The following is a 72,089-nucleotide window of genomic DNA, read 5'->3' as shown; positions in this document are numbered from 1 at the left end:
GTCAACCGGCAGTCAACATTTTGTCATACCATTGTCGACTTGGGAATGGGAAAATGTCTTTACTGATTGCTGCCATACACAACCATACGGTGTCTTGGTGCTGGAGAGTCTGCGATTGGACGTCATCTCAACGTACATCAGAGCACCATATATCCTTTATGGTATCAATATAATCGCCTCGGTCACAACCCGAGATCGTTTGAGAAATACAGACCAGGAATGAGCACCCCTGCACAACATCGCTACATTCGGATCTTTCATCTTCTACCGCCTTCGTGGTCTAGTGGTTAGAGCGTCCGCCCGGAGAGCGGAAGGTCGCGGGTTCGATCCCCGACCGCGTCATACCAAAAGACATTAAAATATGGTACCTGTTGGTCCCTGCCTGGCGCTCGGCATTAATGGGTACAACAAGGACTGGTCGGCTCGGAGTCAGTATAATGTGTCTGAGTGGGGTATTCATGCTTCACTGCGGCATGGTATCTCAGTGGGCTAACACTATAAAACCAGCTTAAGTCTGGACTAAAGTACTGTCGGAAATGCTAGAAAAATGCTTTTTAGCCTTAATATCTTTATAAAGGTGATAAATGTACTATGTTGTCAATATATCAACTCGCCTATTGTCTACCTAATTTTTATTTCAATCGATTTAACGTTCCCATGCATTTCAAGGGCAGTTTACAGGAGAGAATTTGGTACCAAAACAGCAACTTCAAATTTATTCAGAGTTTAACAACAGAAATCTGAAATAGTCTTTACATTTATGCTAATAATACAGGTGGTGTAAAAATATGAAATAACGTTTTTCTTTAACAAAGAAATGTTGAATGTTTGTGTTACTTTACTTAATTATCGTTTTCTTTATTGAAGAAATATTAATATAAATGTTAAGTCTTGAATAATAAGTTTCCCGTCATGCATGCACATCTTTATCACAGCGTCCACTATGGCCAACGATTTGCAGTCGATTGTTGCAAAGGTTTATAGGTTTTTTCTGTTTAAAAAAGACAGAGGTAAACCTTTCATTAGTGTAGAGAGGGTTTTTTACAGAACTTGTAGAGCTGTTGGCATGTCTTACCAACAAGTTTACAATATTGTAAACAAATCAGACAAGACAGGGACCGTCTCATATGCAAAACCGGGACGTAAAACCATCCTTGACAACTTTGACAAGGGAGTGCTTAGACGGGCGGTCTACAAACTTTATGAAAAGAAAAATATATATAATATATCTTTGGCCAACTAGATTAAACTGACCGAATTACATCCATATTTTTTTCAATGAACTATACTGTTGACATGCAAAACATTTATTAAAACGTTGCACATTTCTACAATCAATCGATAAGATAACACAAGTGATAGGATTCTTTCCAATGTACAGTAATTTGTATGTTTATTTCAAAACAAACACACATACACAAATGATCCCTTACATAACCAATACGTATACTATACGTACACATATTCAACATTTTGCAGAAAACATCTATTGATATGACCCCTCGCCCGAGCGTGTGCTCAGGTGTCAATTTCACCTGTCGATACCGTGCATGCTGATGACGTAACACAGGCAGTTAATGTTTGTTTCAAATAACGTCCAACTACCCCTTATTTTTCTAAGTTTTTGGTATTTTCATCAGTAAAAACACAGTTTAGAGCATGTCTCAAAATTTATTCCCTCGGTCTACGTTAGGTAGATATTTCTTGAAGTGTTATTTGTTATTTAAGTAACTGTAACACCTCTGAATTTTAAATATAAGTCAAAAAGCATTTTTCTAGCATTTCCGACAGTACTATAGTACAAGCAGCCGCACATACACATACACATACACATACACATACACACGCATGCACGTCGTCATATGAGAGCGAAATATTGTCAAGCACGACGTTAAACCCAATTTCACCTCACCTCTCATCTTCTTCATCCACATGCTACTGCTGCTGTGGAGACTGCAGGGCATGGACCCGGTTTGAGTGAGTGAGTGAGTTTAGATTTACGCCGCACTCAGCAATATTCCATCTATATGGCGGTGGTATGTAAATAATCGAGTCTGGACCAGACAATCGAGTGATCAACAGCATGAGCATCGATCTGCGCAATTGGAAACCGATGACATGTGGCAACCAAGTCAGCGAGCCTGACCACCCGATCCTGTTAGTCGCCTCTTACGACAAGCATGGGTTACTGAAGATCAATATTCTAACCCGGACCTTCACGGTACCCGGTTTGAGAATGTATCGGACCAAACAATCAGACCCGGTATTCTTTCGTGTATTGAGACATTAGCATGGACGACAACGGAGGTGATGGAGCAACATCTTACAGTCACGGACTCTCTTGAGGAACTGGCGGCGATTCTAGTTCATTCTGCCCAGATGAAGGTCTGCGTGTTAAAATGGATAGACTTCGAAATGAACGTATTGCACCGAACTTCGTTCGACAGGTAGACAGTTTCGGAAGTGTGACGGTGGGAGCTATATCCTACACGGAGATCAGTATTGTGTTAGTTCATGGGAATCTTATAGCAAATTAGAACATCAACCAGACCAACGTCACCTTCTTCCGATTATCAACCGAGACAGGGAATTGTATCAACTTGATAATACCACACCACGCGCCACACATCACACGCCACACGCCACACGCCACACACCACACACCACACACACACCACACCACATACCACATACCACACCACATACCACATCACACACCACAACACACGCCACATACCACACCACATACCACATCACACCACACACATCGTGCCACATACCACACACCACATACCACAACACAACACCACACACCACATATACCACATACCACACACCATACCACATACCACACACCACAACACCACATACCACACCACACGACACAGGACACATACCGCACCGCACCGCACCGCACCGCACCGCAGGTCACTGTTGACTTCCTTCATAAAGTGTCAAGCCCATTTCTGGTGTCCTCCGCCGTGATATTGCTGGAATATTGCTACAAGCGGCGTAAAACTAAAGTCACTCACTGACTGCTTCAAAATTCAAACGTCAATGTCAATGTCCCCAAGGCCTTTCAGATCTCCGGATCTGAAGTCGACAGAACATATGCGGAATGAAGTTGATAGACGTGTACGTCAACATCAACGTACGCCACAGACAATTGCACAACTGGCGAACGCGTTGCCAGAAGAAAGGAGGAGAAATCCACAAGACAGAATCCGTAGACTTATTCAGTGTGAGTCAAGACGTGTATACCAGTGATAATGGCCCACGGTGTATGATTATACACAGTCGTGAAGCAAGTTAATTAAGAAATACACTTCGCTCTACCACCATGTATAGTGTAATAAAACACACTTTTGCCCTGAACTATTATAGTTAAAGCACGAGGACGCTCGAGCGTCCTCGTGCTTTTAACTATAATAGTTCAGGGCAAAAGTGTTAAATTTGTTTTAGAAAAGAAATTACACTATACATGGTAAAACAGAGCGAAGAACTATATTTCTTAAACCTGCTATTTCTTCAGAGCTAATTATTAAAACCTGTTGACAACCCAATGCACTGACAAGCAAACAGTTTACATTAACAAAGGGTAATGAAATAAGTTCTTCCGAATACCCACAGTAATATAGTAAATCTCTAATAATGCCTGACATTCCAAATAAATAGCTTACCTGATATTCATTCTGCATATATTTACATACAAACCACTACAGAAGGAACAGTACGCTTTACAAAGGTATCGATTAACGGGTGTTGACTTTACACAGTTCAACGTAACGTGTGGATTAACAGGGGTCACTGTAAGTAATAAAAAATCAGCAGACAAATCAACTCGTAGCATGATTTGAATTATTTTATTCCAACTTTCCGGGACCGCAAATTGACCCTAGTCTAGACCAGATCTAATATAGGATAGAGCTGCAAGTTGGTTGTACGATCTAATTTGCTACCCTACCGCCTTGATGTGCTAGTGGACAACATGGAGATCCAGGCAGTGGTGGAGATTTATTCAGGGCTGTTCGTCGAGCAATCAGTCAGTCCCGACACATTGATATGATGTAATTATGCTCGGTCAGACGGCGCCACGGTAATATGCAATAGCAATCAATGCCAGAAACTAATTGTACCTAACCTGTTTTTACCGAGACTAGCATGGTTAATATCATTGAAGGAGGGGCCCCACATGTTGGCCTTATAGGGTGGGGGGACGCTGGCAGACTGCTTATAGTGGGGAGTACCAATACCTGGCATTACTGTGGCACCAATGGTTGGTTTGCCATGATGGTTCCACCACTGACAGTAAGTTGTTACAGGGAATGATGGAGTATAAATGAATCTCGTGGATACTTTTTTCTTCTTCAGCCTAGCTTGGGGATTTCCATACCCCATGCGTGCATGTCTCTTTCATATGCGTCCGACTCGGAATGATCGGCGCATTTCTCCTGCCGAAATCTGTCATTTCACTTGGAAAACGGAAGATATGGTGGTTCTTTCCCATGTTCGATGATGCCGTGCATCCCCAGGCAACGCAATACACCATCGTACCATTTAATAGAAAGACAGAAACAAAACGATTTGTACTACTGTAGCGCTTGGTCTTTGGCAATATGGCGGACTCCAGGCACATTTGACGTCACGAGCGGAAAGGTCACGTGGGTTCCAGCGAAATATGCATAATGGCCGAAGCTGAGATTTACAGAAACTGTTTTCGCGATTAAAACATAATTATACATAATTTTTAATTGAAAATTTGGGAATATGTTTCTGATGACTTTATCTTTCACCAAGCAAATTATTGCAATTCACTCGTATTCTCCTTTAACTGTACATAGCATGTGGATCAGATTAACGTAAGCTGAGTCTTTCTCCTAAACCTAGAGAATAAAATAACCAGGAGTCCTACTCAAGTCTAGAAAGTTTATCTCGTCTAGATTGCCTCAACTTCAGAAAATTCAGAAATATTATTATAGGATATTTATATAGCGCATAGCGCACGTGTCCATGTATCAATACATGCTCAAGGCGCTGCCATTTTCCCCCTCGATCACTGGATGTCAATCTCAACGGTATTATCAATCTCAACTCCCCGGGGATCATACAACTCTTGCAGCTCACTAGGCGCACCGAGTTATTGCTGTTTTCTCATCCTTACGAGGTACCCATTCACAGCTGGGTGGACTGGGACACATAGTCACAGTACTTTGCCCAAGTTCTCTGCACGTTGCTGTACCCGCAACTAGGTGTTTGCACGTATTCATGTGGCCACCATCTGGTCATATACCAACGGATTCGTGGGTTCTTTTTAGTGCACAGGGTTGTGTACTGTACACTAGGGGTTGTGACAACACTGAAAGAGTCTGCACACAAAGTTGACTCCAAGGTTTTTACACCCGGTCACAGGTGGGCTCGATCCCGTCACCTCAAGCTCGCTGGATCAGTAGCCTGGCGCCTCAGCCAGCTCGCCCACCGCGCCCCCAGCTCGCCCACCCGGCCCCATTATCTGGGCTCCTTTTGGATTTGTTTAGAAGATATATAGTTTCTAATTTTATTTTTTAAAAGATGATTTGTTTCTCGAACTAAATGTCAGTCTAAATTAATATGGTCTGTTCGTACAGTGTATATAATACATGTTGACATATAGAATCGTATACTCGGTATATATTTATAGAGACTCTTCGTGAAGTGGTTGAAATCTACACTGATGCACGATGACTCAACATACCGGGCTTAAATAATTCTTGTATTTCTTTCATTTCTGTATTAACCAATGTTAATTATTCCTTTGAAATCACCTTGAGACAAAAACAACAACAAGGACAGGACAGTCGGCATTGAATACCTTAATAGTGACGTCATTCCAACTTAACGTCACAATAAAATTCTAATGACGTCGACAATGATAATGACATAAACAATAGTGTGGTTCGCTTAAAGTGATGCAAGAACAAGGTTTTTATGAACTCGACTTATTTCTAAATATACTCTAATATGGGCATACAATGCTGCATCGATATAGGTTGTTTGTACTGAGAATAAAATACATATTGATACAAATTGATTCCACGCTGTCAAATGAAAGACATCAATCAATACATGACATATACAATTGACATAACCTGAAAGTACAGTTGTCGCCCAATGCATTGATGTGAGCTCTAAATATGATGTATATTCAACATACTGTCATACAATACATAGTTTTACTGGTTCTGTTACAGCAGGGGTATCACGATGGTGCACAACTGTTTCAATATTTCATATACGACTGCATAATCGATCCCCTGTCAGATGATGTCATCAACATACATTTGTAAACGAATTTGACCCATGAACGAGATTAGAGCTCAAACAATAAACAATAACTACAGTGAATTGAACGCGTGTAGATTTCAGTTAATCTGTCAGCGCTTGAATATTGGCTGCCTCGAGAGTCTCATAAAACTATTGACTCAGCAACTTTCTGAATGATTCATCTTGAGTGAAGAGGTGTGATACCTTATGGCGTATCAATGCCACTACCCTTGGACTGGGAGTTCGAAACATATCCGCACAACTGTTTCGTGATGATTGGCTTTCATCTTCCTAATATTACTAATGTTGATGTTAAAGCTGCCGTACTGTATTGTTTTGCTCAAGGCTTAGTAAGAAAGACAGTTCCCCTCTCTGTATACATTTCAACACCTGGTGTTATCACTGGAAGAATACAATAGATCATGTAGGTACTTGTGGGCCATATGTTGTATGGGTGGTGATCATTTACTTGTGAAATATGAATCTCTGTCAATACGTTTCTGTGTAAATGTCTACATGATCGTATGTGACCCTCAACGTGGTCGTTTTGTAAATGTGTCCATGGAAGTTTGTGATCCTCAACATGGTCCTGTGTAACATGGTCGTGTTTGATCATCAGCATGGTCGTGTGTAAATGTATGCATGGTCGCGTGTGACTCTCAACATGGTCGTGTGTAAATGTATGCATGGTCGCGTGTGACTCTCAACATGGTTGTGCTTGAATGTCCGCATGGTCGTGTGTGAATATCTACATGGTCGTGTTTGATTGTCAACATGGTCGTGTGTGATTATCTACATGGTCGTGTGTGAATGTCAACATGGTCGTGTGTGAATATCTACATGGTCGTGTGTGAATATCTAACATGGTCGTGTGTGAATGTCAACATGGTCGTGTGTGAATATCTACATGGTCGTGTGTGAATGTCAACATGGTCGTGTGTGAATATCTACATGGTCGTGTGTGAATATCTACATGGTCGTGTGTGAATGTCAACATGGTCGTGTGTGAATATCTACATGGTCGTGTGTGAATATCTACATGGTCGTGTGTGAATGTCAACATGGTCGTGTGTGAATGTCAGCATGGTCGTGTGTGAATATCTACATGGTCGTGTGTGAATGTCTACGTGTTCGTGTGTGACCCTCAACATGGTCGTGTGTAAATGTCAACATGGTCGTGTGTAAATGTCTACATGGTCGTGTGTGACCATCAACATGGTCGTGTTTGACCCTCAACATGGTCGTGTGTGAATGTCAACATGGTCGTGTGTGAATATCTACATGGTCGTTTGTGACCCTCAACATGGTCGTGTTTTATTGTCTACATGGTCGTGTGTGACCATCAACATGGTCGTGTGTGACCCTCAACATGGTCGTGTGTGAATGTCAACATGGTCGTGTGTGAATGTCTACATTGTCGTTTGTGACCATCAACATGGTCGTGTGTAAATGTCTACGTGGTCGTGTGTGACCATCAACATGGTCGTGTTTAAATGTCTACGTGGTCGTGTGTGACCCTCAACATGGTCGTGTGTGACCATCATCATGGTCGTGTTTGAATGTCTACGTGGTCGTGTGTGACCCTCAACATGGTCGTGTGTGACCATCATCATGGTCGTGTGTGAATGTCAGCATGGTCGTGTGTGAATATCTACATGGTCGTGTGTGACCCTCAACATGGTCGTGTGTGACCCTCAACATGGTCGTGTGTGAATGTCAACATGGTCGTGTTTGAATGTCTACGTGGTCGTGTGTGACCCTCAACATGGTCGTGTGTGACCATCATCATGGTCGTGTTTGAATGTCTACGTGGTCGTGTGTGAATATCTACATGGTCGTGTGTGACCCTCAACATGGTCGTGTGTGACCATCATCATGGTCGTGTTTGAATGTCTACGTGGTCGTGTGTGACCCTCAACATGGTCGTGTGTGACCCTCAACATGGTCGTGTGTGATTATCTACATGGTCGTGTGTGACCATCATCATGGTCGTGTGTGAATGTCAGCATGGTCGTGTGTGAATATCTACATGGTCGTGTGTGACCTACATGGTCGTGTGTGACCATCATCATGGTCGTGTTTGAATGTCTACGTGGTCGTGTGTGAATATCTACATGGTCGTGTGTGACCCTCAACATGGTCGTGTGTGACCATCATCATGGTCGTGTTTGAATGTCTACGTGGTCGTGTGTGACCCTCAACATGGTCGTGTGTGACCATCATCATGGTCGTGTTTGATTATCTCTGGTCGTGTGTGACCATCATCATGGTCGTGTGTGAATGTCTACATGGTCGTGTGTGAATATCTACATGGTCGTGTGTGACCCTCAACATGGTCGTGTGTGACCATCATCATGGTCGTGTTTGAATGTCTACGTGGTCGTGTGTGACCCTCAACATGGTCGTGTGTGACCCTCAACGTGGTCGTGTGTGACCCTCAACATGGTCGTGTGTGACCCTCAACATGGTCGTGTGTGACCCTCAACATGGTCGTGTGTGACCCTCAACATGCTCGTGTGTGACCCTCAATATGGCCTTGTGTTAATATCTTCATGGCCGTGTGTGACAGACTACACAGTCGTTTTTCTGTAATCTGTTGATCTAAGGCAAGAGCTTGATTCTATGTAAATCTGGTGTAACGCCCTTTTCACACAACCTGTCCCAGTTAGCTGTAAGGCTCACCCTTTTCACAGGACGCCTTGCTTTCAGGTGGACGGCATGGAGCCTGTTAACGGTAGATGATGATAGTGCCCCTTCTGTTACAGTACGGGATTCTCTGATGATAACAGAAACGATCTTCTTTAGGTGCCGTTATACGCGAATTTCATTTAATTTTCAATCGTCATGCCTGTTTCGTTCCCCCTAGACGTACACAATGTTGCTTTTGTTTGCACATTCATCTCCTACTGTTCATGTACGATGATGTGAAATTTCATTCTGATTAGCTACAACGTTCAGATACCACGCCAAGGTGCTGTAATATACACCTCAACGATAGCTGCATTCAGATCAATAGTTACACTACTTTTGTCGACAGTACATAGACGGAGAATAGACGGAAGATGCCATGAGCTTTCCTCTTTGCTCATTATGCATATGAATTAAGCCCATGTGTCTAATGTCATCTCCTCTACAAGATGTGTAGTCAAGTTGTGTCGCAGCTCTCACTTCCTTGTCTGTACAATCTTCTATTTTCAGATATTGATTAAGGTCGGTAAATCAAAGAGGCGCTTTCTGCCGGGCACAAGCGACACTGTTCACTGGCGAAATGTTACATCGTCGCATTCTTCATCGTGCATACACCAGCTGCTATAGGTAAAATACCTAGTTTAACTGGAGCGTATATAGACCAGCTGTGCGAGTTGTAAAGGTCACACAATCTGTGTGGAGCTTGTCTATCTAGCGTCATATGCAACCGTTTCAAATCTAGATACCGTTCTGTCCATAATGTTTATCAGATCGTGTAATTAACCTATTTCTATAGTTCTTTGGTGGGAAATGTAATTTAGTGGGACACGTTTCTATGAAATGAGAGGTTACACTCCTCAAAACTACCAATTGATGATGGGCAACAGATAATAATGTTGTTCAGGTGCAATCCCAGTCTGATGCAATAATGGAAATTTTACAGCGATTTTCCCCTTTACACCCAAAAATGTGTAAAAATGTTTCTGAATATTCTTTTGTCCTGACATTTTATATCTAACAAAAGATTCTGGTCTACCGAGTCTACCATGGTCTTCAAGTTTAGTCATGTCAGTGACTGGTTCTACTGTTCAGAGATGAGGAGTTCGAGTGGTTGCATCAGTTCCTGATCTATCGTGAACGTTCTCTATCGATCTGGAGACGTAGCGTTGCAGTAGTTTTAATTCATGGAGTTCTTTTGATGATGTGTTTGACTTTTGTTCACATACACAGAGGGCGCTTTTGGAGAACAAAACGACGCCATAGCTGAATACATGTTAGTGTATTCAGCCCTCCGGCTACAAATCCAGTATGTTTGAGAGAAGCAATGATACGTCTCACCTTCGCGAGGTTCCTAGGGTCCTCTCAGTCTTTATATGTGTGGTCATTAGAGAATAGCCGTGCTTGGCACTCTCTTTTACTGGAAGTATAGTTTGTAGTCTGTGATGTTTAAATGTAACGTTGTTTTCAGCGTGTGACTTACTATATGTATGAGAACAAGATTTGATCGAAGCCATGGCTGACGCCATAGAGAAGTGTAGTGATGAAATGACCGTCTACTTGGTCGTGTGTAAATGTCTACATGGACATATCTGACCGACTACTTTGTCGTGTGTAAATGTCTACATGAACATGTCTGACCGTACATGTACATTTCTGACCGTCTACTATGTCGTGTGTAAATGTCTACATTATGGGCGTGTGTAAATGTCTCGTGTGGTTGTGTGTAAATGTCTACATGAACATGTCTGACCGTCTACTTTGTCGTGTGTAAATGTCTACATGGACATGTCTGACCGTCTACTTTGTCGTGTGTAAATGTCTACATGGACATGTCTGACCGTCTACTTGTCGTGTGTAAATGTCTACATGGACATGTCTGACCGTCTACTTGGTCGTGTGTAAATGTCTACATGAACATGTCTGACCGTCTACTTGGGCGTGTGTAAATGTCTACATGGACATGTCTGACCGTCTACTTGGTCGTGTGTAAATGTCTACATGGACATGTCTGACCGTCTACTTGGTCGTGTGTCTACAAACATGTCTGACCTACATGAACATGTCTACACCCATGAACTGTATGACCGTCTACTTCGTCGTGTGTGTGTAATGTCTACATGAATGTATGTATGTGTAAATGTCTACATGGACCGTCTACTTGGTCGTGTGTAAATGTCTACATGAACATGTCTGACCGTCTACTTGGTCGTGTGTAAATGTCTACATGAACATGTCTGACCGTCTACTTCGGTCGTGTGTAATGTCTACATGAACATGTCTGACCGTCTACTTGGTCGTGTGTAAATGTCTACATGAACATGTCTGACCGTCTACTTGGTCGTGTGTTAATGTCTACATGAACATGTACACTGTATGACCGTCTACTTGGTCGTGTGTTAATGTCTACATGAACATGTACACTGTATGACCGTCTACTTGGTCGTGTGTTAATGTCTACTTGAACATGTACACTGTATGACCGTCTACTTGGTCGTGTGTAAATGTCTACATGAACATGTACACTGTATGACCGTCTACTTGGTCGTGTGTTAATGTCTACACGGACATGTCTGACCGTCTACGTGGTCGTGTGTGACCCTCTACATGATATTGTATGACCGCCAATATGGCCGTTTGACTGCTAACCCGTGCAGATTGATCTTCAGTAACCCACGCTTGTCGTAAGAGGCGACTAATGGGATCGGGTGGTAAGACTCGCTGACTGGTTGACACATGTCATCACACCCCAGTTGTGTAGATCGATGCTCATGCTATTGATCACTGGATTGTCTGGTCCAGACTCGATTATTTACAGACCATTGCCATATAGCTGGAATTGCTGAGTGGGGCGTAAAACTGAACTCACTCACTCACTTTGACTGCTGACATGGCTGTATGTAATTGTCCACATAATTTTAGGACGTTTTATACGCGGATGTATATATATACAACATAACTTTTAAAACAAATACCAACATTTTATACATATAACTTTTTTTCCAATTCCGAATGGATTGAAATGTTTCGCATCCTAACAGTCGACTGTTGTAGAGTGAAGAGAGTCTGAAGCTGGGAGATGGATGCCTCGTTGTTGAAGAACTAATCACACTGAGAGCAAATTAAAACTAATGGATGTCCACTCGTGTTCAGTCTGACTTGTAATGATCTGAACCTATTAAGGCCCTATATCACAGGCTAATTACTGCGATACCCACACTGATATGTCGCTGTCACTGATTGGTCTGCCATTGTCAACAACGTGTATCGTGTATCTTCAACAGTGTTGTAGACGACAAATGTGCTTAGTTGTTTAAGCCGCCGCAATTTGATGTAAGTTGCGTACCATAGTTGCACCAAGATCCGCTCAAAGTGGGCCCAAATAAATGATTTGTCGTTACACTGAAGTTTGGCGTTGAAGCACCTCTTCTTTGACAGTGGGTACACCAATGGTAAATGGCTTTCTGCGCACATTGACAGGATAAAGCAAGGGCTGTTCGGCTCGGAGCCAGTATACCGTGTCTGAGTGGGATTATGTATTTCTATGACCCGACGTCAAACCCTACCCATCACATCTCACCTTAGTTAATCCCGTCTCCATTTTACCCTGACGATCTATGTCATGCCATGTCAGCATGGCTAGATGCAGTCATCTCCAGATGAAATGACATTCCGCTAAGCGACATGAGACATGTTAAGTCATGAAACATTTATCTCGAAAACGCCGTAAAACAACATCACTGCCGATTCAGAAAATATTCCTCTTACAGGTTCCTGCCTGTACTCGGACTCTGATATATCGGACCAAGCGGAACTGTGACGTATCGCTGAGAATTCCAAACATAGAGTTTGCAAGGCGTGGATAGCCAGCAAGTATTCGAGTTCTCCGTAGTTCGAGACAATAGCAGACATTACAGCATACTCTCTCAAAATATGAACTTACAAACGTTCGAGTTAGCAAAGGTGCGACTACATCCGGATAAAACGAACCGATCTTGTTCATCGGTTCGATATATTCATATTCGATGATACATGAAACAGACACACAAAAACAAAAGTTTGATTCTGTCGAAAATATGTGATTTATTTCCTCATAACAAGAACAATATCAACATGCATCTCCCACTGGTCAGTCGGTATCACGTGGTATAAGCTACATATTTCTAGATTATAAACATGTACTAACCAATGTACAGTTTCCTCCAGCTATTTTCTGTTCGTCATATCCAGGTAATACCATGCCTATTAATGGATTTCATGTCGAAATGGAGTCGGTCGTTGAAGTCCCTATTGAACTAGGAACGATGTTAGCAACACTTTCAACAGTCAAAATACCCATTGTTATAATGTCTGTACAAGCAGTGCGTGTTTATTTTGATTTCATTGAAACCACTTTACAATGTATATACACTTAATAATAAATAAATACAAATGATAGCACCATAGGTTTCAAGTGATAACGTGTGGTCGTTTCTACATAACGGCGTCACGTCGAAATGACGGGGTCACGTGACCCATCACCTTATCATGTGATGTCCCACTACCCAATGAAATAGGACAACGTTCAGTTAGCGTGGAAGTTAGAATAATGACTATTTTTACTGGCAAGATACGGCGGCATTTGACAAGTGTGTTTGACCCGTGTGAAGTAAGTCTGTTTTAACACCTAACTCGAATAGAGATAGCTGAACCTTGCGTAGACATTTCGCAACATGTACTTGTCTAAGCGTCAGAGTTGCATTTAGTGGAAGAAGGGTTACAGTGAGTCAGCTAGATCACTGCTTCCGGTATGTTTCTATGGCAACAAGAATAAAACGTCACGCGTCAAACGGCGGTATTGTTAGTTTTGTCGTCACATAGATGATAATGTCTCGAATTAGCAGCGAATGTTAGGAGACACATATATGCTTCAAGTGGTTTTATGTCCATCGACATAGGGTAGAGTATCACGTCGTCTTGAAAACGTTATTGATAGAAAAGCAAAAAGCAAATCTCTAACGAAGCAGCCATGTTGTTGGTCCCTTATCTTGTGTGGGCCCGAAGATCTCAACGGGTAAAATCACTTGTATATGAGGAAAGCACGGGCCCAGCTGGTGGCAAAGCGATGAGGTACAGCAACTGCAGATATTTTTCAACAAAATATATCCACACATTGTTGGATCTGAAGTAAGTTCCATCACGGACCTAACTACATCTCACACATTCATCTGAACCACTTTCTGGCTATTTCACTCTGTATATCAATATCTTCACATTACATTTCACACAATATCATAAATATTTGAATGATTATACAAGTTGTGATATAGCTTTTGTCAAAATGATAATTTTCAGAATAAATTAAATTAATTCCAAAATGACTTGAGAAATACTTAATATAATCAAAGCCATAATATATAAAGAACTGCATTTTCAAAATATGCCAATAACATTTTGTTAGGTATGTGGACAGGCCTATGTATCTCTGAGTTCAAAGGTTTGACGAAACGTTATTTTTTAGGCCTGCCCGGTAGTCGTGTTCCGATTACACCTAATAGTGCCACAGACATGAGAAAAGTGTAATGGGGGCAAACAGTGAACATATTTGCCCCTCACTGTAAGTGTCTTCACAGAAACCCTTGTTTGCATTTGCCAGTAGACTTGGTGTGAAATCTATTTCCACGGCTTGCACAGTCGTGAGACAACTCACAGTGTGTCTCATTGTTTCAATTTGCGGAGGGCCTAAGCACACATCCCGACCTGAGGACAGGCGCCATTCAGACCAGATCCCTGTTGCGTATGCCTTGTATTAGACCACCCCACGGTCAACACATGCTCCAACCTTGTCAACATACGACATCACCGTCAACACAACACAGCGTTCTTTATGACACGTCATGAAGACAGGACGTGACAGCGGTCAATAACTAGACTTATGACCGGACGGGTCACGTCCAGCCGAAGTCTTGTTTCACCATTTGATAAAACTTCAGATTAAAAGGACGGTAAAAGTCTCTCAGTCTTTGAACTACATCTGGGTCGACATGAGGATGACGACGACCCTTGGTTTTACCTAAGCAATGAGGTCTTCCACTACCTTCGGGCTTTTTCAGACATGGAAATCCTCTGGTCTGGTTGAGGTAGAAATGCTTGTCAGTAATTATCCGTTTCAGGCCAAGAAAATCCTGAACCTTAGCCATCTCTCCTGCAGGGTCAGAGATCAGGTTTTCCCCGCTGACGAAATGCAATTGTTCCAAAGGGAAATACCTCAACCAACGTTCCACATGTTTGGCATAAACTCCAATTCTCACAGCACCCCACTTGGTGTCGACAAGACGGGTCGTGTTGTCTATGAAAGCCATTTGTTCAAAAGGTTTTAAATAAGGCCTTTTTGTGAAGGACTGGGTGTAGTCTGATATTGCACGAGTCACCGGGTCTCTAACCACCACAATCAGTTTTACGCCCTTGGACATGTTGAAGACCTTCTTGGGAACTTCACGGGTGACGAAGTAGCTTGGGGTCTTCTCGATGGTCACCTGACCCGGAAGTGTGGTCGGCATCTGTCGCCTGCAGAGAGAAGAGACATTGTTAGATGAACCAGAAATATACTTCTGAAGCTACATACATGGTGAGATTGTTATGTTGAGAGCATCACGTGAGTCAAATGGAAGGAAAGTCTAAAGATATAGGTCGCAAAATCTGCGAGAACCGGTATGGTCAAGGGTCCTCATCCTGGGGAATCAAGGATTCAAACCCACGACAAGCGGATCCGGACGAAGTAGATTACTGTCAGTTTGACGATAACACATCTGATTTGACGCTTGTTTTCTTTAACGCCGCACTCCGCCATATTCCACCAATATGACGACAGCCTGTAAATAATCTAGAAAAGACAATCCCGCAATTGACGTCACGAGCATCGATCGACGCAGTGCCATCAGTCATGATCCAGATTGGTTTAAGATCAAAATCGCAAAGGAAAATATCATTATTCACAATACAGTTCAACAAATGAAACGAATTTCTGGTAGTGATCCTTTCTGATGTTGCCATGTTACTTGTGTGAAGATGATATATATATTTATATTTATATATATTTGGATTGTGCTAGTCCACGCGATATTTTTGTGATTGCTTCTATAACCGCAGAAATGCGTAATTTCATAAATTCTTAAAGAAGGGTGGATTTGAAATGTCACTGTCTGGCAGAACTGGGCCAGTACGATAATTTATTCATGATTTCATTGCCACTCACGTCTCATCTGTCAGCAACAGGCGCACATAAATTTCAACGGATAAATATATGCTTATCATAACACACATAAACATCGTGAACTTTCCGCATCCACATTCATCAAAACTCTGACATGCGCTATGCAGAAGGATTAGTGCAGTAGCTGCTGTGGGCGATATGAAACGCCGGCAGGCTTCTGTTTTCACGCTTAGAATAACAGTTTGATGTGAAGCGATGGATTGTTATATGCACGACTACATCATACCCATCATACAACGAATACCAGAAAAGGAAAAAAGTTATTCAAAACGAAAAACGGAATATTATATTTAGCAAAGTTTTGACATACCAAACCGATAATGTAACCACCTATCGTTTGCTATAATAAAATTTAACACTGTAGTTATATCTTAGTAACTCGAACTACGTCAACATGAAATAATCTAAGATTATGTATTTATTTTTTATTGCCCACTTGGAACCTTTGTTGGTATTTCGGCTAGTATCGAAACAACGTATATCTCGAAGGTTGATAACTCGAAGATCGAAGTTTTAGCTGCAATTTGCACAACACTGATAATGCATTCGAACTTCGGTATTTCGTAATCGATATTTTACCCATCATTTGGCATTCTGTCGTGAATATATCTACTTTGTCTGGTTTATTAATTCCCTGGATGACATAGATTATCCTCTATAGCAAATTAACTTAATATCATCCGGTGATTGGGTTCCATTTGCAACGCACAAAGTTAGCAAGAGAATGAATATCAAACAACGCATCACACACAACAGACATGTACCAGTGTGACATTGGAGTTCCGAATTGAAAGAGCTATTATGTAATTGATTACAACGTTCCAAGCTCGCTACACTTTCATTAATCATTTACTGGCAGACAACACCTTGCAAACAGAGAATGAAATTCACAAAAGTACCGCCTAGCCAATCAAAGAGTAAACATTTCGATTCGTAAAGGGCAATATTGATACACTGATGAAATCGCCAATAAACTGATCCTCATTAATCCTCCCCGGCGTCGAGAAGACTCGCTTCTGTCGCCTCTGGGTAGGCCAACTGCTCCCAGTTCTGGTAAAGAGTTCGAGGTGACCTTCTCTGGGAGAGCTATTGTTTACGTCATTTGGCAGTTAATGGTTCTGGAAACATTGTAGCCATATCTAAAGTATATCTTATTGTACTTTAATCTGACCGTTAGTTCATTTATCGCTCATAAAATTATCCTTAGGTTATCCGCGTGTGAAGATATAAAGACCCGGGATTGATGTACCGTTGAAGTGGGTCTACTATTACAGTTTGTATCTGAAAAGTGGAATCTGGTGAATCACCTTTATCTCAGTCAATGTTTTAGAACTTTGTTTCTCTTACACTGTGAGCGTACATCTCGAAGTAAGTTCCGCCGTGATATTGCTGGAATATTGTTTGCTAAAGCGGTGTAAAATTAAACTCACTCACTCTGTGAGCGTACATACAGAATTTCCGTCAAAGAATCCCATGTTGTTTGCACGTTACCTTTAAACTTGAAATAGTGTCAAAGACTCCCATTCCCCTAGCAATAATCAAACAGCATTCAAGCAATATTCCAAAATGATTGCAGTATTTTACCAGCAATATCCAAGCAGTATATCCCAATAATATTCCAAAAACATCCAACGAATATAACTATTCCAACAATATTCAAGCACTATTCCAGAAATATTTAAGTATCCATTCCGACAATATTCCAGAAATATGTCATCATAGCAATATTCCAAAAACATCCCAGCAATATCTCAACGAGTTGTGTTAATTGTCATTATCCCTGAGTTGCGGATCTAAGGTAACCAATTCCCCTGTCTCTATGGAGGAAGTATAACAGTAACACGCACAACACTACATGTTGGCGGGACTGATTGCTGCAGCACCATCTCTGATTAACGCCTTTGATGTGATGGTAGGACTACATTGGCAGTATTCTATACAGCAATGGGACCGGATGGAATAATTCTAAATAGAGCGTGTTGCTTAGTGGTATATTGCCATGTTGTTATGGGTGTTGCTAGGCGTGTCACATGACCGGCATAAGAAAGATAAGATGAGAAGATAAGAAAGGGTAATATGAGAAACATTCTACAAAACGCACTGTGGTCTTGTTTGTTTTGTTTTTTTAATTCCTCACTCAACAATATTTCAGATATTACGGCGGTCTGGACCAGACACTCAAGTGACAGACATCATGAACATCGATCTATGCAAATGGGATACGATGACATGCATCAAGAATCAATCAAGTCAGCGAGTCTGACCACTCGATCCGGTTTGTCGCATCTGTTAGAAGCATTATCGATCCAGATGTTCACGAGTTCTGCTCTCGGACAAATGAACATAGGCACTTGAAAATTGGATTTGATCCAAATATTATTAAAACGTTTCCAGACTGACCTGCGAGCCTATTACACCCGTACCACGCACAGCACCATCGAATAATGTTTTACTTCTAGTCATCATTCAACATGAGAGCATACTTTCTATTACCCGAAGTATCTCACATATCTCACTTGCACTTACGAGAAAATGTGATTTTAAATATTTTAAGTGAAAGAAAATTTATCCGACGATGGAAAATCATTGGATTTCATTTTTTTTCATGTTTGGATTCGAACTCATTGTTTCCGTGTAGTAAGATCGGCGCATCGACCAGCTGAGCTCACTCCATCTAAGTGCCTTAGGGTCAATTTTTGTAGGATCAATACGCTAAACGACTTCACAGCTTAGGTACACAATCTCCGATTCATCGATAATGTAAGATAAGACAAATTGATTGTAAAACATTTTATGTAAGTGAGTTGTCGGTGAGTGAGTTGAGTTTAACGTCGATGTTTGCAATAAGTAATCCGAATATCAACCTAACTGGATCACATTTCGGAGACTATCAAACACCAAGCCATTAGACACGAGTAGAATCAACTACCTGTATAGCAGGGCTGTATACAAACATCCCCCAGCTATGGGAGACGCTGGGCTACAATGGTGAAGAGCTGGGATCGATGGAACGAGGCGGTGTTACAAGACCTATACTCATTCACGCCAGTGCTTACCTCTAACCACGCAAACAACTGGAGTACCGGTAATAACTGGAGAACAGTCTTTTGCACTCTGTATTCATGGCTATTTCTATACATGATTATCCAGATCCGGATCCCGGATCAATCGGAGACTGTGGTTAACATTGATCTGGAAGCTGAATTAACCCAATTACGACTCCCTTTGTCCACGTGGAGTCGTGTTGCGCATCCAGGGAAATATGTTCCACCGAGATGCGCTATTAAGACAATACGCTTTATATAGTGTGGTGCTAGTTTCATGCTATCGGCAGATCATCTGAGGCAATATGGCAAGTTCTATTAGGAATTGCTATTTATCTTCTCTGTATGATTAAATTTTCTTAGATTAAATATATATGTAACGCAATTACAAAGGGTTGTTTGAGCGCAGAAAAGGTTGTATGTAGCTAATGAATAATCTTTGGTCACGCTGCAGTGGAGTAAAAAATATTTTCAGGAAGTGTGTCTATAATAAGTGATCTTAATGACATTAGTAAATGATAGCGATATCTGGTGTTCCGTTGAATTGAATTAACCCATTATGTGCACAAGTTGCTATTAGCTAAAAGATGCTTTCGGTTAGCTGATTGGTATTATCTAGAATTGATTTGATATAGCTAAGGTTCCGTAAAACAGCTTTGAAAAAGATGTTCATACGAGCCCACGCTTATTACATCTTTCCATTAAAGGATAAGTTACGGAGTCAGCCTGGCAGATAATACGAATGAAGTGGATATCTATCTCCAAACCTGAGCTGTACAATAAGATCGAGAAACGATCCCGTGGTATCGTGTTAAAAAACTCATTTTCTCTAAATGCCGGGTCGCTGTGCAAGGCGTGGTAGCATCTCTGAGTTTACGTTTGATCATAGCATCTCATTAAGCCGTTGTAGATGAAGTCGTGATCGGTATTGCTGCTGCTGTTGCTGTTCCTTGTGGAAGATCCCGACAAGATTAAAAGCCTGCTTTGTTTGTGATGTTTAAACCTATCCGTGCATCTTCAGGTGTTTTTATATACGTGCGGGAATCAAAAGTAAATTCCCTGGACCGATATGCCATCAATGTTACGACTGCTATTTAATTCTGCCTAACAACTGTGTATCATCAGAAAAAAGACATCATCTTTGATCAGAGTGTAAAGGGATGAGCAGAACAGTCACAGGGGATGTGTAGCCCAGTGGTGACATCTCGCGCTCACAGATTGACTGCCAATGCTGATCACAATCAATGCAGCAGCCAGGCGAAAGAGGCTTAGCACTCAAGTCACTTTGTCGCGGAAACTCGGGTCTGAATCAATACTTTGTCTACTTAATTACACCAAGTAGATCATTGGCACGGAGACTAGAGATGCCTGGAGCAGGATGAGGACCACAATTCGTGAAGAGGACCGCGTATGCTTTTGTGCAGGTCCTTCTGAGAATGGGGGTGGGGTGGTGGTTAAAGTGGAAAAGGGGGGCGCTTAACGTATTTTAGTGATCAGATTCAGGGTGAGAAGACCCCGGTTGGGATGGATGCAGTATGGGAGTCAGAAATAGGAACAATAAACAAGGGGTAGCAACAAATTAATTCAATGCCTCGCATGTCGTGTGACAAGGGTTCTGTGGAGAACTGTATCCCGGGATAAATGTATCAAGTTGATCACTCTCGATGTTAACCATTGAACATGGTGGGAACTACTTAATCACGTTGGTGTTGAGAAAGGATGTGAATAACAGTAGTTCTGCGAGTGTAATCCCGCGAAATTACAAATACACTGGAAAGGAGTCGATAGTGGAACACCAAGTCGACGATGTTTGTTCATGATATGGGGATGTTACGGTGTTAACGCAACAACGTTGTAGCCTTCGACGTCTGCGTCCTAGCAGCATCAACTACAGGTTTCTTATAAGTTATATTTATAATTTTTGTGGGTTTTCTTTGTTAGGGTTCATTTCATTTCCATTTTTTACAATTTTTATATATTTTTTTTTTTTTGGAATCAGGGATCGGGTAGATGTGGTGTTTTTTGTTCACAGTAAAATCAATAAATTTCAGCCACTATATAATAGCATCCGATAACCAAACAAATGCCTTGATTTTGGCAGACATGTCATTTCATAATAACATATGATCCAGCAGACAGGGCCAGAGAAAGATGTGTTGGTAACGGATAGATGCTGATGTCAGATACAAAACATTGGAGGACTGTAGGTTTTACACTATGGAACAAGCTGGCCCCGTCTGCGTAGAACCGGTTAAATGGTCCTGTCGATATCAGATTAGAATGTTTCGTCAGTCACATGGATAAATGGCTGAACGGTTGAATTCTACAATTGCCTGCACCATCAAGCTCCCAAACGTCATTTAAACCTATCTACACGGGTTTACAGCTCAGTGCCCCGCTTTCCAACACTACAATTGCAGTTACTTATTTCCATTTTGCCTTCAAGGTTATGCACTTACAAAACGTTAATGACAACCCGATTCTTTCCTATTGCTAAAGTTGCTATTGCTAAAGTTGTCTTGGCATGATAGATTACCTATAGTAATACCAAAGAATCAGGTGGTCCTTAACTTGTTTTGAGTAGTATATCTACTTAACCATGCATATAACCATATATTTACTCTATACCTTGACAAACCCGTGTGCCATCACCCGCACAGCACGCTGCCATTAAGCCATATGAACTCCAACTTTCAAGAATCGTACGTCGAGTGTGAAATTAAATCACGATATTACAAAAGCAGATTCAGGGCGCAAAAAGCTTTTACAACAATCGTTTGTTTATCAAAGCGCAAAGTAAAACCCATAAAGGTAGACTTTACGCCCCGGGACGCTATTTCAAATAAATAACTATAACCAGGACTTAACACTGCACCCACCTGGTTCAACCTTTCTACCTGATTCTTTGTTCATACAGAATATTCAAAGCATGGGGTAGTACCATTTATACAATATCACAGTAAGGTAATCCCATTTCTTAAAACATATTCTTTTGAAAAACCTTTCCGATCTTACATAAATTGACTCCATCTCTTCTCAAATGAATTGGATCTACGCCTGTATGTAAGGTTAAAGCTCGGTGACCCGGGGGAGGGGACAACAATGACGTGAGATGACCCTCCCCCTTCTCTACCCCAGGGTAGATTACAACCACCGATATATTACCTGAGTGTGTGACTTGTAGGGTAATTAATGTACCGACTGACCCTCAGATACCATCACCTTACATCCGTGTTAACCTCAGTTGTTACGAGAGATGCTATCTGACCTACATGACGTTGAACGTTACGTTAACAGGGCTCCAGGACGCTCACGTGTGACCTTGTGGTTTCTCAGCCAGGTGTGAGGGTGCCAGCCCGGTCCTTAGCAGCACCTTGTCACGATATTTATCCTACGTTTGAGTCATTTACCTAAAAACATTACGCTTCTGAGGAATGACTTAAAGCGGGGGTAATTTGAGTGTTTATTTGTACAGGTTGTGTCCTTCACGAGCTGTGCCTGTAACTTCGAAATTTAGAAAATGTACAGCTTGGTTCAGGTGAGGCTCCGCCAACAACCTGTAGAAGAGGGTCTGTTTGTTGGTTTTCACTGTAAAGTGGTTTCATGTGTTTCAAGGTTTAATCTCCCAACACAAGTGATATTTGAACTAAGTCTTACAAGAATGAGGTTGACAAGAAGCAAAACCAGTTTAACCTCCTTGGGACTTCGGTACGAGGAAAATATTTCTCTCACATTTACAGTTACAGTGGCCTGGCTGGTTTAGTATATCATTGTACTCGATTAAGAGGTGCAGGGTGCAACTGGGGACAGCAGAGAGTTAAAGATTTAATTTGTAACTCACTCACTCTCGCTTGCACGCAGACACACAGACAGACAAAGAGAACCACCAGTTACCAAGTCGTAAACCCAGTGACTACGTCTTTCTCACAGTCGCTGAACCACATTATTCTACCTACTGCCAAGCCCTCCCTGCAATGCTAAAGCCCTAAACGAAGCAAGTCTAGGTTCAGGGTGAATTTCTCATCTGACCGGGACTCCTTTTCAATCTAAATGGGTTATTTGTTACAATTCAGGGACAAAGCGTTAGTCTACCACTAACTCAGCTCCTGCTTGAACATTGACAACGTCTTTCCTTATCTCCCTAAACGTACATGACTAAATGTTCCCGACAAGGAATTTTTATCACAAAACAATTTCTGCTGTCGGCCGGCGAGAAGGTCTGATCATAGTACGTGTAGAGGCCACCGACTTGCGTGTAGTTGACCGACAGGCATGCTGCGTGGTCAACAGCTGTTTCCTTAATTAGCAAACAAAAAATCGAAAATATTGTGAGAAGCAACGATTTTACCTATATGCCAACACTCTGACCCCAGCGTGTTACCGGACATGCTGTCACCACGTGGTCACCTCCCCGGGCACCATGTGCTGGCTCCCGGAGACAGAGTGTCATTTCCCCAGTCTGTGGTCTTGTAATGTTATGTGTATGTTAAGAACAATGATCCTGTGCTGGAGCTTTATCTGGAGAAAGCTGTATATTTATTTAGTCATGCCATGGCCATGCCCTGAACATTCCGGTGTGTTCCTTGACATGTTAATACCACGCCTTCTGTGAAATATAGTAAGCTGTACCATGCCATAGCTTGATAAGCCAACCACGCCTTACAGAACATATGTCAGCTATACCACCTCAGAGCTTGTAAATCCATCCACACCATTTAGGACATATGTCAGCTAAACCAAATCCGAGCTTGATAATCCAACCACGCCTTAAAGAACATGTCAGCTATACCACCTCAGAGCTTGTTAATCCATCCACACCATTTAGGACATATGTCTGCTAAACCAAATCGGAGCTTTTTAATCCAACCACGCCTTAAAGAACGATGTCAGCTATACCACGCCAGAGCTTCTTAATCCCACCACGCCTTAAAGAACATATATCAGCTGTACAACGTCTGATAGAGATATTCAGATATGAGGAAACTTTGAAGGACAACAACTTTACATGTCTAATTAATCAGTATGGCATATCCTGAAATCATACCACGATCCTATGAAAGATCGAGCAGCATATCATGAGTGAGTGAGTGAGTATTTAACGTCACTTTGACTTTATTCCAGTTATATCACGGTGTCTAAAGACGTCTACCACTTTGCTGAAACACACGATCTGAAAGACATAATCTGTCATATATTTAGCAGTAACAAAGACGCATAAACCCTACTTACAACTGGTTCAAATTCTCCTCCCATTCCCCAACAACTATCTTCCCATGTGTTAACACACGTTACAGTGAATACAAGTTCAACAGATATAAGCACTTTCAAGCACACCGTATCCACGTCGACCGCAGCCGTTACCTACGACCTATAACACCAGGCCCCTGTGCAAATACCGAGATGTGATAAGCACGAGGTAGGACTATATAATATGCTTGTTATGAACTCGCTAATCTTGCCACGAAATATTCTGGCGGTTGGATTCATCAACTAACAGAACCCATGTGTTTCCCTGTAAACAGGCTTATGCTATAATTCTCCATATCGCCGATGAACCGGCGCCCGGAAGTTCAATCTCGTCATCGGGTTTCATTTACTTAATTGTATATGATTAAATTGATCGCAATTCCTTGTAATAATCTTTTCATTTCGACCTAATCCGCTCAAAGTTATTAATATTAATAATTATTACGCCCAAGAGTTGAAAAGCGTCTATGTTGTTGGTTATTTAATTAGCGTCATATTTACTTAACATTAACTATTACGGCTGCTTTGACCCATATCTACCCTGACACATAATTTTATCAGGGTAAGAGAGTTTCTCTAGTCTTGTTAAAATTTTATCTTCAGTGTTTCAGTCTGTTACTCCTTCAATTGCAGAAATGTTAATCAATTATTTATAACTGATAACGGTATTCACACATACAAATTGGCTCCATTGCTTCTTCTTCGAAACAGTCTGGAGCTCGTTGAATAATTGACGCTGGTACCCAGAGCTCTCACAGGACAATATGGGCAAAACACACTATGCTAACAGGTTTGATTGGAAACTAGCATCCGAGGCAGTATTCAGTTACATGATAACTATTCTAACAAAACAAAACAAAACGACAACAACAACAACAAATATATTCTACCTTTGTGTGACGGTTTCTGTCAAATAAGCAGTCAGTATCGGTCTGTATTAGATAATTATAGTGGAGCGTAGGAACATATGCCTCAGGTAATGGCAGCATGAAAAGGAAGTATCATTCTCAAGTGAATGGTAATTTATGCCTCACAAGAATGCTAATACTAATAAAATGATAATAATAATCATAACACAACCTAAATACTAACGATCATTTATGACCATATGGAGGTTGAAGTAGCCATTAGGTCGCCATAAAGGCACAACTCCCGACTAACGACTTTCCGAATCCACTAAAGTCTTCTTATACCGGAATAACAAGGTCATAAACCCGTGGCACCTTCCCCTGGCCTTGAGATACAGATTTAAGCATATTCTTAACTATCGGGGATATGATTATGTGCGAAGCCGTGGGGCTTTGGTCAATCTCCACCAATTAGCTCCTGCTAACCCACCCACTCCAAGACGGCTTGGGGCTCGTGCAGGAATCGTTCCAGGAAGATCTGTACGAGGACACCATCTCGGCGGACAATGACAGTCAAACTCCGTGAGACGGAGACAGGCCTGATATCCAAGGACCTGTTCCACAAAGCGAGTTTAGCACTACTGACGTGGTTACTCCCATACTGTAACCCACACTCACGATATATGAGTTTAATTCGCTTTGAGGAAACAGGGTCGGGGAACAGAAAGAATACGCCTCAATAGAAACCGAACAATAAATAACGCCCACACTTCAAATAAATCTTAAGTGTTGAATAAAAACGTTCGCTTTGTCTCTTCAGAACGTTTAAAAATATTAACAGCAAATAGACGGTTATATTAAAGGAGGTGTACTTTGTCCATGTGGAAACATGGTGTATTTTGCTTTACAGGAATAGGAACCAAGTGCTTCAATGTGTAGGAGCGGTAGGGTAGCCTAGTGGTTAATGCGTCCGCTCGTCACGTTGGCGACCCGGGTTCGATTCTCTACATGGGAGCAATGAGTGAGGTCCATTTCGGTCTCCTGGGGTGATATTGCTGGAATATTGACAAAGGCGGCTTAAAACTATCCTCACTCACCTCAGTATGTATGTCTCGCTAACTAGATTTTGCTTTGGATACCAACAGTTTGTACAGACATTTATCGGCACAGATTCTCTTTGATATACTGAGGGCGGAGCTGTCGAAAAGCACTGCCACCTATCCGGATATTGGTAGATAAATCATTGTTAACAGACTGGTTCAGATTAGACAAGCAAATGAAAAGAGCGAGTAACTCAAGTATATACAGTTGTCCGTCCACGCCGGTTGCCCAGTTATCAACCGTCTGTAGCATTCGTCTCACGAAGACAGCTCTATTATAAATACATACACAGGCATTAAACCGGCTCCATAACTCAGGGGATATTTAAACAAGATAGGAGACGTCAGGAAGTTATATTTGCTCCGCTATTGTTATCTCCGCAGCAAACACAGTCAAAGCGGAGCTGGAGAGACTCAATGTCCACGCACGCGGTTCACAAATAGAAGGGGCATTAATATACCTGTTCTTCTGTACAGTAACATGACCGCTGTGGTCTGGGTGTCGACCTCACTGGCTGGTATGTCGAGTTCGGTGACTTGTGACTCGACATAAGTAAGAGTATGTCGGCTTTGGTGACCTAATTTATAGTCTTACAACTTACAACTTATACGTCTACCTAGTCTGTCATACAGACCCTGAAGCAAATGTATCCAAGAACAAGTCTAGAAAACGTGGCAAGTCTAGATTTCCACAGGGCTCCTTTTCATTATATCTTATACTATATACTATGAGCTATTTTTCTGTAAAAATATGTTCATTTCAGGGACTAGTTGTTAGTCTAACTGGCTTTGTTATTTAACGCAGCAATTTTCCATTTCCATGACGGTGAGTCGAGACAACCCAGTGGTTGATATGATGAGCACCGATCTACGCAACTAGGTTACGATGCAAGCAGTAAGCAAGTCTGTGAGCCTGACCACCCGAGCCCGTTAGCCTATGTCTGAACAGAGTCCTTTGAATGTACTGTATGTCGAACAGAGTCCTTTGAATGTCGACTGTGGTGACGTGTGTGTCGATAGATGTCCATTACAAACCGAAGGATACGCCTCATCAGCCCCTGTCTGTCACACAATCATTGAACCACATTACTTCCATCCAATCTAGCCGTTCTGTCGTGCGGAACTCCTAATTGAAGTCACGAGTTTTCCTCAGGTTCTGAATCCCCATCTCACTAGCGCTCTATTTCAATTTAAATAATTATTAATTTTGTTTCCTTCAAAAAACATATGTTCATGGTAGCGTCAGTCTATACCTGCCAAATCCCATCCTGACAATGGCTAGGCGATAAAAGCAAAATAACAATGCTCATCGTAGGGTGGTATCTGATTTTTCTCTGGCGTTCTGTAAATACATACAACCTAGTGGTGATAGAAAGGTTCGCCTGTTGTGTCCGAGATCTGGCTTCGCTTCCCATCACTGGTACAATCATGTAAGGGGGCGATGAGGTAGCCTAGTGCTTAAAGCGTTCGCTTTATGAAATAACGAAATGGTACGTAAAGTAAGTACAGCTTTAACGTCGTTTATGAAATTCAGGTAGATCAAGGTGACCATTAACGTGAATTACATTATGAAGCATCTCTCACATGTCTTCATCTCTCACATGTCTTCATGTCTCGTTTTCTTTTAGGGCAGGGGGCAATGGGGAAACCTAGTGGTTAAAGCGTTCGCTCGTCACGCCGAAGATCCGGGTTCGATTCCCCACATGGGTAGTATGTGTGAAACCCATGTCTGGTGTCCTCCGCCGTGATTCACTCACTCACAATCATGTAAAAGCATTCTTGACACAATAACAAAAATGGAACTTTTTATCACACGACCTCAGTAACGTGCAACACGCTGCACCTACTGCTGCCTGTCCTCAGACTGAACTAATGATTCGGATATTTTCGGTCGAAGCACGCTGACAGTGAAAAACTGAAATGTCACCCACAAGATGAAATAGACCCAAGTACAAATAGGCTACTTGAAGACAGGTCCAGCCTGTCCTTCGTGTTTAGCCTTCCATATATCGGGACAATTGGGCCACGTGGGGTTAAACCACAAGTCTTTATTCATGAATAGACGAGCAAAAGTTTTGACTCAATTACGACATTTTTTAGAATGTTGTTGGTCGAGTATTCGCTAGCAGTAGCGTGTTGCCTTCAAGGAGCGCAAGGCAACCTAATTTTCATAACGCAATATGGATGATGTTAATACGCTCCAAAGGCAACAAAACCAATAACCTATGGCTAGTGTTTCTACGATATCTGTACCGTTAAAGCTAGTGGAATTAACGGATCTTTATACAGAATGGTCTCTACCGAACTGTGACAACGTGCTTCATTACGTTTAAGCCGAGCTAATGGTCTTTGCCCAAAGTATATCAAGTATGAAATCCCCAAGCTGACTTAGCGTCCTTGTGTCATTAACTCGTAACGCTGTCCAATCAGCTGGGAATCTCATGTTGGCTATAGCGTTGTGTCCTCCATACCACTTCCAGTCAATCGCCATCTTGTGAAGTGATCTGTGACTTGACAGATCGTCAATCTAACCTGTCATCTCCGTGCAACCATTATGAATGGCCGTGTACATATATTATATGTATTATACATGACAACAAAAAAGGATCGACGAGGTATAAGAGTTGTCACGGTTCATAAACCATTGTTAAATTAACGTCTTTGAAGCGTTTGCATATTCATTGAGTATAAAGAGCAGTGGAGACAACGAGCTACCCAAGTCCAAACCAGCTGTAATGTACCGTTAGGTCGATTCGTTTCAAGATTACAAAGGCTTCAGGAATTCCAAATCACTCAAATCTCCCTGTCCCAAAATAGGCAAGAAATCCATGACTGCTTAAACAGAAACCAAAGCCTTGGTGCCAACCAAATCCTCCAAGACGTGTGGCACCCTTTGGGATCTACATGGTAACGAGACATTATCAAGGGTGTGTTTGGTCCGTGTTGGCACCAATGGTAAGAATGTCGGAGTGGCTCAGTGACAGATTACCATTGTCAGAGGTGTCACTGACGCCCGCGACGTGAGGGACAGGGTGTGTCGATTGGTAGCTGGAGTAGGGTAACACCGGGGATTGTAGAAGTCTATTTGTAGAAGAGCACAATCGTTGGGGTGAGGGATTGGGTGTGTCATGGGCGTGTTGGGACGGCAAGGAGAACATTCAGGAAATGGTGCTACGTGAGAGTCTTCCTGTGAACCGCCCTATCATCATAGAATTTACTTAATTCTAACATGCCATTTGATACCATTAATGTGCATCTTAGTATCAAGCTGAATGTGTACTAATAAACATGCACGTGTCATGCCAATATATACCAAACAAAACCTCAGGCATCTTGAGCATTTGGAGGATATGCATAGGCATTTATGCAATTAGTCTCAACTACAAAAACATACACGACAAAAGATCTAAGACACCTAATTTTCTGTGTTTTCAGTGCCTGTAAAGGCTACGTGCCCAAACACATTAAACCATATACTCTGAATCTGAACCACGTTGAATTCAGCAAGACGTGTTAAGTTTAAAGGAAATATTATCGAATCTAATAAATGCTTTATGTAGTGATTCGCATGTCCGGAACTGATTTGCATGTTCGCGTTTCTCTGTATTTGAAAATTGAAGAACAAAGAGAATTTCCTGGGTTTCATATTCTTTTTATTGTTTGGAACAACGTTTCAGGGCTTGTTGAGGCTGGCCCCATCATCAGGTAGAACTAAAGATGATGGTGGGGCCAGAACAAGCCCTGAAACGTTGTACCAAACGATAAAAAGAAAATGAAACCCAGAAAATTCTCTGTGTTCATCACATAGCATCTTCTAAAATACCAATCAAATATTGAAAATTGAACTGTTGTTTCATTATGTTTGGTGAAGTAATTTGCAAATAGCAAGGTCCGCCAGATTCATTGAAGCGTGCTTTTCTTGCCTGTACACAACACCCGTATCAAAGTCGATCCTTGATCAGTATATCATGAGGATGAGCCGGATGTGATATTTATCAACAATTCGGTATCAGACGGCTTTCCCAGAAACCTAACCTTCCCCGTAATTAGCACCTCAGCTGTTGACAAGATAGCATCAGCCTCGCACTTGACCACTACCCATCTGCCGGTATCTCCTCACATGACCAGTCCACTTTTCAAAATGGCCGGATTTAGTATCATGGCCGCGTCGTAGCTCCGAGAACACAAAGGGCACATCAAAGCTGGTGAAGCATGCATTATTCCCCGATTATTCAACTGACCTGGGCAGAAGATCTCCAGGAGATTCCGGCAACGGTCGTATCATGGACCGAGTCTGTCACTCCTGGTGATCATGGATTCCGTGCACGTTATGCCTGATTTCATGCTTCATTTAAACCTTTCAACCTACCACTAAGAGCATTCTCGTTGGCTGGACAGCTGGATATTAGGATACAGCCATTATTGACAGATGTAGTCCATGAATGGTTTTAGGTTGGGGAGGTTATCTATTCAAGACATCAAACATCAGTGTTGTTTACCTCGTATACGCCATGTTCATCGTCGACATTTGTAAAGGACATTACCAGACAACTGAGATTACGTCTTCACCCGACATAGATATCTCAGAAATATTTACCAAACAAAAATTCAAATGTGGTATTCCGTGATAATGAAAAGGTGTATTAGAGTAGATTTGTGGTTAGTACTGACTGACTGACTGAGTTTGGTTTTACGCCGCTTTTAGCAATATTCCAGCAACATCACGGTGGGGAACACCAGAAATGGGTTTCACACATTGTACCCATGTGGGGATTCGAACCCGGGTCTTCGGCGTGACGAGCCAACGCTTTAATCACTAAGCTACCCCACCGCCCCTTGTGGTTAGTAGGGTTGACTTTTGAGGGGGTAGGTTTTGAAACAACTATTGCGATAGCGACAGTCTATTGAAACACACTATTGCGATAGTTTTTCTCCTTGAATTGTCTCATTTGAAGTCATTTCCCAAATGAATGTATAGTTTATATCAAATAAAAACAAGTTGAAATTGAAAACAATTGAAACTCCAACCAAGTAAACAGTTAAAACATAAACTCAGTGAAGCTGCAAGTCTGCACCCAAACAATAAAAAATACAGAACAACATAAAGACTTGTCGATGGAGGTCAATTACTAAACTATCGATAGTTACACATACTATTGATGCATCGACAGTTTTTCGTTCCTACCATCGATTAACTGCTGTCGGAGACTCAGCAATTGCAATCCATCGATAGTTCGATCCATCGTTACAACCCTAATGGTTAGGGCGTTCCTTCGTCTATCTGAAAAGCCACTGCCAAGCGCCGTGATATTGCTGGAACAAATGCAGTGCGGCCTGAAACCATATCCATTCACATAAAAAAGATTATACGCCACTCATAAAAGACTAGATGTCATCTAAACTTCAGTTAAATATTTTAAAATTAACCTTTTATATTCCAGTACACGCGTGTGTTATTACGTCTGTAAATATCTAGACTTACACATGTCTCTAAGGTTAAAATTATAGTTTAAATGATAATCTCTAAAAAAAACCAAAAGAAAACAGACTGGGGCCCTTTATCTAGACCTCCACCTTTAAAGGATTACTATACATCCATAAGCTTAGCATTCAGTACAGCCTTGGAGCAAGGCTAGTAAATATCATAAAGTGTGAGATATTTTTGTCAAAACGTCTCTCAGTACATTGACAAGAGACATTGTAACGGGCTGGGTTAGTCGCCCCTCGTAACTATCTAGACACGCTTTCGCTGCTACGACACATTCCTCTCATATCGCCCCATTGTCTCAGGTCCTTCAAAGGGTTAACTGTACTGTCGCCACGTATTTGAAATACGTGAATACCTCACGAATACGAATACTTAATCTGGGCAAATTTACCATGGCCGGATCTACCTTGACACCGATATGTAACAGTGTTGTTTCAGTGTGTCTATTGTCTTATCCCCAAGTCAAGGAATTAATCAGACATTGACTCCCTCTATAGTCGAGGACGTGGTCAGACGTACATGTTTCATCCTCGATGTCGCGCGTCGAGGTAAGCTCTTGTAATATGTTGACTGGGGAGGGGAAGAGGCCGCGGTAACATTAGGCGATTAAACTCGCCTCGGGTCCCTTTCCTCGCGAACATGAGCGAATGTCAAATATAACACTGCATGGTGGTCCGTGATGTTTGACGGCGGATGAGTCTTCCACGAGCTTTAGACGATTTAGACTACGATGTGGAAAACACCGATTCTATCTTAATCCTGATGGTTTTACAGAAGAGATGGTTCTCGTGCCACGATTGTTGGGAGATGCTAGAGGCCGACTATTACAAGAAGGTGGAGTGGATGTGGGGTGTGGAGTAAATAGTGACAGTGAACCGGATGCTGGTTTGGAAGGGTATGGATGCTGGTTTGGAAGGGTATGGATGCTGGTTTGGAATGGTATAGGTGCTGGTTTGGAAGGGTATGGATGCTGCTTTGGAAGGGTATGGATGCTGCTTTGGAAGGGTATGGATGCTGCTTTGGAAGGGTATAGATCATGCTGGTTTGGGTGGGGAGGGAACTGGGATAATCCGGGATGATATAAGTGAGGAACTGGGAAAAGAGTGAGATCAGCTGGTCACAGAATAACATCTTGTCACTGAAATGAATATATTTCACAGAAAAACGGTTACTAAATTAGATTCATAAAGTATAAAAAAGAGACCAAGAATTTTCTTCTAGACATGCCACATATTCTAGATAGATTTGCATGGGTAGTATTCGGTATATATTTGCTTCCGAGTCATTACGACAGAGAAATATGGTGGCATTGGATACATGTAACTTTTGTTTTCTCTAAGAATACTAATTCTGTTTATTCGGTATTAAAAAACTATGAGTATTGTCTTCACGTTAAAATACATTTATCAATTTACAAAAGAACAAATCTATTCGTGTCAGATATGTCCTGAAGAGAAAGACCACAAAAGAAAATTTAGTGATAGTTCGTGCTTACACAACTTGATATTATTAATGTAAAAGTTTAGTACAATCTCGATATGCCGTGAATCAAAGCTTTCATTCCCTGAGAGTGTTCATGAAATATAGATGGGCACTGTCAGCTAATCTTTAACGGTGAATATTTTCTTTCACAATACCCTTTGATAATAAATACGGCTACAAGTATTGAGTTAGTTTATATTATTCATAATACAAATAATACCGCGTTCAATGCCAGACCTATAGATAGATTCATTAACAAAGTAACTTTACGCTTGTCTAGACAATATAGCTTTTCTCTCCAATACTTTATTGGCGAGGAGCGACTTCGTAGGGGTTTGTTATCTCAGTAAATATTCTCACTAAATTAATGAACAGATCCCTGGACGCCTGTGTCTCGCGCCACTAAATCATATTGACTCCATGAAGGGTGATTTCAACATAAAGACGTTGTTTGATATTCGCCGTTCAGAGTTACCTCCCTTAGTGCCAGAACCATATGCTCAAGGGTTCGAGTCCCGCTTTGCCTTGCTTATGATTCGAGGTTTGTGACCGTGGCATTTAGCTAAGAAGCAAACAAGGAACTGCATCATTCAGGGATTGTTTGTCCATATGAGGAACGGGTGACCCAATCATCTGTCAAGTGTCTCTTCGGAGACCTGACTCGATTATTCACAGACCTACCGCCATATAGCTGGAATATTGCTGAGTGCGGCGTTCGACAGCAAACACAAATAAATCTTCGGAGAGTGTCGTTTCTTACGCGTGAGTTCGAATCCCGCTTAGTCCTGAATGTGTCTCTTGCACCATCCCGGTGCTCGTGGGATCGACCAAAGTAGTAAAAGGTCTGAGACCCGCATAAATCCAGACTCCCCCCCCACCCCCCACCCCCTTGAGCTTACACGCCATGATGTAACACAAACACTGATCAAAGCGGCAGTTTACCATACTGAAAAAATGAGAATTGGTGTCTTTAGGCAATAATGAGTTTTATAAGTGCTCGTCTCCTTGACATGAATAAATGAATTATGTTGATGCATTTAGTTATATATTGTATGTAATACATATGGGAAAAATCAATATACATGTACACTTAACATTTCTGAATAATATCTGTCTTCATCATATTCACTGCACAGTTCTGATATATCGTATTTTCCCTTAGTGGTAACGATGTGCGCTGCAAGATCAAGCGTCTGTAGTTATACCAGTGTCAAAATTAAAACATGAAAGGTATAACAAGAACGCGATTCGGTTTTAAACAAAGACCTAAGCCCAAATAATGTATGACAGTTTAAACTTTACGAAAAATCAAAGATAATCAAATAAACGGCGACAGAAAGCACGTGTATCAGTGCTAGCAGGTGTGGCAAGTACCCGGCGACGAGGGACGCCTCCCGCAGGCTCTCATCCCGCAACAAGGAAATAATCCCGTGTAACCCAGTCTCCCTCCCCCTACAGCTCTAATCCTCACCTACATCACAACACCTGCCCAGACCCCAGGGCCCGCCACACACTCGGAAGGGGGTGTAGCGACGTGTTCAAGACCCCCCGATTTTCCCGTCAGTCAATCCGAACAGGATCTGGGATGACCTGATACCCCGTGCCTACACAGGCGTGATAATAGCTGCTCGCACATTGGAAAAAAGTTATTGTGAAAGATTTGGGTAATGCTAGAGGCATGGGAGCCATTATCATCATAGAAATATTCAAGGAGAGATCCAGGCTGGAGGCTATAGTTGCTTCTCTACTCAAAGAATGACCTCTTTCTCGTGTTCCTCAATTAGAAACGCGAGGTCACGGTGCCACGATGACGTCACGGCACGTTCTCCATATATGAAGCTTCTTAAACAATGGTTTTGAGATGAGGCATTTTTTCTGTAATAACCTACATATGGAGGGGATCATCGTCATGGCAACCCTTTATATGATTTGATTTTTAAATAAAACCGTAAGTTTGAATTGATTGTAATTAGTGTTCACATTACGTCGCGTCCACGCGCCAGAGCTAAAAACCCTACAGAAATAATTACCCCGGTCAAATTACGTTATTTCATTTCTATAACAGTCTTTAAATAATAGGCATTTTCTCATTGCGTTGTATCGTATCCACGCGGTAAAACTAATGGCGCTACCCCGGTCAAAGGATTAATAGTCATTCAAAAAGTGTTATCCTATCTCCCTTGGGATCGCTAAACTCAAGCTGCTTAACTGGCGCTTAACTAACATACAGTCTCCGAAATGAAGTCACGTTTGTTTAAATAATTGGTTAAGGAACCCTCGGGCACTAAAGAACGCTTGTGTCTCGTTTCTCAGAGCTGGGGCAGGGGAGGGGATGGACATCGGCTGCCGGGATTAGAATTGGGAATGAGGGATCCTTCTCTTAAATTTGATATTATTCTCATGGTTCTGTAGGACAGACTAATTGGATGATAAAGGATTGATATCAGTCTCACCTCCCGGGTACCCATACAATGATCGGTCTACTGGGGCATATGTGGAGTGAGTGGGTGAGTAGGGTTTTACGCCGCTTTTAGCAATATTCCTTCAACATCACGGCGGGGGGACACCAGAAATGGGCTTTACATTTTACCCAGTGGGAATCGAACCCAGGTCTTCGGCGTGACGAGCGAACGATTTAACCACTAGGCTACCCCGCCGCCCGAGGCATATGTGGAACAAAGTTACTTGGGTTAAAAGATACTACCCGTGTGTCGACTTGTTTGTCTGTCATAGACATAAGGCTTTATTGAAAACGCTTATAACGAACAGGCGGATATAACGAAGTGTTGTTTTGGTCCTTCGCTGTGTGTTGTAGTTGTAATGTTTATAACAAACAATGGTTATGACGAAATTAAGGGTCCGTATGAGTTATTTATAATCGTAATTTATCGTAATTTGAAACTGTAATCTGACGATGTGAATAAATCATAACTTCCGAAAACGTTATTCATTTTTAAACTCACCAACGAGTGCTACAGTTTGAATTCTGTGACAGCGCCGCCTGGTGGCAACCAGCATGTTACTCTTGCATGATCACGCGTGAGCACAACGTCCGTTTAGTCTCTAAATAAACTATCCTGTTTGCAAAAACATCTTTAAGTAATTGTACTAAGTTGGCCTTCGAAGCGTCCCGGACCGGCCCTCGAATACTTCCGCGCCAAGAAAAGCGATAATATACACCAGCCTGGTCCCGATTGTTTCCGATGTCAAATCCAGCGTTACCCCCGCCATCGTTTCCTGGGGAGCCACGTGGCCCGCTAGGTGTCCCCCTACTGTTCTCTGTTTGTGAATTACACCCCACATTCTCCCGTGGTCATGGGTAAGCTTTAACATGATGTAAACCATATTTATAGCGTGAAATACAGAAGCTGCAACAATAATGTGCTTAGTAAGGGCCGTCAGAGGTGTGGCTGGTTACGGTTTCTCTTAAAAGGGTTGTATGGAACTTATCAAGTATAAAAGATAGCCTTTCATTGCTTTAATGTTTCGTCATAGAACATTCAGGTCACTGTGAGCAAGGTGGTTCTCCACAGTGCATGCTGGTACAAATCTTGTATCGCACATAAACGAAAGTGTGGAGGTATAAAACGTATATATAGGTTTCATGACCGTTTTCAGCTTTTATCACATTCAGTTTGTACCTTACACGCCAGGAAGAGAATGCCAAACTCAAAGGAACAAGACACAACGCTGATTTAACTATCCTGCACAACAATGCCATCCTCAAAGAAGAACGGCCTGCTCATTATTCATTACCGTTAGATTCGTGACCAACTTGTGTCATTCGGAATCACCTTCTTGAAGCATTTGTCACAAACTCGTGTCATTCCGGTACAAGCCGAATGCAGGTTACGGAAAAGAGCGAGTATTGACGAATGTTCTTGTTGGTCGCGGAAATATGCGAGTGGTGACGAATCAAGGACATAACGTTAATGAGACACCTGATTTCTCCACAGAATGAATGTTTGGTCTATTTTTACTGGCGTCTATCGATAACAATCTGATGTGCTTTATCCGTCTCGTCACTCGGCGCTGACTGCCGCACTGTCCCTCTGCCGGGCTCCAGACGCCAGCATGCTTTGACTCAAGTTTGTTTGCTCTCTAAACATTGTCAATTAGGTTAAAATCAACCTCGAGTGATCCCTAAGAAGCCGAAATGATCCTCCAACAAACCATGATAATCAACATATCAGAGAGCCAGCGTTATAAGAGGCCATCTTTTGTCCGTTGGTTGCCCGTCAAATACACTACTTCCACTAATTTTGTTCCACTAAGCGTAATCAGTGAGATTTCTAACGAAGACTTTAAGTCGTATCATTGACAGTTTATTGACGGTAGGACAGAAGGAGTTAACGAGGCAGCAAATAGCTTCCTTGCCACAGACCACGTCGGCCAATAGTGGTCAGATTTACAGCCTTACGCAACGGCTGTGATGGCGCATGTCTGAATTTAAGCAGTTCCTCTCAGACGGTCGCCACAGGAATTACTCTACGTAAGTTGGTCGAATTACAGACCTGATCGTTCGGGCGGAGTAATCACTCATCGTGGGGATAATATAAGTGCAAAGCAGAGGGATTGCAGAAAGCCATGTCTGAAAGCTCGTGAACATGTGTGGCACCGTGTACATGTGCTTACCAGGACGGGGATGAGAGGGGGGACGTGGGGTGGGGTGCGAGTGAAGCTATTAGACAAATAACGCAGCGAAGCATATACACTCGGTAAATTGTCTTTCTGACATTTCTGTATTCTAAATCATGTTTTGGAGATTTAAATCGTTCCTGAGCGTGCTTGAAGCTTGCGTCTGATAGATCATGAAATCTCGGCGGGAATCAACATAAAAACAAAATGCTGCCCTGTTGAACCCTTGTGCAATATTACCATTTTATGACAGCTAGGATGCGGCTCCCTTGTTACTGCATAGGTGGAATCTAGCATATGTGTTACACTGACAGTTTTACGACATATATGGAGAATGGTTTTCGGCAGGAATGCCGGAAGTACATTGTCTCTAGCACTTGAGATAATTAAATTACCATCCCGGAACAATGCCAGATGAAATGCACTCTGCAATATTCACAAAAATGAACATGCCCCTCACAAAACACGCCCATAACATGGCCCCTTCCACCGTAAATTCAGAGCCAGACAACGCCCAGGTTTTACAACGTGTGTAATTCCAAGCATTGTCTAGGGGCGGGGGTATATTACTCTTGAGACACCTACTACATCAAGGTTTAAGGGGTTCTACATCATACATGATGGGCACCACATGAGGTAGATTAAAATCTCCCGACAGGCACAGCGATAAGGAACCTTCGCCGGATATAAGGATACCGCTGTAGACAACCTTAGTGGGAATACCTGTGTTGGATGTCTGTAGGGATATATCTGGGATACCATTCGGATGGATGTGTGGGTATTTTTAGGGGTGTAATTGCAGGGTTATATATCTGTAGGGATTCCAGAGTAGGTATATATCTGTAGGGATTCCAGAGTAGGTATATATCTGAGTAGGTATATATCTGTAGGGATACCAGAGTAGGTATATATATGTAGGGGTACCAGAGTAGGTATATATCTGTAGGGATACCAGAGTAGGTATATATCTGTAGGGATACCAGAGTAGGTATATATCTGTAGGGATACCAGAGTAGGTATATATCTGTAGGGATACCAGAGTAGGTATATATCTGTAGGGATACCAGAGTAGATATATATCTGTAGGGATACCAGAGTAGGTATATATCTGTAGGGGTACCAGAGTAGGTATATATCTGTAGGGGTACCAGAGTAGGTATATATCTGTAGGGGTACCAGAGTAGGTATATATCTGAGTAGGTATATATCTGTAGGGATACCAGAGTAGGTATATATATGTAGGGGTACCAGAGTAGGTATATATCTGTAGGGATACCAGAGTAGGTATATATCTGTAGGGATACCAGAGTAGGTATATATATGTAGGGGTACCAGAGTAGGTATATATCTGTAGGGATACCAGAGTAGTTATATATCTGTAGGGATACCAGAGTAGGTATATATCTGTAGGGATACCAGAGTAGGTATATATCTGTAGGGATACCAGAGTAGGTATTGTATATATCTGTAGGGATACCAGAGTAGGTATATATATCTGTAGGAATCACCAAGAGTAGGTATATATCTGTAGAGGGTACCAGAGTAGGTATATATCTGTAGGGTACCAGAGTAGGTATATAGCTGTAGGGATTCCAGAGTAGGTATATATCTGTAGGGGTACCAGAGTAGGTATATATCTGTAGGGGTTCAGAGTAGGTATATATATGTAGGGTGCCCAGAGTAGGTATATATATCTGTAGGGATACCAGAGTAGGTATATATCTGTAGGGATACCAGAGTAGGTACATATCTGTAGGGATACCAGAGTAGGTATATATCTGTAGGGATACCAGAGTAGGTATATATCTGTAGGGGTACCAGAGTAGGTATATATCTGTAGGGGTACCAGAGTAGGTATATATCTGTAGGGATACCAGAGTAGGTATATCTGTAGGGGATACCAGAGTAGGTATAGATCTGTAGGGATACCAGAGTAGTATATATATCTGTAGGGATACCAGAGTAGGTATATACCTGTAGGGATACCAGAGTAGGTATATATCTGTAGGGATACCAGAGTAGGTATATATCTGTAGGGTTACCAGAGTAGGTATATATCTGTAGGGGTACCAGAGTAGGTATATATCTGTAGGGATACCAGAGTAGGTATATATCTGTAGGGATACCAGAGTAGGTATATATCTGTAGGGGTACCAGAGTGGGTATATATCTGTAGGGATACCAGAGTAGGTATATGTCTGTAGGGGTTCCAGAGTAGGTATATATCTGTAGGGATACCAGAGTAAGTATATATCTGAGTAGGTATATATCTGTAGGGATACCAGAGTAGGTATATATCTGTAGGGATACCAGAGTAGGTATATATCTGTAGGGGTACCAGAGTAGGTATATATCTGTAGGGATACCAGAGTAGGTATATATATGTAGGGATACCAGAGTAGGTATTTATATGTAGGGGTACCAGAGTAGGTATATATCTGTAGGGATACCAGAGTAGGTATATATCTGTAGGGGTACCAGAGTAGGTATATATCTGTAGGGGTACCAGAGTAGGTATATATCTGTAGGGATACCGCTGGAAATATTGTCGGTAGGGATACGCTGTCGGGTTATATATGTCGGATATTAGACTTGCACAAGTCTCTAAGCTAAAAAATAATAGTTTAAATGATAATTTCTAAAAAATAATAATAGAGACTGATGTCCTTACTGTTCGCTTACCTAGACTTGTCTCTTCGAAGGATAGAATTACTATATATCCATGGACTCAGCATTCAGTGCAGCCTTGGAAGGAAGCTAGTTGGATATGTGCAGTGCCATAGTTCTTGGAATACCGATTTAGGGATATATCTGTGAATACACTAGGGTTGTTTTATTATTTTTCGGTATTTTTGACACGAGTATCAATAACCATGATAATGCTTCACGGATAAGAGTTTCTACAGAACATTAAAAAAATAAACTGATATGTTTGCCCCGACTCTCGGCAACAAATGTCAAAATGCTAAAAACTATTTTCTTGGTAGATTCAAGCTAAGTGTGTACGTAATGCCGACGTGATGACATCGGACGTCAACACGACGTCAAAACACTCTGTCAGGTGTAGGTTTTCTATTGAAGACAGTTCGAGGAGCTCCCTGTCCCCTGGATCTTTATAGAATAAGGGAGTATTAGCCTTACAATTCCATTCCCATTGACATTTACGTCAATGCTCCCGACAATGCTTCCACTTCTTAACAACAATGAATAATAGATTTCGTTGCTACAAAACTTTTCAAAACTGCCATCACGAAACAAAATACCGCCAACATGCGACAAACAATTTATTGTCTTAACCACGTCAACCTGAGTTCATAAACATCCATATAATGACGCGATTAAAAACAAGTTAACTAATCGCTAGTGGTGGGAAATGCAAGATATCTTACCGGGACTACAGTCAGCCTTGGAATAGTTCCTCCACTCAACGAGGCAGTGGGGAAACAAAATATTTGTCTGTAATTTCAAGAACCCAAGCAATGCCGCTACTTCGATAGCATTAACCTGTTACAGGCAGCTCCCAACAGAAAGTATTCAACCATTATTTTTGAGGCAGCTGCGGTCGACGATATGTGCCATGTTTACAAGCCTGTCCCAGCATGCTTGGCCATGTTTACAGTCTAGTCTCAGACCTGACCATGTTTACAGACTAGTCTCAGACCTGACCATGTTTACAGACTTGTCTTACAAGGCAGACCTGACCATGTTTACAGACTAGTCTCACAAGGCAGGTATGACCATGTTTACAGACTAGTCTCACAAGGTAGGTATGACCATGTTTACAGACTAGTCTCAGACCTGACCATGTTTACAGACTTGTCTTACAAGGCAGACCTGACCATGTTTACAGACTAGTCTCACAAGGCAGGTATGACCATGCTTCACGTTATCCTACAGAGCAGGTATGACCATGCTTCACGTTATTCCTACAAGGGCAGGTATGACCATGCTTCACGTTATTCCTACAGGGCAGGTATGACCATGCTTCACGTTATTCCTACAGAGCAGGTATGATCATGCTTCACGTTATTCCTACAGAGCAGGTATGACCATGCTTCACGTTATTCCTGATTGACCTGACGTGATTGACCTGATGTGACCAAGTTTCTTACAGTAAGTGTATGGGGCTCATATCAGGATAAATATATATAGGGATTGAATGCTGGTCAAGCAAACTTGGAACGCCAGATGTGTTAAATTGATGTTCCCTCACAACCAACTTATATATGTACGTCGTGACTTGGTATACACGTTTTGCACCTTGCCTGAGACAGTGCATTTCTCAGCGCCGACATTCCATTAATGTCACGATAAAGAAGATACAAGAAACATTAGAAAGACGAACATGCAATAAATATTAATAATACATGGCAACTGGAACTTGAGATGGAAAGGTTGGTCGATATGTCCCATTTCAACAAATTTGATATTCAATGATTACGTAAAAATTATAACTGATAAATATCACTGCGTTGTCTGGTCCCGACTCGATTATTTGCAGACCGCCGCCATATAGCTGAAATATTGCTGAGTGTGGCGTAAAACTAAACTCACTCACTCACTCTCTCTCAACTTGTACATAAATCAAACTGATTAACTTTATTGATCAAAATCTTCATTATATGTTCGCTCCTTTCCTATGTCATCATCCCTCTTTCCATACTTCCTCGTCCACTGATCTACATGAAAACTTTCCCCTCGTCCACAGATCACATTAACACTTTCACTTCGTCCACTGATCTACATTAACACTTTCCCCTCGTCCACTAATCTACATGTAAACTTTCCCCTCGTCCACTGATCTACATGTAAACTTTCACTTCGTCCACTGGTCTACACTTAAACTTTCCCCTCGTCCACTGATCTACATTTAAACTTTCCCCTCGTCCACTGATCTACATTTAAACTTTCACCTCGTCCACTGATCTACATTTAAACTTTCACCTCGTCCACTGATCTACATTTAAACTTTCACCTCGTCCACTGATCTACATTAACACGTTCCCCTCGTCCAATTCCCTTGGAATGCTGGGCACACACAGTCAGTCAACAAGGGGCGCAGTGTCAATAACCTCGCCTCAACACAACACGGATAAACATAAGCTACACCCGGCGTTTGTCCCCGTCGTTATTAGCCTTTCAGGTTAAGCGACCGAAGCTTTGTGTGTAACTGACAAGGAACAAGGCACAACATGTGTTGTCGCCTTCGATCTGGCCCGTACTCCGAGTTTGGACTGGCTCGAGTCGACTGGTGCAGTATTTAAAACCTCGTCTCAACCCTCAGAATAAATACGCAACCGCCACTTCATCACTGGTGCATCTTTTAACACCACAAACGTTGAGTCTCAGAAAAGAGAGCCAAATTTCATTTCGATTTTTTTTTCAATAAAAAATGTAGCCAGTAACTTCATTTAAGCGTCGAGTTTCAAACAATATTTATGAAAGTGGAGAGAAGCTTGACACCCCGGGAAGTCGGTTTGAATATGTCACAATCTCCGACTCGCCAAATATCAAGAGTCCCCGCCTTGTCCAATTAGCCACAGCATGAGCAGCGCTCGAGAGTCCCAGAGACAGACGTAAACCACGTGAAATAGACAACACAAGACTCTACCATGAAAATAACGTCTAACGGACGCTAAGAGACAGAATGAAATATCAGCTTTGTTGTAAAGCCCAGCGGAGCAATATCGGCAAATGACGATAAATCTACTCGAGCGGTGTTTGATATTTGACAGGGTGAAACATAATCAAACAGCGACAATGTGACATGTTATCTATTCATAAGTCCGCCGTGGCAAAGTACAAGTGTTATCTATGTTTCTCAGTGATGTGGCCACTTGGTAAACAACCTCCCTGTCGTTAGTCCTCGTCAATCAATTGTAAAGATGAAATGTCGTCTGCTCCAACATAATGTCGTCTGCTAACGTTCTCACGTGGGGAGAAGCAGACGAGATTTTATCCGCAGCGTTACTAAAGCCGATAATATCAACCTGCCAGCAGTGACGCCAAATAAGTAGTAATTTGTATGACTGGAAATGTGCCTTAAGGTAACAGGCTCAATATATCAGTATTGTAAGGAAAGTAGGGCGAGGCTGCAAGAGGGGTATAATTTAGAATAATTATCACTCTTACCTGTACCACTGAAGTCCTTTATTGTAGTGTCTATCAAAGAAGTGGGGTTCGGGTCCGGGAGCACGCACATCAGGGTGGATCCTGAGGAACTCCAGTAAGGCTCTTGTTCCTCCTTTCTTCACACCAATAATTAGTGCCTCGGGTAGTTTCTTTATAGCATTTTCTTGTACCCTTGCGAGTCTTGTTGATTCTGTGCTGTCCTTTCTCTTGACCTGACCCCCCTCCTGAAATATCTCATACTCCTCCTCTTCCTCCTCCCCTCTCCCAGAATCGCTCCACTCCTCATCCAGATAAATCGTACTCGCGGTATTTGTCAACCGATTATCCATCTTAGATCGTTTGCTCACAAAGTTGTCTCCAGTATTCCCTCCTAAGCTTGGCTTGTTTCTCCCGCTGATAACCTTCCCGCCTCGCTCCGATATTTCTTGAGCATGTGAATTTTGAAGTACTCTGTTATGTCTTGAGACAAGCAGTGAAGGTGAATCCTGAGTTTTGTCACTAAATTCCTCTCGCTGAAGCTTGTCCCCTAGGGCGGAGAGGTCGGACGTGGAGGATCTCTCGCTGACGACGAGCGAGTCGGACAGAGGCACCACATAGAGGACAGACAGGGCGAGGAGGTAGGCACAGACTATCAGGAACCCTCCAAGACTCATAATGACCAGCAACACACTTCGTCTCACTCTCAGACAACGAAACACAAACATATCCAAGAATAACACAGGGTTAAGTTGCACCCCTCCAATGGTCCATCCATCGTTCCTTCATTCATCCGACTTCGTCTTCCAGCCTTCCCACGACTACACCAACGTCGAAGGAGGCTCCGTTTAGCCGACGTCTTGTTTAGTAAACATCCTTTAGCTGCGTCACGGCTGGTCAGTTAGTCACGACGCGGAGGGCATTCTACCTGAAACATCAATACAACGTGAACTCAACTACTCTATGCCAGCTCTTACAGCACATGTGTAAGTATTGTGTGCCGTGGGTCATGTGACTTGTCCCGCGCTCCTGATTGGCTACTCGGGCAGCGCGAAGTGAATGAAAGCCCGATGTAAACAATATGCTGTGGACATAACGGCACTCACAGAGTAATTTAGACCAGTTTGGCGCGTGCCTGGTTTGGTAGTGGGAGCACGCGGGTTTGTTTAATTTCTCATTATCAGTGCTGTGAGCTGTGAAACATGGAAAAACATATCTGACCCCAGTGCAAGTGTTTTCTTATGATAGTGTAGAAGTGTTTACACACTGACTGAACAAATAAACATTCCATAAAAATCGGTCCTTAAACATGTCGCTGATCTGCAAATAACCAAATATATAAGGAGAATACGAACAGAAATAAACATAACATATAACAATATAATAAACATTTACAATACGTGACAATGCCACAATGATGTCTAACACGGGAGTGATTGGCACGGTAATGCTTAAATAGAGAAGAATCTGACTATCAAAAACAAAATATCTTTAAAAATGCAAAATGAACCTGTCATTCGCCCTTGATATATAACTCACTCCATCATAATTAACTTATACCTAAACGATTTTCTCTGTCCATGTCGGTCTTAGTCACGCTTAAAAAATATCAAGAAGTTGGGAGCATTAAAAATGTATGTTACTCAAAAGCCGTCATAATGTTGAATACGATACGTGCTGTAGTCGTGACTGGTCGCCATCCACAACAAGGTTATGCATTCATGGCGAGATGTTATCACTCCCTTTTCGACATTCTACCTGTCAGATACCGTCAAACTTTGCCCTCGCGCCGAGCCGAGTGGGACTCAGCTGTGATTAACACTGTAATTAGTCTGTCTGGTGCATTGTAATTGCGCTTATGAGTAACCGATACATTGGTCCGCATATCTACATATTTCGCTTCTCACCACGAGCGTGTGAAACAACTCCTGTCCCTCTTTGTCTTGTGTGGCGTGTTAAGTTACAGTTCCTTAAACTCCGAGTCGTCGATGTGAAATATTTGCAAAGGAAGGTAGATAACTCTAAATTTTATTTTGATTTATCCCTTCAATAATTACCTCCCTTTCGTAAACCGGGTCTGGATATCTGAAATGCTGTGTATTTGCTGAACTTTTGAATATCAAGTTTGGGTTATTTGTTTAATCTTATTTTTAATGCATTTGGCATGTTGGATCAGTCTCTGTGTGGTAACCTGCGGCGTTAATGGAGAACAACGTGTTATTTGATGAGATAACAATGAGATATGTTATCATTTAAGAATGTTACCTGGACATTTCAAACAGTATCTCGACCCTCGAGATGACAGCTAGTCGAGTCATCAGGGTCCTAGTTCGGAGGTCGAGTACCGTCTAAGTTCTCCTGTTCATAGTGGTCCATTTGAAGTCATATCACAACGCGTTCTGATTGATAGTTCTGGTGCCGTGTTAAGTAGAACGGTATAGTTATATACATCACTTTTAATCAACATAAGTTCAGAGATTACCCTTGCTTAGCAACTATCGTATCGCGATTGGGATATATCCTGAAGTTGATGTGATAGGGCTTATGTTGTCATGGAGTTATTGAGGTAACAGTGACACGTTGATCGTGTTTTAGAGTTTAAGATTAAGCCGCACAGACTAACTTGCCAACAGCGATTAAATGGTTAATGATTGTAATTTGACCTGGAGTGTTTTAATTATCGGTCGTCTCGGTAGACTGACCATGTCACAATGCCCTTGGCACCCAGCACGGGCCATCATTGCTGGAATGACATGCATATATTTACATCACATTAGGTGAACACACCTGTGTCTGTCTGTGTAGCTACAGGTATTACACACATGGTGGCAAAAGGAGAAGTACGTATGAAATTGATCATTCAAGATTCAAGATTCTTTTCTTCTCCATAAAACCACCAACGGTGGTATAAGAGTGAAATACAGGGTATACTACTTACAACATGGTGAGCAAGGTGGCAGTACATATGATAGCAACATGATAGAATTTGATACAACTGAGGAAACGAAAGGCTATGACACTCTTATTGCTATAATATTTATACATTTTGCAAGGGATTTCAGTTCTTTTCTTTTACTAGAAGAAAAGAGTAATATGAAAGAATGGAGGCTGGTATTTTGGTATATTTAATTGGTATGAGATATTTCTTTGAATTTCTAGTGATGTTCAGCGAAATGGAATTGACAAAATATCTGACGAATAATACAGTATATTTTCTTCACAATTAGTGTGAAGAACAAGCTTACTAAGATACTAAAGCATTCGACTTTATGGATAACAACTTCTTGTTTATTGCATAGAGCGACGTTTCGGTGCAGATTCGTAACCAGTTATCAAGTTAAGACATATATACTTCTCATCGCTCCTTTGTAGTCACTCTTAGCTTGATAACGGCGTAAGAATATAGACTGAAACGTCGCTCTATGCAATAAACAAGAAGTTGTTATCCATAAAATCGTATGCTTCATTATCGATTCACCAACTAATATAATGCCGATTAAACGATTAACATCAGATGGTTTTGAATAAGGGGTGTATTCGACAAAATATATCTGTTCTATGCTTGATTATTTTTGCCAAGTTGAAAACGGAAACCAGAGAACAACTGATCAATTTTGAAACGTATATGTTTTCTAAATATTATTCATTATTAGTATGTTTTCAATGATGATTTGAACTTGCAGTGTTTGATATGTTTAAAGTGTTTTTTCTTACATGATGTTTCTGTTTTAATTTCAACGCAACTATTTAACACATCCGGAGTTACACAAGTGAGACTTCTTATCGTCATCCCGCATACCAACCCTGCACATCAACACCAGGAAGTCACGTGACGTGCAGCACGGAGGTAACCGAAAAGTCTAAGGGAGTAATTGACATCATATCACCTGTCAAGGTGAGCTGATTACAGTACAATATTCACTGGATCAGTATTTGTGGTATGCTATGTACATGGATATAACTGTAATTACCTCTCATAGGATGCGTTATGACTGTATTGACGTTTTTGACACGATAAGCATAAAGTCGTATAAATATGTGTCTCAATATTCATTCATTCATTCATTCATTTATTCATTCATCAAGCATCATTACTATACTCAATTTTTTATCTTATTTTCAAGACACTAACGGTTAAGTGTATGGAACATATCTGTACATTTCTGGAAAACGTCATGTTCAAACTTACTTTGAGGCAAGTCCACGTGTTTCATACTTAATATGTACACAATAAATGTATTTGAACGTGAAAGTCGTGTCATAATGTTTTTGTCAGGTATTGCCTTGTACATATCAAAGATTTTCGTCGTTACCGAAATGTAAGGAAATGTCATTATTGCCTTCCTGCTTGATATTTCTGAGATGTTTACCAACAAACAAGCAAACGGATATGCCCTGTCATGCTCATTATATTAAATACGTGTCAATCAAAACGTACATTAGACTGATAATAAGGTGTAACTGGGCCGGCTAATTAAAGATACACTTGTCGAAACGTATACATTCCATGCCTACATTACACTGTATTAATATTTTCTCTTATAGAAGCACTCGGACTTATGTTAACATTGGATGACAGGTGTAATGTTTAGTATTCCTAAAATAGTTGAATAATACTATAAAAACCTGAACTAAACTATATATTCAAATGTAATAATTAATCTTTTTACTTTTTAAACATGAGGTCCCTCTATTTCAATTATATAGAGACACCCACTCGGTAATGATGAAGGCATCGTTCAAACTGGGATGTTAAGCCTATCACTGGGGTAAACAGTTGTGTAGGATAATAACTCCTTCTTACGTTCACTTACTGTGATTTGACATTTTAATTTCACCATATCTCTTTCAATAAAACCCATGGTTCCGTTTCACCGATTAATTTTTTGCAGGTTTGACCCTAAACAAAGTAGTGGCTGACAAGAATAAAACTGACTTAGGAAATACTGATTTCGGAAATGTTGATAGTTATGGTGTTTGCATTGTAGTAAGACCCCGATTATATATTAAGAATGTCCAATGATCGTTATCCTAAACAAAGTTATAATTATATACTTAGATTAGATTCTGTTGGTATGATTACATGGGTTTAAAAAATGCGTAAGCTTTTAATAAGTATGGATTTGGTTATGTTTGGCTTTCCCGAGACATTGGAAATTGTCATTATGTTTATCATTATTTAAGCAGAGGTTAGTTGATTGTTCAAAACAAAGTATTAGCAGCAATATCATGAATTCACCCAATCTTGTACATTTTAAAAGTATTATATCATCATTGTAAGAGACTTAAGAAGATATTTATATTTGCTAACATTCAATGCATTACCATAACGATGTATGTTAGATGGCAGTAAACTATGAACTTTGATGTAATTTGTAAGATGTATAATAATAATAGAAGTCCACTTTCTGCTTGAATGTGACAGATATGTAACACTACGAAAAACGTATTTACATTGTACTTCTATAGAATAATTTAACAAATGCTTATAAATTTATAAAGTTAATAATTTCTAATAACCTGGTACTTTTATTGAATTGTGCTAAGTTTATAAAATCGTCTCTTAAATACTTATCCTCTGTAAATTGACAACTCAAATGTCTGCCTATTGCCATTATGCACTGTATCATTTGCATTGTTTTTTGTACATAGGCCGATGGCCTACAAACTGAAATAAACTTTGTAAAAAGACCCCGAAATAGGTACCAACCCTGGTGAGTTATCTGAGAACCATCTTAATCTGAATCCGACACCCAAAATATGCCAGTTAAAATGCAGTGATATTTAATGCCGTTATTCCAAAAATAATATTCATGGTATTCTTAAATGTTCAACAAGTATCTTAATTTACTGACCTTGTGGAAGGTACAACATGTACCTGAAAAACAAAACGTACACAGAGGTTTGCATTCCCCGTTCTCCAGACAACACATTGAGGATTAGGAATGTATATACTTTCTGATAGTGGGAAAAACATAGTGAATATTCAGATGGAAACGTTTTCTGTGTGTCGATTAAAGGCTACTATCGTTTACATTATGTTTCTACGGCGTTCCAAGAAACCAGACTTTTTAATCATTGCTCTTCTCTACTCTGAAATTTCCCCCAAATATGCACATTATTCGCCTGGTTTTTTTTAAAATATCGCTTTCTATTTATTTTAGTTTTCTTGCGAAGCTTTGTATATTTATTATTCAGAGTCTTGCACATAGCAGGCTGTCATTGTATATTTATAACTCATTCCTTCTACAAATCATGCTGTCATTGTATATTTCAACAAGGAACCGTGCGTTATCTCGAGCTACAAATGTATTCTGACAGAACTTTCAGCTGTTGAGTCATTTTAAGAAATTGGAAGCAGCACAATATTTAATTGTTTGATTTTTTAACCATATGAGGCAATTATAATATTGATTTCTCACTAGACGTTGCAAGCTGTAATTTGTCTGGCTAGCGTGTTGAGTTGTCGCTCGCAGTAGCCTTCACAGATGTGAAATAGACATGATTTGTGACACATGCCAAGTGATAATTGCCTGTCCTCCATTCTCCCCACTTATGTCTGAATACAGAGGTGCTGATAATAATGTTAGCTTGGATCGTGGTGTCACTCTTGCGTGTTATAAACGTCATTGTGTTCCATATAAAAGACCAAATTGTGTTATATTTCTTTACTTTAACAAATAAAAAACACCTTCTCAAATTCGTTAAATATTGCCGCTGCATTCTGAAAACTATCATTGTAAAATCACGTATAGATGTCGTTTACCCTATATGCGAACACCTGGTATCATCACTGATTTCATTCATGTAATTTCAAGGGTGTTTCCTTCCAAAGGAATCTGTTCTTCGTGAAATCGAACTGTTTATTCTCTGGAGTTCACGTTAACTATTTAATAACTGCGCTGTAACACGTTTATATATTGTCCTATGTCAGTGTATATGGTGTTACAATATGTTGTAATTGCACTGCATTGTTTCCATTAAGATTCGGGAGAAGTTCAGATAATTGTGTTCTATCAATAATTAGTTGTACAGGTGACGAAGCAGCATCTATAGTACTGTACCAAGTCCGTATGCTAGTCACGGTATATATAAGTAATTCGTAAGTAACTACACGCATCGTTTAAGATATACAGTTTTTTAGTTGGACAAATGACCAGCAAGGAGCCCATGTTTTCCCGCTAGTCGTGGTCACTATTTAAACATCACATCACCCCAAAAAGTATTCTATTTAATGTAGTAATGCAAAATGATTGGATGGTGACTTGTCAAAGAGATATCGTGTAATAGAAATATTTCAGCGTTTGTTACATTTTCTTGTCATAATTCTTTAAAGTAAAAACTTAAAACAATATGTCTCTGAATTTACGTCAATATAGTATGTTGGTTTGCTTGAATATTATCAAAACCTGTGAATGGTTTCTTGTCAAATATACCCGTAAAGTGTCGATTATTACCTTTTCTAATGATACAAAACAGAAAGGTCTTCTTAGGTAAATGCACTTTCAGATATCATCCTTGAAGATTTAAATAAAACCGGATAATATGTCAATCTCAAAATAAGTACACACGATTTTTTTAAAAATCCACAAGAAATGTTGCAACGCAAAGGACAATTCACCAAATTTATATAAAGGGCTGGAGAGCTACCTCGGTCTGGTCCTGGAAGCTAGTTCTTTCTTCTGTTGAAGGGTCAGTGAGTGAGTCGAATCTTACGCCGTTTTTAGCAATTTTATTCAATATTATGCCACCAGAACATGCTCCACACCTTGCACCCATATGGGCCCAAGTCTTCTGCATTTTGTAAAGAAATTCCGACTAGCGAAATATGAAATATGACTATGAAACTGTGAACAGTCACGGTGTATAATGTGACGGTATGTGATATTGCCCTGTAAGCCTCGAGGCGCCTGAACGTGCTTGTGTCTCAAAACAAACCCTCGTTTTTCAACCGCTGAGCTTACATATTTAAAACACGATTTTCCAGTCTTAAGAGTCTGTATATAAACAGATCACCATGACTTGTAAAATCAACGTTTACAATTTTAAAATATACACAGCAAATAAATACTTACAGAATTATTGTTGTATCAGGGATAAGTCGACAGCGACATCCATAATCGAGGTATTAATTCTCGCTGTGTACACAGATCCGTTCGAGCTGCACAAGCGGGGCTAAGAGCTGTGTTTGTCTAGAAGCTCGCGTTACTTAACAGTTTGCGGGACTCCTAGAGCACGCGCTGTGAAGACTCCTGCACCAGTCAAAGCTTCTCGTGTGTTTGTGCGTCTGTGCATCCTCGCCTACCGTGTTTGTTTGTGATGCATGCATACACCTAGACATAATATTTGGCTTAAGACATCTGATACTCCTTACCAGTAAACGCACAATATGAGAGATTAATGTACATGCGTGACAACACAGGCGTGTGGAGGAATAACTGGGGGTTGTCAAAGCGTAACATTTTAAATATTTAAAAAGTTAAAGAAAAAGTTAGTTTTAAAAATCTTTTGGTAGGCAGTTTGAAATAATTAAAGAGGATGATTTAGGTTAAAAATGAAAACGTTGTTATCCCTATACCCGTATATTTAGGGGTAATGAGTAGCAGGGTAGCTGAAGGGTTAGTTCAACGCTGCAAAGACACGGGTTTGATTCATTACTTGAATGGACCGTTGTTCTTGTTCCCTGACTTAGTGAGTGAGTGAGGTTACTTTTGCGCAGATTATAGCAATATTCCAGCAATATCACGGCGGGGGAAACAAGAAACGAGCTTCACACATTGTACCCATTTGGGGAATTGAACCCGGATCTCCCTGACCTAATAATGCTTTGATACTGAGGGTTCGTTCAGTAACAATATTATGTCTTTTAAGTTTTATTGAATTTGGTATGTTTTCCTGGATTTTCTTGTTTACGTTTCAGAAACTGATCCCGTCAACATACTCATCATCATCGTAATCAGATAACATGATCTGAAGTGTTTAAAAACATTAATTCAAATTGTTGTAAGTTTAAAAACATGTTTCATCTGGCGATATCTCTCTGAGGACGTGGAGTATGAGGAACTTGAGTTCATGTCACGCATTGTGAACATTGAAAGTTATAGTCTCAGCAGACACCAAACACTACAGTGATGCAGCTGTAGATATCACCACAAACATATTTCGGTTTAAATTTGCATAATTATATATCAAGGGTATTTATACAGTATCTTTTTTTAAACAACAAACAAACGAGGGACATTGTTTAGTGATCACAGCTGCATGGTACAAGTGCTACAAAAAGGACACTCGATACAAATCATGGAAAATTACTCGTATTGCTTTGTTGAAAACAGAACAACAGAAAGATTGGTCAACATTCTAAACGTTTTAGGGGCAGTGGGGTAGCCTAGTGGTTAAAGCGTTCGATCGTCATGCCGAAGACCCGGGTTCGATTCCACACTTACAATGTGTGAAGCCTATTTCTGGTGTCCCCCGATGTGATATTGCTGGAATGTTGATAAAAGCGGCGTAGAACTAAACTCACTCACTCACTAAATCTTTTCCACAAGACGTGCTTACCTTTGCCGAGAACACCCGGTGTCATCCCAAATTTTCAGTAACCCATTCAGTTAATTTTCACAGCTTTTTGGCCCTTTCAGCACAATGGAATCTCAAGACTATAAATTCTCTCGAGTTGGCGTGTTATATTAGATAATAGTGTTGTCATACGTTTACATATTGATATATGGAATGTTGTAAATTTATGACATTGTTTCTTTAACGATTCAGATGAAGTTCATGATATTTTGTTTTATTAAAAGTTAGTTTTCAGGAATGTATTGTTATCTGCTGTAAGCACTAGTGTGAAAGGTGCTATATTTTAATGCTTTTGGGGTCAATTGTAATCTGGAATAGTCATAGATGTAACTTTCCAGAAGGTGTCTATACATATGTACATTTGGGTAAACGCATGTCTCTCTCATCTCATATTATATCACGACCAACAGATCTTATAGCCTTGGTCTGATTTGGAAGTTTGACCACATCTGCTGTTAGGCTTATACGTTATCATCACCCCTTAATTGCAATTATCACGTCTGTTGTAATTCCAGCTGGCAATATATTGTATGCTACCGCGGCATTTTCTTTGCAGGAGTTTCTATTGATTAGAAAACTACATATTTTAAATTAAATAATTGGTAATTGTGTAACATTTCTTTGTTGTTTGTTTACTTCACATTTATGTTTTTCTAGTAGAATTGTGGGTTAACTTATTGTTTCAATTTTTTAAATCAGCGCACCCCCATAACCGTAACTATTACACAGCTATTGATGTTGGTTATGTAAGTAAGTAGGTAAGAAACAACACCATTGTGCCGGAACTTGAAACTGACGCCACCGACCCTGCACGTGCAGCTGACACGTTGGGTCAAACAGGATTCAGTAAAAGCAACATATTTTAATGTCACAATAACTTTATGACACTTTTACCAAACACTTCTTCCCATTTGTCAGTGTCTTAACGTGTATGTGTTGTTAAACACAGAACAGCTATAGTTGTCCTTGAAGCGCTATGTCCCTCTACGCCCCTAGTCTCTCGCTAGCTAGTCGTGACACCTCTAACACATGGATCCCAAGATTCCCATCAAAATGAGTGAGTGAGTTGTAGGTCAGTTATGTAATATATATCACGGGGTCCGGGGGCTGGAAAGATTCATGTCTTACACGTTGAACACTTTGATAACACCCATGAGTATTGATATGGTGCTAATAAACCTTGAAACATAATCGAGCGACTCTGGGATTCGAACCCGTACCGATTGCTCTCTGGCATGACTGGCACGCCGTGCACAGATGATCTCAGCGCACAGATGATCACCACGTTACCAGCGTGACGACGCTACCATTGTTATGTGGCAGTGTTATTTATTGTGATACAATATTCCATGTGTTATGTAGGCCTACATTGTTTTCGTTGACGTTGAGTACGATACATCAGTGTGCTTTATATTGACACTTGTGCTATATTTAGACAGAATTCTGGAATGTACTACAATCCTCCTGTGATGCAAAGAACATTATAGAAAGATCGGAAAGCCTTTTCTAAGGTACATAAGGGAAGCTAACTCTTGGTGCTCGTTACATGAAATCTCAAGTTTCAAAACGACCAATACTGGGTGTGACACCCTGGATACTTTGCCTTTCTTGCAAGTTAGATTATTGTTGCTGAGGTGAATATTACCATAACTCTCTGTATTGCTATAACCACTGCTCTTGTATTATATTACTTTATAATTTGTTCCGCACACAATTTTGAACTGCCACATTAAAATCTTTGTTGTGATTTGTATTGATTTGTGATGTTAGACAGTTTTAGAATACAATTGTTAATTATATCACCTTGTTTTGCTGTTAGTTGGATTCACACCGAGTTCTGTTACGGACTGATTCCGTGTTAACTGCTGCATTAGATTCAGCCCTGGAATCAACACGCAACATCATGCTCCCTGCGGCGTAAAACACTCAACACCAGTGCAACACCGAGGGAGGAGCGTGCAATAGCTACCAGATTTAATGCATAACACGAACAGCAACTTAAAGCATGAACGCGTAAGTTGTGAAAAACTACATTGACTGTTTCATCATGGCTACACACGGAGCTGCAGGCCTTGTTCCACTCCAGTACCGACTCTGTGAAATATGTATTTTATGGAACCAAAACCAAGCATAATAAAAAAGATAATAAAAAGCATGTCTATCTAGTTCTAATAAAACACATTTAGGGGAGAGAATGTATTGTGCAATCAAATATTTCATAGCCTCTATGTGAGTCTAATTCTTTTCTCGGCTGTTCAGTTGATTATGAGACCAACAGATCTCACAGAACATCATCAGCCATGAATATCAAACCACAAACAATTCCTACTTTTTTTATTGTTTCTTTTATTGTCACGTATATGATCATGAGCAGCTGACGAAAAAGGTTCTTTAAGTTAGAAAAAGAGTGTTTGTATTTTATAGCGGCACCATCTAGGTCTTCAGAATCCGTCATATTTAACTTGCTTTCAGCCGCGCATGCATGTGTGCAATCATTTTGAAAATAATATTTTTGTCTAAAAGCTTGATCTTTGTAATTTCGGTGAAAGCACGTATCATTTCTAAACAAAGGACATAGAATCGCAGTTGGGCACATAACCGTAATTTTATATTCCCATTTGACAGGCTGGAGAAGGCAGTTGATGTTCAGGAGAAGGCATGAAGGCCTAGCGAGCGATATCTAGCTTCCCTTGATGCATTACGTCACGTCACGGGGTAATTGGAAATATAAAACCAGAGTCAAGTCAACTAAAAGTGCGCACATTTATTTCTCATCGATATGGTCCCTGTGGTTTGTAACCTTAGCAACCACGTGTATAACACAATGTAATATTAGACTGTAAAATCTGTGACATAAGACATAACTCATTTTACTAAAAGCGCCTCAAACGGTCCTGACAAAATGGCTGTGGGGTTTTGGTCGCGAGAGCATTAAATTCTACTTATTTTAATGATGTCACACACCTTAAAGACGTCTTCGTCTTAAGCACGCTGGCAGTGTCAGACACAAGTGTTGAAATGTGATTAAAAATTGCCAGATTCAGACAAGCATTACAAAGTGGCGTGACCGACGTTATTTCTACGACATCAACGGTACGACCCTCTGTCTTGGGGTCACCGAAGACGTCGGGTGTGGGGTTCAGTTAAGGTCAAGGTTAAAAATGGTTCGAGGGATATTTAACTATTTGTATAACAGTTGCCGTATTTGTACCTCCTAGAGCTATGTGCTTGTCTATAATCGATGCAACTGCCGTGTTGATGTTTTCTTTTCAGATGAACAACTGACTTGCCCTTGCATGTGTTTCTGACGGGTGCCCAAAGTAGGGACAGGATAAGCTTTAAAACACCGCGAACACCAGGCACCATCACTATGTGATAGTGATACATGCTTACGATATAGTCATGATCGTACACTGTTTTAGTTATGTTCTCTATAAATTATAATTTTGAATATGCTTGTGTCGCTTTTATTTACGTTTGTGCCATGTACTTAAGTGTTCACTCGGCCCGGGTTCAGTTCCCCACATAGGTGCAATGTGTAGATCCCTTTTTTTATGACCCCAGCCGTGTTGGCATTGCTGGACTGTATGGACCTTTGACACAAAACACATTCTCATTCCCTCACTAAAATTTAACTCCAAGGTAGTATTCCAAAACTTTGGGTACATTTAATCCAGTGATTTGCGGGAGTTTTCAGCTCAAACGAGACGTCACAACGTGCGTGACGTCACAACGTTACAAAACCATACCGTCAAATAACCAAACAGGGAAGGACTGATAATCTGTAATTCCGATTCGAGTTAGTTAATCCATATTTTTATGTTTTACTCAATGACATTTTAATAAGGAAATGAAGAAAATCCTTATGAAATATCACCCCTCACAGACAAACTTCACCAAAGGCAGCAGTGTGTTCAGATGTAATGAATTTCTAAGGTCATGGACAACGGGTGACGTCATGTGTTTTCCTCAAGAATGAAGCACTATGACGTCCTATAGCTTCAGCTGACCAATCAGCATTGATAATCGATTGAAAGCACATTTGCAAATATTGGAAAGTTATTAAACACGATCAATCCACCCTAATGGGTGATGTGACTGTACACATAGGAGACACAGCTATACATTTAAAGAACTCCATCATGTTGTGCGGAGTTTGATCCATCGGCTGTGTCCAGAAACACCAGTCTAGGGTCAGTATGGTATACGAGTGGGTTACACTAAATTGGTAAACACCCATGTCCATCGTTTCAGAATTCAGTATTAACAGGCCGTCACCTCAGAGCTGTAATATCGCTCAGTCCTGCGTTAAACAACACACACTCGTACACTTACACACCAAACACACAAACACAGAGAGACACACACATGTAGTAGCAGTAGTAATGGTTGTAGTTGGGTGTCAGAATACGTAGTAGTAGGGAGTAGTAGCATAGCTGTGATAGTAGTAGTCATAGCAGTAGCAGCAGTCGAAGTAGTAGTAGTAGTAGTAGTAGAAGCATAAAACATAGCGGTAGTAGAAGTAGTAGTAGTAGTAGTAGCAGTAGTAGTAATAGCAGCAGTACTATAGTAGCAATGATGGTCGTAGAAACAGTAGTTGAAGTAGTAGTCGCAACAGCAGCCGTAGTAGTAGTAGTGGTGTAGTAGTAGTAGTAGCAGTAGTAGTAGTATTAGTAGTTGTAGTAGTAGTAGTTGTAGTAGTAGTAGTAGTAGCAGCAGTAGTAGTAGTAGTAGTAGTAGTAGTAGCAGTAGGTAGTAGTAGTAGTAGCAGTAGCAGCAGTAGTAGTAGTTGTAGTAGTAGTAGTAGTAGTAGTAGTAGTAGTAGTAGTAGTAGTAGTAGCAGTAGTAGTAGTAGTAGTAGTAGTAGTAGCAGCAGCAGTAGTAGTAGTAGTAGTAGCAGCAGCAGTAGTAGTAGTAGTAGTAGTAGTAGTAGTAGTAGTAGTAGTAGTAGCAGTAGTAATGTAGTAGTAGCAGTAGTAGTAGTAGCAGTAGTAGCAGTAGTAGCAGTAGTAGTAGTGTTGCAGCAGCAGCAGTAGTAGTAGTAGTAGTAGTAGTAGTAGTAGTAGTAGTAGCAGTAGTAGCAGTAGCAGCAGTAGTAGTAGCAGTAGTAGTTGTTGTGGTAGTAGTAGTAGTAGCAGTAGTAGTAGTAGTAGTAGTAGTAGTAGTAGCAGTAGTAGTAGTAGTAGTAGTAGTTGTTGTGGTAGTAGTAGTAGTAGTAGTAGTTGTTGTGGTAGTAGCAGTAGTAGTAGTAGTAGTAGTAGTTGTTGTGGTAGTAGTAGTAGTTGTTGTGGTAGTAGCAGTAGTAGTAGTAGTAGTTGTTGTGGTAGTAGTAGTAGCAGTAGTAGTAGTAGTAGTAGTAGTTGTTGTGGTAGTAGCAGTAGTAGTAGTAGTAGTAGTTGTTGTGGTAGTAGCAGTAGCAGTAGTAGTAGTAGTAGTAGCAGTAGTAGTAGTAGTAGTAGTAGTAGTAGTAGCAGTAGCAGTAGCAGTAGCAGTAGTAGTAGCAGTTGTAGTAGTAGTAGTAGTAGTAGTAGTTGTGGTAGTAGTAGTAGTAGCAGTAGTAGTAGTAGTAGTAGTAGTAGTAGTAGTAGTAGTAGTAGTAGCAGCAGCAGCAGCAGTAGTAGTAGTAGTAGTAGTAGTAGTAGCAGTAGTAGTAGTATATAGCATTGGCTGACTAACGTTATACTCCCAGGGCTAATACATCCCCCGTACACAAACTGTCTCTCGATAAACACCAGGAACTAGATTAACCTTGTCTGATGTACAGACGGAGTTGCCTGTACGACCTGACCCGACACGACGTAAACGGGTGTTGGGCCTGTACATCCGTCCGACAACACGACACGTGTAGTGATTTACAACATACAAGGGTTCGAGTTGCCTAACACTTACCTTACTGCTGTGGCCGTATAATATAACGATATCCGTGTTCCTTCACGTGTAGCTAACACTCTCAGTCCCACCGCGACAGTTCACCCACTCCGCTCCCGCCTGTAACAGCACTCTCGTCTAAAGTATAGGTCCAGTAAATCACAAGAGTCGCTTGCTTCTGAGAGAGCCCACCAAGCGTAATAGAATAAGAGACAGAGCAACCACTGAAGCTTAAACACTGGCTGAATATGATGCATTGGGAATTGTTTATGACTGCTCCAGACAAGCCTTGCAGATTAGCTAGGATGGTTTGTTTGTCTTTGGTATTAAGGCGTTAATCCCGAGCATGGTCGTGGTGGGCACCCAAGTAGGCTCTCAGATTGATCGGGAGGTTAAAATGGAACAGAAGCAATCAACGTAGCTCCGGAATGCTACGGTCATATTGAAACCTGCTTGATTTATGTGTTTGATCTAATTCTTCTGCCACGGTTTAAGCGTGCAGTGATGGATTAAGTCCGACAGACCTTGTATTTACTGTACCATCGCGCCTCTACACGACGTCGTATGGTAGTGCTTAACGTTTGATCATCTTGAAGTGGTTGTGGTGTGGAGATCTGACCCTTGCGGTTTAAGACTAAGCCTGTATTTGCACGTGTTTCGAGGGGGGTAATTGATCATCCTGACCACATATACTGACCGGTGAGGTCACAGGAATCGGTTGACCGCCAATGACTATTTGACCACATATAGTGGGTCTTTTCGAACATTTCCAATATTCGGTTTGATTGATGAGGATAGGACAGGAACGATTAATATCCGCCTCTGTACATCCAGTTCAACAAATATTTATATCGATTATTATTTTTCCCTTTTTGAATCAATGTGTAGATACAGCAAAATTGGCTTGAAAAACTATGATGGAGTGATTTAGCGCTGTTTAAGAATATTTCAGTTACATGATGGCGTGCCAACATGACATAGACATTCAGCCTAAAATGACGGAGGGCGAAACTATGGCCAGCGTTCATTCACAAGATGAGAATACATACTTGGGTTATCAATAAAAGTTAACGATCACACATAACCATCTTCCATATATACAAATCACTTTGACAGAAAATCAGTTGGTCAATTCTCGGTAACATCTTTACTAAAATGGAGGTGAACAGAGTGAATTGCCCATTCAATACAATGCACATTGATTCCACATGAATCATGATGTTGTCAATAGCGATGTATTGTTTCTTTGTTAAACATTAGGTTATGATAATATATGTTTTCTACATTTCTTTAAGAAATAGCCAACCAGTTGATGTATTTATGGTCAGCTTTTATGACGAAAGCGAACATCTTTTTATGTGTTATGCAAGTACATGGATGTATGAAGCGCATATTTCAAGCCACAAAATGTCTGTAAAATTTTATTCACATCGCTGATATATTCCTTTCGGCAGATTGCCAAGATTTGATTACTGAATGTGAATTTCACGGAATATGTTGTTCTCTAAGAAAACATATTCTAATTTAAAAACAACATTATGGCAACCTGTAGTATTAATATTCACTAATAAATATTAATAATATATGTTTTCGGACATCACATGTTTTCGGACGACAGTGTTTACTCGCGCTATGACTCGGTGTGCTGCGTCACGCAGATATTGTAAAATACTTGTGTTTGAGACAATGTTGTCTTTAATACGTTAGTCACATGTTTTACAATTGTTTATGCGAAAAGCGAGAAGAAACGGACGTTTTAAGCGTCCGAAACCCATAACACGATGATATATATCAGTCTGTATTAGTTCACAGCCTGAAATGGGGAAGGGCACCCAGTAGTGACAGACAATACGGACATTATTCAGGTTTTCGTGTTTAAACTGTGTAATTGAACTTTCTGGGTGAAATACCTAAAACCACAGGCATTTAGGCTGTGCGGGTTAACTCTGAGGAATGGTCTGATCGACAATTGTATGGCAGATAAACTCAACTCCCTAGTGTCCATCGCGAACACCCGGTGTCATTCCTGTAACTTTACAGGGCGGTGTGGTAGCCTATAGTGTGTAAAACGTTCGCTCGTAACGCCAAAGATCCGGGTTCGATTCCCCACATGGGTACAATGTGTGAGCCCATTTGTGATGTTCCCCGTCGTGATAGTGCTGGAATATTGCTGAAAGCGGCGTAAAACTAAACTCACTCGCTCACTGTAACTTCACAGTGAAAGTAAAGTTCTTGAATTTTCTTTTTCGTTTCAAATGTGTTAGGACTCATTTTTTGTGACACAAAGTCAAATATGAATGCCCGCTGTCATCAACGTTGAAAATTACATATCTTATCTGAATTCAGAGCAATTGATCAAACCATGACTGTCGTTTTTAACATCAAAGAAATTAAGATATCCATTCATACGTTTTAGGTTAGGCTTGATCAACATAATGGTAAACGAAGGAAGACGTTTTATATATAGAACGATGCAAGAGAATGTCCCTCTGTGTAATATAGATGTGGAAAATGAAATCCATTTTTCACTTGTATGTCCTCTTTATAAAGATTATCGTACGAAATATATAGCTGAATATTATCTATGTAAGCCACCTTCATTAGCTTTTAAACTACTTCTTTCATCAACTGACCAGCATGTAATAATAAAGCTGTCGTACTATAGCAATTATGCTCTTATTAAACGTAACAATCTGATATAAAGTTTTGTAGACCCATCGTATTTCACTACTTGTACGTAATTTACTGCCTGTAACATGATTTGCTGTTTGGATCACTAATTACTACTTATTGCACCATATGTATAATGTATATGTATAACTCCAATCTATATGGGCCGGAGGCCTTTTGTACAATAAAAATCTTTGACTTTGACTTTGACTCGTGTCAGATGACTGAGATCAATGACTCTTTAGCACATGTTCATGACATAGTCAGAATCCACCGCACACTGGTCTCAGCGTCCAGCAGATGTTTCTTATGATAATGGAATAGGGTATGTCGCTCTTGCTTGACGCTCGGATTCAGAGCTGCGGGTGGGGATCCGTGTTAGAAAAAAACCTCCCTGTATCACATGCTTCTCGTCCAGGGAGACTTAATGGATCGGGCTGTCGCCCAAGTCACCTGGTCGATTGCATGTCACCCCCATGGAGAAGGGCGTTGTACGTATTATCAATCATAGGTTTGTCTGTCCTGACTTCTTATTTACAGGCTGAGGTTAAATAGCTGGAATATTGCAGGTGGTGGAGTTCAGCAACAAAACACAAAGCGATATTCGCTGCCCTGCAATTAGAAATGGAATGTAAAACACGCGGATGATTTCCCCTATTAGTCATAACACTAAAAATAGATTTTAAAGTGAAGGGAGCTCTTAAATTATGAAGATAGATAAACTGCCGGCTAAAAACAAATGTACAACCTTTTAGATTGCGGCAAAACATGAAACAAAAATGGGAGAGGGCTTCATAAATTTGGATAACTTGTGCCCAATCCTTTTCTTCAATGAATAAAATATGTTTAAATCAAAAATCAACAAAAAAGGTAATTCGAAGGTGATGAAGTTGATACGGGCGTCGTAGCTGTGATTTGGACCTCGAGATTACAGTATGTCAGTATGTCTTCAGACAAATGAGCGAGTGAGTGAATGAGTTTAGTTTTACGCCGCACCCAGCAATATTCAAGCTATATGACAACGGTCTATAAATAATCGAGTCTGGACCAAACAATACAGTGTTCAAAATCATGAGCATGGCTCTACGCAATTGGGATACGATGACATGTGTCAACCAAGTAAGGTAGTCTAACCACCCGATCCCGTTAGTCGCCTCTTACGACGAGCATGGGTAACTGAAGATCAATTCTAACCCGGATCTTCACGGGTTGTCTTTCGAACCTCGAGGTTGTAGTGTTTCAGAGATTGTTTTCAGACCAGTAATGCTTTGATAACCAAAGTAACAGTTTGGTCAAATACAGTTTTCATGTGTATCGTTAATTTTAATTACTATCGATATTATATCGAAAATTGGTTAATTAAACACGGACGAGAAGCATTTATTTCTTTCCTTATCCAAAGTTGAGGTCACAGCATCTTAATCACGGAAAGACATGGAGGATGGTTTTTGTTCTTTACAATTTATGACAAATATCCTAGAAGTTAATAGCAGTTGACTCCGTCTATAGACAGCACTGTCATCGTGTTTCACCATTCATTCCAACAAACTACATAGCTATGCGTCAAGATGAGTGATTACGTTTTAATCGCCTAAATGTCATTTCCCCTATCAAAGCAAAATAGTTTTTCAAAATATTTTAAAAATAGGTATTACTGCAGCTTAGCCAGTCTCTATAGAAAATAACAAGAGAGATTGTGACTAATCATGACTGTTATGTCTGTGTTTTTGATCAAATAAAAGCCATATCAATGTTCAAGATATATTCAACTGGATTTTTGTGCTGAAAGTTGAAGATATTGAAACTTGGAAGATTTTCTCAATCGAGTCACAAAAAGGCCACCCCTCATGACTCTTTAAAACATTTCCTGGTTCATCTACGCGAATATGTACAATACAGAAAAAGTTAAAGAACATCCGAGTCTGTGATATTTGTGTTGTGCCGTGAGGGATTAGCAACAGTAAGATGAAAGAATCGGGTGTTCTTTAACGTCTATGGGGTAGATTACTTCTGTACAATGAAAGGAGTGATCCCATGATACTGTCCCTGTGGAAACACTGGACGTGTTCTTAACGTGTCGCTGTCGGTAGTGTGTTATTCCGACCCTTCACTAGACTTGGACAAGTCTCTAAGGTAATGATTAATAGGTAAAATGATCATTTCTAATATAATATAAATCACATTTACACTGTACGTTTATCTAGACTTGATTCTTTAAAGGACAGAATTACCATACATCCATAGGCTTAGCATTTAGTACAGCCTTGGAGCAAGGCTAACCCTTCACGGAGGATGTTTGACATTTGGTAATATATCACTTGCCGGAGGAGGGACAACTGATTACGACACGTTTCTGTCGCGTTCTTTTGATTTTTCAAATATCGTTGTGATATTCACATTCGTGCGTATAGGAAATGTCATTATTTATATTTGTTTCACATATTTATGTCAGACTGCGCTCTTGGGTAATTTAGAAGGTGTTCATGATCAGTATGTCAGACTGTTGTCCTGGTAATTCATAAGGTGTTCAGTATGTCAGACTGTTGTCATGGTAATTTATAAGGCGTTCATTATGTCAGACAGTTGTCATGGTAATTCGGAAGGCGTTCAGTATGTGTTACAGTTGTCATGGTAATTCGAAAAGTGTTCAGTATGTCAGACCGTTGTCATGCTAATCCTGAAAGTTATCAATAAGCTTTACTGATGTCATGGTAATTCAAAAAGTGTTCAGTATGTCAGACTGTTGTCACGGTAATTCGGAAGGTGACCAATATGTGTTACTGTTCAGTAGGTGTACTGTTGTCATGGTAATTCGAAAAGTGTTCAGTATGTCAGACTGTTGTCACGGTAATTCGGAAGGTGACCAATATGTGTTACTGTTCAGTAGGTGTACTGTTGTCATGGTAATTCGAAAAGTGTTCAGTATGTCAGACTGTTGTCATGGTAATTCGGAAGGTGTTCAGTATGTCGTACTGGTGATTACTTTTAATACAATGTAGCTGTAAATGATTACTTTTAATACAAGAAGACAGCCTCTTTCTCCTCCCCATTTCTTACAAAGCGAGAGCATAGCTAGACATGGACATGAGATCGCGGGGTAGAGTCCTATTCATGTGCATTAACATATTTTTATATTTGCTACACAAATCAAGAAACGTAATAAAAGTGCCATGAAAGAGGTATATTCTCATGCGCAGTTTAAAAGCGGGCCCTAGAGCGGGGTTATCTCCCATTTGACAGACACCCAATTGACAGACACTGAACTAGAAGGTTAATTAGGGTAACACCTACGGGTGTGATGGAACAGTCCACTGTCTAGTGAGTAGAGCAAGGTGAGCCTGAAACAGGTTCGTTACTGAGAAGTTTGATTGTGGGTAAATAGAACTTTGTTGTGATTAAATGATTTCTCTTCTCAAAATTGATTTTACTATCAATTACTATCGAATATAAAAACAGGTTTGTCACTGAGAGGTTTGATTGTGTTTATTGATAGAAAAGACCCCTCCCAATAATAGAATATGTACAACAGAAGTTAACTGAGAAAACGTTTTGTTGGAGAGATATAGATATGTACATATTTGAAAACATTCTGATTTGCAGTAAATGAGACACCTGCATTGCCATGTAAGATACGATTAATACCAATCAGTGTTCTAATTTCAATAATACTTTCTAAAGATTGTAACAGTTTATGTCTTTGACTAGTATACAATGGACATTCAAGGAGGTAATGAAAAACATTCTCACATCCATGGCCACATTGACATGATGCGTCATATTTTAAATATCTATTCTAAATAAATCGTAACTAAGTGCACTCGTCATATATCTTAATATTGTGTGCAAAACATATAACTTCTTTATTCCATATGAATAATATTTAGGTTTACATTTGTCTATATTTGATTTATATGAAACAACAGTGTCGCAATTTCTAATAGCTAAGCTAATGTTTTCAATATGATGATGCCAACTCCCGTTAGACTAGAAGGTTAAACCGAAATGTTTATGAAAATAAATAACCTGTAATAAATAAACTGTTTTTATCTTGCAGCAATAAAAATTCAAATTACTGTTTTTTCGTCAATCTTTCAAACTAGATAATATAGCTTCAGTTTGTCCCTTTGTTTTTATTTGGACTATTCCATGTTAATGTGTAGGTTACTGGTAGTAGATAATCTGTTCACTGAACCGTAAATGTTGTTGTTTTAAGGTGTCTGCGAACTGGCTGTCTGCGTAATTGGAGGACACCTAGAGCGGACTCAGAGGACATTTCTACAACACTGCAAGCAAATGTCGAGCACTTAATGGATGACCATGAGTCAATGCTGGAACAGAGTAAGATGTTATTCATTATACTTTAAACCAGGATAGGTTTTGTTTTATTCGGTGAGATAGATAAGTGTTATGTACGTGGTGTACAACACGCTTGTCACACAACAGGACAGGATGACATGGATGTGTGCCATGCAGAACTGATTATTTCTGCTGTAAGTAAGGAGTTATTCTAGATGCATTGATAGCAACATAATCACCAGCACTCGTCCGTATGCAAAACCTGCATGCAAATATCCACGTACCACGTTATTATCGGTTAGCATGGGGCTTGTCTGTGGAATTCTGTGTATTGCACGTTAACGGGGCGCTGCCCAGTCTAGACTTGTTTAAATGTAATTACTTGTGTGAAACTGCGGTTAACTCCTTGTGGCATAAATTGATATACAACTATATTCATTTACTTGTAAAAGTTGCAAACAAAATGGCGAGGTACTGTGAAATGGGGTTTAACTTTGCGTACAAGTTCAATGTGCGTATATGGCGACGTGTGTGTGTGTGCGTGTGTGTGCGCGTGCGTTTGTGACTCAGGTACAGTGCCCTACTCAAACATGGATACCTCACTCAGTCACAGTGGGCGAACTCCGAGCCGACAAATCGTTGTTTTAATTCCCCAAGGAAGGGTTAACGATCGACGAAATGAAACAAAGATGAATTCATTTGCTAGGGCTGTCAGATGATCCAAGCTTTGGCTCCCTTTATACAATTATAACAGCTGTAATTGGCTCGTTGTCTAGACAAACCAGTGGGTGAAAGTGTGAGCATAGTTCCATCGGAACACGATGACATGCAGTCCAAAATTCACTGAGCTCCCGATTCTCTTCAGTCGTCATTAACGACAAAGAGAGAAGCTATTCTTCCCCGGAATCTTCACGAGGTTAATAGTCTGAAGGCTGAGACACGAGATACTATCTCCATACGACTAGACGTAAACCAGAACATGTTCGTAAAAATCATGAATGTAGCAATGTCAGCAAGAGGATATTTAATTTCTTGCTGCCAAATCCGTTCCCACTTTTTGTGATTCCCGCCACGATGCTGTTTCCAAGCCTCGGCGGCACATAGCATCAGAGTTGTCGGGAACCTGAGGCCGAAGTTTTAACTTGCCGTGTTGACATTTCGCTGCTTCTGTCTTCCGTTTGATCTTAATTTCCTACACGTTAGTGTAGCGTCACCGGAAGTCTACACTTTTCCAACGGACATGTGGAAACACCAAAAAGCTGTCGCTGAAAATACAAACGGAACGTGATCGAGTGGGTCTGTTGCCGCGGTCGTTACTGACAGACGGAACATCTGATATTGCATGTGACGTCAACATGCACTTGAATGCACGCGTGGGTATGTCGGCAGATAACGCTGCCCCAGCAGTTGCAAACAAGGTATGTCTGATATATCTGCACATATATCGAGAAGATATATCAACGAGATATGTCAGTGCCAGTTGCTGATTGGCATCTGCATACGGATATAGCAAAAGAACAACTGGAAATAGTCTCACTGTGTCTCAAAACTACGTGTATGTTTGTATAGGCGGTATGTGCAAAGAGTAGTTGTCAGGGAAATAGCATGTCGTGAAGAGGTAATCAACGTGCTCAGCATTACTGACGGTTCGGCGTTTAGTACAATGTCACAAACTATAGACATACATACTTCCCTGTGTCAAGAGAACAAGACTACACCAGGTTCCATTTTACATACATCGTAAAAAATCTAATAATGGGAATTCCTGGTCTGAATAGATCTCATCAATACCACGTTTGCTACAGGAACCGTATAATGAGGATCGGATGGTTCCATGTGTTTTTCATGGTATCCTCCACTGCTTCTCCTGGCTAGACTATTGTAGAATCTTGCAGAAAAAATATGATAATGATAAAATACTGTTTACATCACCAGAACCAATAAATGTACTTCCTTTCAAAAGTTTAGACTCACTTAAAACTCACTATATGTTATGTACATATATATGGTTATATCAAAGACTGATTTCTCCACAAACTTGCGTGAACACATTGCAAATCATATGCAGATGAATTGCACGAGGATCATGCATCGAATTGCTGAAAAGCATGTGCACAAATATCGTGTATGTGAACAGCTGAGTTTGGTGTAAAGTTTTGTTAAGAATTCGCCAATTTTCACTGATTTTTATGATTTATTGATCTCATGACAATAATCTTTTCAGCGTTACGAATTTGTTTTACAATACATCAGTTCATGTGTAAACATGACCTTTAAACAGTATGGAATATTTTGCGATATTTAGTTTAGAACCGTTGCCTGAAGTAAGTGGTTACTTTTAATGGAAAGTATATAAACGATGATCGTTGTAGACAAAAAACATTTAACAATGTCATGGCACATTTGTTCCTATATTACAAAAGAAACTACAACACACGATTCTTTAATATTGCTTATTTAATCTGTCACTGAATCAAAGAATAGGGTATTCCTTAAGTTCGTTTGTGTAGTATGTTGTTCCTCAATTCATGTTCGGTTATTATCATTTTGTCCCTTCCTCCGCTAAACGATTTGTGTGTATTACAGACTGTAATAAAGTTTTGATGTTATGCAGTTTAAATTTTAAAACATTTTCTATGTTTCATGTTTACAATGTTAAATTACCCTTAGATGTAATGAATAGGTGAATGAATTTGGATATTGACAATATACCAGTAATTTCCCTAACAATGAGTCACGGACAAGGAGGGTGGGTCACTGAATTGTTGCAGTGTTCACAAGGAATGATGATAATAATTAGTTTCGGAGTGAGGGATTATGGTTTTACGCCGCTTTTAGCATTATTCCAGCAATATCACAGCGGGGGACACCAGAAATGGACTTCACACATTTTACCCATGTGGGGAATCAAACCCGGGTCATCAGCGTGACGAGCGGACGCTTTAACCATTTTCGGAACCCCATGAATTGAAACTTCTTTTAACGATAAATAACATGTATGAAAGCAATGACATGTAGAAGTTAAGTGCAAATAATCAGTTTCGATTATCTGCCGAAACAAATTTCAATGGGCATAAAAGACAAAATAGTGATGAAAGTTACATGAATGGAATACCCAAATTAATGATGACACAAGGGGTCCGCGAAAAGATACAGTTATTGTGATTAATGTGATGTTATCATTGCTAGTGAGTCCGGTAACCAGAAGTATAATTGAACATTCTTTTTACTTGAACCGATCTTGTGTGAGTGAGTGAGTAGGATTTAACACAGCTGTGAACATCACGTCAGTTATACAACGACGTAAATTCATCATGCTGACATGTTGATAATAACGTCAAATCAAGTTATTATGTGAATATCTGAGGCTTAGTGACTGGTAAACACCAACTCTGATATTATGACGTTATCATTACAGTGCGTGAACTTGTGTTTTTATCGATGAGTTATTCCAAGGACCACAACGTAATCCTGTATTGTAGAAATATAGACCAATATGCAAATATGATACATGTATACTATTCGAAAGTAATAGGGGATATTCCATTTCGGGGTGATATTATTTGGGAATTAAACTGTATGGATGTATCTGGATTTAGAAAATGATTATTCCATTCACGACTGAGCATGTTGCAAACACGCCAAATTCGTGCAAGTGTTTTTCATGATGTGCATGTGGTCGGGGTTCATCATACAGAGCAAAGTGTCAGTGTGTTGCTGTACATTTCAGTGATTAAAACCAGACTAAAATTGTTCGTATATTGTAATAAACACAATTAAACATTTTTATAAATGCTGCGTCGGCCACGTGAAGAACGGCTACGAGCATATGGCATGTTGGAAGCTGGAACAAGAGAGAGCGTTGTAGTTCGAGCTCTTAACGTTTCGTAGTCAGAATAAGCAGATTTCTATCACGATATCGATAGACGAATAACGTTGATGACAACGACGTCCATATGGTCGACCAAGGGCGATAACTGTCGTCGTCGGTGTCAAGAGCGGCAGCGATGGACAAACCATCGTTGGGCAGACTGGTATACTTTTGAGTTCCTTGACAGACGCAACAGTGAATGGCGTAGACGTTAACGTTAGACAGGACGATCGTTTTTGTGGTGGCTCGGTAACGGTGTGGGGTGGCATCACTGTGGCTGGCAGAACACCTGTACATGCGAGTGAGTGAGTTTAGTATTACGCCGCTTTTAGCAATATTCCAACAATATCACGGGGGGGTGGGGGGTGGGGGGGCGCACCAATAGGCTTCACACATTGTACCCATGTGGGGAATAGAACCAGGGTCTTCGGGGTGACGAGCGAACACTTTAACCACTAGGCTACCCCACAGCCCCACATGTACATGTTATTCACGGACGTGTCACCCTTCAAACCTGTCTCGGATTTCACTGGTTCGCCAACGTCAACAACCACCGACTCTCAACGAACTTGGAGTTGCCCTGTAGGAAGAATGGGATGAAATGGACCAAGTTGATATTTGACGTTTGATTAGGTGTATGTGTCGTAGAATCCGAGATCGTTTTGAAAATGGAGACGGAATCACGCGATATTAACTAGTTTGGGCTTTTTATTGTAAATGACGTGATCAACAGTAGGGCGCTTTGACCAATAACCCAACAAATTCCATCGTCATCCAACCTTCAACGACTGAATCAAATATCGGGCAGATGTCCCTGTAAGACTGTAACTATTAATCCCATTAAAGATATTACGTATCAACAGTGGTGACACCTTTTTTATTCAAAATCCCCTATTTTTTAATAGTTAGGTACAGAACACCGACATCCACTTGTATATTTAATTCACGTTATCTATTTCCATATTCCCAGTTTAACTGTATGAGACTGATCTAGACACATTGTGCTTCTTTGCCATTCAATGCTGATTAACAGCATCTATGGGTTACTGATATTGTGTCTACTAAAATATTGGTGCCTGTCTTCATACATTTCATATGTGTGCTGCCGCTTCGTCTATCAATATGTGGCAGATTGTGTTCGCTTCACCTCATAAACACACATGCCTTTACGACAGGTGTGTGACAGAGCATTACATTTATTTCACAGTTGCCACTACGGGGAGTGACAGATGTACGAAACATTTTCACTATGATATTTTTATGTTGTTGTTTTTTAAGTATTATCCATAAAAACATGAAACGCATGCACTATTCCCAGTCCGTAAAGCTATTCGGGCTCTGTGTAATGTAAGCTGGATTTCGGGCAATACATTTCCCTGGTCAAACTCCTCCGTGGGAACCGCAGTATATTTCCGTAAACCTGTGCCAGGGTAAAAATATGCCTTTTTTGTGTTCTCCCAGAAATTCCCTCTTCTGTAGGCCTGGACACATCACAGAATGAGCAACCTCATTTGGGGTTTTTTAAAAATTAAATTTGAAAACTGACATTTGGGTATCTCTAACCGTGGGACTTTAATTTGTTCACACCCATGTTACACAATACAACAACTGTT

The 72,089-nt window shown here is 40.6% G+C and overlaps 1 protein-coding gene across 2 annotated transcripts; it reads right to left on the bottom strand.

The window, feature by feature from the left end:
* Positions 1–13,043: 13,043 nt before the first annotated feature.
* On the bottom strand, positions 13,044–59,797 carry LOC124291701 (heparan sulfate glucosamine 3-O-sulfotransferase 6-like). 2 transcript variants are annotated; one of them, XM_046728758.1, is made up of 3 exons: positions 59,661–59,797; positions 44,217–45,120; positions 13,044–15,531 (listed from the first exon to the last, which is right to left on the bottom strand). In XM_046728758.1, exons 2-3 carry the CDS (start codon positions 44,918–44,920, stop codon positions 14,913–14,915), a joined length of 1,323 nt encoding a protein of 440 aa, XP_046584714.1. In that variant the 5' UTR covers positions 44,921–45,120; positions 59,661–59,797; the 3' UTR covers positions 13,044–14,912. The 2 variants fall into 2 exon arrangements, with proteins under 2 accessions (XP_046584714.1, XP_046584713.1); XM_046728757.1 differs by lacking the exon at positions 59,661–59,797 and adding an exon at positions 52,268–52,502.
* Positions 59,798–72,089: the final 12,292 nt, after the last annotated feature.

The sequence above is a fragment of the Haliotis rubra genome, unplaced genomic scaffold (genome assembly GCF_003918875.1).
Source record: "Haliotis rubra isolate DU_JTF1 unplaced genomic scaffold, ASM391887v1 Scf5, whole genome shotgun sequence".
NCBI classification, from domain to species: domain Eukaryota; kingdom Metazoa; phylum Mollusca; class Gastropoda; order Lepetellida; family Haliotidae; genus Haliotis; species Haliotis rubra.
The sequence above is the reverse complement of the archived record's forward strand: the minus strand, read 5'-3'. Positions and strand labels throughout refer to the sequence as shown.

Coding starts and splice junctions, on each gene's coding strand:
- LOC124291701 (XM_046728758.1), bottom strand. CDS start 44,920: ATGTTTGTGTTTCGTTGTCTGAGAGTGAGACGAAGTGTGTTGCTGGTC. Junction 15,532..44,216: donor AAAGGACTTCAGTGGTACAG/GTAAGAGTGATA, acceptor TTCTCTCTGCAG/GCGACAGATGCCGACCACAC.